The sequence below is a fragment of the Miscanthus floridulus genome, chromosome 7 (assembly GCF_019320115.1).
Source record: "Miscanthus floridulus cultivar M001 chromosome 7, ASM1932011v1, whole genome shotgun sequence".
Taxonomy (NCBI): Eukaryota; Viridiplantae; Streptophyta; class Magnoliopsida; order Poales; family Poaceae; genus Miscanthus; species Miscanthus floridulus.
In genome coordinates, this window is record NC_089586.1 from 47,261,200 (window position 1) to 47,326,878 (window position 65,679).

The 65,679-nt window shown below is 51.8% G+C and overlaps 4 protein-coding genes, 1 long non-coding RNA gene and 1 pseudogene across 10 annotated transcripts; 1 reads left to right on the forward strand and 5 right to left on the reverse strand.

The window, feature by feature from the left end:
- The window catches only part of LOC136463176 (uncharacterized), a 1,036-nt pseudogene extending 1,013 nt beyond the window's left edge, over nucleotides 1-23 (reverse strand).
- A 29,313-nt stretch (nucleotides 24-29,336) lies between these two features.
- LOC136465465 (uncharacterized) lies at nucleotides 29,337-31,378 on the reverse strand. Its single transcript, XM_066464185.1, has 2 exons — nucleotides 30,800-31,378; nucleotides 29,337-29,777 (listed from the first exon to the last, which is right to left on the reverse strand). The coding sequence occupies exons 1-2, from the start codon at nucleotides 31,376-31,378 to the stop codon at nucleotides 29,337-29,339; spliced, it is 1,020 nt and encodes a 339-aa protein (XP_066320282.1).
- Nucleotides 31,379-43,021: 11,643 nt separating this feature from the next.
- On the reverse strand, nucleotides 43,022-43,552 carry LOC136465466 (putative RING-H2 finger protein ATL71). Its single transcript, XM_066464186.1, has one exon. It carries the CDS (start codon nucleotides 43,550-43,552, stop codon nucleotides 43,022-43,024), a length of 531 nt encoding a protein of 176 aa, XP_066320283.1.
- Nucleotides 43,553-47,548: 3,996 nt separating this feature from the next.
- On the reverse strand, nucleotides 47,549-48,395 carry LOC136463177 (uncharacterized). The gene has a single exon (XM_066462197.1). It carries the CDS (start codon nucleotides 48,267-48,269, stop codon nucleotides 47,607-47,609), a length of 663 nt encoding a protein of 220 aa, XP_066318294.1. The 5' UTR covers nucleotides 48,270-48,395; the 3' UTR covers nucleotides 47,549-47,606.
- A 2,990-nt stretch (nucleotides 48,396-51,385) lies between these two features.
- Nucleotides 51,386-52,455, reverse strand: LOC136465467 (E3 ubiquitin-protein ligase ATL23-like). Its single transcript, XM_066464187.1, has 2 exons — nucleotides 52,293-52,455; nucleotides 51,386-51,846 (listed from the first exon to the last, which is right to left on the reverse strand). Exons 1-2 carry the CDS (start codon nucleotides 52,453-52,455, stop codon nucleotides 51,386-51,388), a joined length of 624 nt encoding a protein of 207 aa, XP_066320284.1.
- Nucleotides 52,456-54,487: 2,032 nt separating this feature from the next.
- On the forward strand, nucleotides 54,488-57,817 carry LOC136463178 (uncharacterized). 6 transcript variants are annotated; one of them, XR_010760927.1, is made up of 5 exons: nucleotides 54,490-54,875; nucleotides 55,121-55,494; nucleotides 56,500-56,635; nucleotides 57,119-57,234; nucleotides 57,644-57,817. It is a non-coding gene; the product is annotated as an uncharacterized lncRNA (long non-coding RNA). The 6 variants fall into 6 exon arrangements; XR_010760929.1 differs by having other exon boundaries at nucleotides 54,493-55,290; nucleotides 55,409-55,494; XR_010760928.1 differs by having other exon boundaries at nucleotides 54,494-55,290; nucleotides 55,397-55,494.
- The last annotated feature ends 7,862 nt before the right edge of the window (nucleotides 57,818-65,679 follow it).

Consider the following 65,679-nt stretch of genomic DNA (forward strand, 5'->3'; position numbering starts at 1 on the left):
AACAAGCGGACGAAGCAATCCATGGCTCTACAGTCTACACGGGAGATGCTAGCTGAAGCTGAACAATTGCAGCTATAGAGCGTGCGCGTGACAGGACAATAAGGCAGGTGGGCTCAAAGTATCTTACGGGAATTTCCGAGTTCCTTACTCTCCGTGTGCTCGCGAAATGACCATATGTATGTTGAAAGAGATGGGTTAGACTTGAAACCGTGTTGTTTCTCCAAGTCAACTGCTTGGTTCGTGGAGGCGGAAACAACCTCAGAGAGCGAACGAACAAAACACTTGACCTTCGATATTCTGTCTTGACTCGATTATTAGCGAGTCATTTTATATAGTCCCTCATCCAACAGATTGGTTTGCATCGGTTTCAATTTTAAGAACTATCACCACGTCGATTTTCAATTTATCTTTCACAGTCACCGTAGTAAATCGAGGAAATGGAAAAAAAACTCGATCCCGCAACCCAATTGAGTCTTTTGCCGGCCATATGTTCTGGATTTGGGATTGTTCCACGCTATCACTATGCCAGAACAGGCAATCACTGTGGGCGCCGATAAGCAGTTTATAACTACCGTTCTGTGACTTCAACCGGCACTGATAGCACAAACAGTGATAGGTGGACTATCACGAATCAAGCGGTAGAAAATCATAACTTTTTCATATAAGACCAGATTAAAATAAATTTTATTTCAAAATTGTAAAGTTCATATCTAACATTTTGTAGTTGATAATTTTTTAATTCGAGAGAGCGTGAACATTGAGGTCTTAGATTTGAATTCTAGAAACGTATATGTCACTGTTTCGAATAAACATCAACTAGTAAATTTATATTGGTTGCGCGTTAGGCCGGATGGTACGCTAAAGTACACAAAGTTTATACTGATTCGGGCAGAATGTTCCTACGTCCAGTTTGCTATTGCTCGTATTATTAGCACTGAAAAAGGTTCGTAGTAAGGGGTACAAACGGTCGAGAGAAGGACAGGTCCCAAGTCTCTGATGAAAAGGTCGAAAGAATGCCAAGAGCTCGGTTACTACTTGGTTGTGTGTTATGTGATGTGTTGTGTGTGGAATTGATCCGTCCCTTTAGTGGGGTGCCATGCCCTCCCTTTTATAGACAAGGGGGAGCAGGGAATACATATGGGAGAAAGAGAAAAAAACCAGAGGTAGAGATAGTCCTTCGAAGGTACCGGGGCTTCCTTTTCTCTTGAGCCTGGCCTGCTGACATGGCAGACGGTGCCAGAGATGGCATGTCCGCTTCGTTCAGCAAGTGGTCCCGTCCCATCCTACTCCGGCGGACGGTGCGGCGTGCCAGGGTGCCGAGCCATGACCCTACGGGGAGCAGACGAAAAAGTGATCATACGTCCGTTACTGTAGATGATATGAGTTCCCTCCTGGATTGTAGTGGATGTCATATGCTTATGTCAGGATCCGCGTCCAAGGGCTGATGGCGGCGTCCACAACACTGTAAGACAAAAGTCGGCGCCTACAACACTGTTCGAGCTCTGTCATGCCTAGAAGGGATTAAAGCGCCCGTCCCATCATATCCTGACGGTACTTTTTCGTAAGCATGTAGGGTATGGTCCTCGGTACTGCGGTTGACTTGAGTGTCCTGTCCTACTCTGTGCTCGTCATTATGAAGGAGTAGGGTGCAGACGTTGGGTGAGACGGAGCCTGCCCCAGGACGTCAAGCGAGGCGGAGCCGGCCCTCAAACGTTGGGCGAGGCGGAGCTAGCCCTCGGCCGTCGAGTGAGGCGGAGCCAGCCCCCAGACATCGAGCGAGGTGGAGCCAGCCCCCAGACGTCGGGCGAGGCAGAGCCAGCCCTCAGTCGTCGGGCAAGGCGGAGCCCAACCCCAGAGGCGAGGCCGGTCCCCGATCGTCGGGCGAGGCGGAGCCAGCCCTCAACCGTCGGGCGAGGCGGAGTCTGCCCCTAGACGTCGGGAGAGGTGGAGCTAGCCCTCAGTCGTCGAGTGAGGCAGAGCCTAGCCCTCAGGGGTCGAGCGAGGATAGCCCAGTCCTCGATCGTCGGGCGAGGCGGAGCCAGCCCTCAGCCGTCGGCTGAGGCGGAGTCCAGCCCTCGGGGGTCGGGAGAGGCGGAGCCAACCCTCAGGGGCTGGGCGAGGCGCGGCCAACCTTCGGTCGCATGGGCAAGAAGTGTAGTTGCGTTCTTGTCTGTTTTTTAGCATCAACATTTGATGGTTATTAGCTCCACCTCATTGGGTACCCCAGTATTAGGTCCCTGACAGTAGCCCCCGAGTCTTTGGGTGATTCGGATAGAATCGCCCGAGGGTGATTTGACTTGCCAGAGGGTGCGCGCGAGCGCACCCGATAGGTGTAGCCCCCGAGCCCCCAGGTGATTCAGATGGAATCGCCCGGGGGTATTTTGATTCGTCAGAGGGTGTGTGCGAGCGCACTCGTCGGGTGTAGCCCCCAGGTGATTCGGATAGAATCGCCCGGGGGGTATTTTGATTCGCTAGAGGGTGCGCGCGAGCGCCACCATTGGGTGTAGCTCCCAAGCCCCCGGGTGATTCGGATAGAATCGCCCGGGGGGTAATTCGGACCCTTTGTGGATATGGTTGTGAGATTTGGTGTCTTGACAACTAGATAGTTTAAAGAGAACCCTGGTATCCCGTTCACGAGGATTCATCCAGGGTCAGCCCGGTTGTGACTCGATTGTGGATTGAGACTCCCTCGAGGCTCGTGCGCCTAAGTTTTGGTCGCTCGCGGGCCCATCCTTCATTGGGACGATCGTTGAAATCATTGGGCCAGCCCTCAAACTACTGAGCCTAGATGGGTCGGAGAAAATGCTTTGGTGGGAAAAGAGTCCTGGTTTGCCCGGGAAGGCGAAACGTCCGGCATGACTTTGGTGGGAAAGGATAGGGATTGGGGGCACATATCCCGTGTGGTGACGTGGTGGTGAATCCTTGCAGGCACGGAGATCCGGGTGGATGGTTGCCTTCCTCGCATCCGTCACCCCTATAAAACCAAGGGCTTCGCCCCTAGGGTTTCGTACTTTGCCTCCTCGCCTTTGCGTCTACAACCTCCGCTGCCAATCGCTTGAGCCTCTCGCACCAGCATCGCAGCCACCATCAAGCTCACATCTAACCACCCCCATCGTCTAATGGAGCAGTGGTGTAGATCTGATGTCACCCTCCAGCACCTGGATGGCCTTGTTCATCGTGGCCTTCTTTGCACGCGGACCGTCGCCGAGGAGTGGTGGCTGTCCAGCAATGAGGACGCGCTGTCACCGCCCGAAGGATATGTTGTGTCCTTCGCTTGCTTTCACGAGCGGGGATATGCCACCCCCGCCCACAAGTTCCTTCGGGGGCTGCTTAACTACTACAAGGTGGAGTTGCAGCACCTTACTCCCAATGGGGCCTAGCACATTGTGACATTCGTCGCCCTGTGTGAGGGGTGCTTGGGGATTAGTCCCCACTTCGACCTGTGGTGGTATTTCTTTGCCATCACCGTCTTGAAGAAGCGGGAGAAGAAATGAGAGCTGAGCATGCCGATGGAATGCGCCAGCATCTCGCTCTGCAACAACCGGGCCAATGAGTACCTGTCGATGCATCTGTCGACCTCCAACAACGACGCAGCCGCCCCCTTGCCAGCGTTCACCGGACGCCTCATTGAAGAGGTCCTAGAATCGTGGAGGATGTGGGGGTCCCAGATAAAGACAAGAAGAAAATCTAGGACCATCTCACCACCCTCCAAATCCTGAAGGAGAGGGGCATGAAGGGGTCGAGGATCATCGGCGCCTACCATACATGGAGGGAGGCACCGCTGATGAGTCACGCGCTCCCCCTGTACCTAATGGTTCCTAGAGCGTCACTCGATGGGATGGCGCTTGTCGATGAAGCGCTCTCCCCCTCTGAAGTGGCTTAGCCCATCAAGGAGGCGATGGAGCCTTCGAAGGACGACGCTAGCGTCATTCTTGATTTCGTGTATCTGGTGCCGGGGCACCCCCAATGCGGTCGGAACTGGGGTACATCGACTTTGTAAGTTCTCTTTCTCGTGCCTCCTTTTTAATTGAGCTCCTGACTCCTTGGTGCTGATATTGAGATAGTGGGACCAACTAAATAAGCTCATCCTTATGGACCGCGTGGCTCCACTACCGAAGGACCCGCTTGTGGTGACGGCGAATCGCACCATGGCTGAGTGGGAGAAGAAGACGAAGGAGGTCAAGAGGAAGAAGAAGCAGGAGAAACTACGGGCACAAGAGTGAGGAGAGGAGACAGACAGTGACGATGACGATGATGATGAGGAATGTGATGAGGTAGTCGCCGACATTGAGTGGGATGACCTGGGAAACGAGGACACGCTAACAGGCACCCACTCATCAATGTAGAGACCCTTCCCATTCCACGCAAGGGAAGGTGAGCTCGTGAGACCAGAGGAGGTGGGCTAGACCACCAGCCTGTCCTTAGCACCATCAAGGGTGGGTGGATCTACCACCACGCCCGAGGTGCCAGCAGGAGCGGGCAGACCCGTCGCCATGCCTCAAGAGCTGGCTGGAGCAAGCGGATCCGCCACCGTGCCCGTGGTGCCGAGAGAGGGGAGTGGCTCGGCCGCCATGCCCCTAGATATGAGGGAGGCGAGCCCCTCGGCCTAGGAGCAAGGGACAGGCTCAAAATGGTCCCACCTTAACAAGGAGGAGCAGGGAACTAGGGGTTCGTCCCCCAAATGTCTCCACCGCCCAATAGCGCCAGCGTAAGTTGCCGATTCCTCTGTTTTCTCTGTTTTTCATTGTGACTCACGCCTTTTGTTTCTTCTACAGTGCTAGGAGACGGGTCAAATGGGGCACTTCAATAGTGCTGGCGCCCAAGAAAACCATCACCCTTCAGGCCAGGTGGGGGCTGCCGCCTGATGTCGCTCCCTGTTTCGGGCGAGAGCGGAGCCGGTGTCATAGCCTCGTCGGTCAATCTAGCACCGCCCATGGTGGTGCCGATGCCCTCAGTGGGTCAAGCTGTCGACGAGGCTGAGGAGGTGCCCTCGGAGGTTGCCGCTCAACCAGCAACGAAAGTGATGCCACTACCGACATCGGGCCAGGCGGAGCTGTCGGCCGCATCTGTTGCGTCAACCACGGCAGGCGTGGCATAGTCGGACGAGGTCCCGCTGATGAAGACAGAGGTGATGGTGGCTACGATGGATGGATCGCAGCCAGAAGCTATGGTGGCGATGCCCGAGGCAGCGGTGCATCCCGTGCTACCGGTGGCCCTAGAGATGACGCTCGCCGTGGGCAGGACCGAGGGGGTCATGGCCCAGGGACCCTCAGACACCACGATGGTTGCCGAGGAGACCGACAAGGAGTTGTCCCTGGTCCTACCATCAGAGGGCCGCCACCCGCCCACATGGGATGAGCCCCCGCTCCGGTGGGTGAGTCCGTGGGACCCGTCGTCGGAACTCTTCATCCTCGATGATGCCGTTGAGGGCATGGAGTGGGAGAAGCTTAGTGAGGGGTTCATGGTCATGCTAGAAGCTCTGAACTAGGCCAGTGGTGCCCTTCGAGATGTAATTGTTCCCACTAGCTAGGTATTCACTTGGTCTTGCCTCTCGGTCTCTTTTTTCTTCATCAATTTTTGTTTTCTGACCCCGTCTTTTTAGTCTCTTATTGCTTGTAGCTGGGAGAAATCTTGGTTCCTTCATGAACACAAGGAGGATTGGGACCGCCTCATTGATGAGGCATGGCTGCATAGGGACATGACTGCCTAGCTCCGCCAAAGGGTGGCCGAGTTGACTCCCCTTGCCGTGGAGGTAGACGATCTTCGGTGGCAGGAGGCTAAGGCCCGTCGAGATGCGGTGGATGCCGAGAAGTCTTTTGACAAACTAATGGAGAGGGCATGGCATGATTAGGAGGAGGCCACTAGAGTGTGGAGGGAGTGGGACGAGCTGCTCTAGCGGAATGCTGAGACTCACCAGCGGGTCATCGACCTCCGGGCTGAGGCCAAGAGGGAGCGGGATCTTAGGCTAGTGGCCGAGGAGATGTCCACGACCCTAGAGCAAAGGGCAACACTAGACACCAAGATGGTCGCCTGGCTACACACGAAGCGAGACGAGCTACGCCATACTATGGAGAGGCTCCGCTCAGAGCATGGCTCGGCCTGTGGGGAGCGCAATCAGGCTATCCGAGAGCGTGACGAGGCGCAACAGAGGATTAGCTCCCTCTAGGCTGAGCTAGAGACCATGAGAGCCCAAAAGCTGGAGGCCGAGGTTGCCACTGCTGGACTAGCCACAAATCTCACCGAGGTGAGGAGTCTTCTTCAGGCGGAGAATGACGAGCTCAATATCTTGAAGGTTGCCCTTGGCATAGTCTGCGACGACCTATAGGTGGTGCAGGCGGAGGGTACCATCTCGCTCATGGCCCATGCCATAGATATCATGGCATGGGTGCGCCAGCGGGAGAAGGAAGCTCTTCGCTAGGGATCATCCAAGCCTTCACCGTCGCCCGCTCGCATTATGATGACAACATCAATTTCAAGGCGATGAACCTCGGTTTTGCGCCTGGTTATGAACCCTCCGAGCTGGATGACATAGAAGCGACGGTGACTCCTTTTGTGGAAACCTTGGTGAGCAAAATTGAAGATATGGTTCTCCCCGAGAAGGGGGTAGTTAGTCGAATGAGTCTGATACACATTTATCTGTAATCTGTGGACAAGTGTCGGCACTTTCATTTTTTGAAAACAGATTCACAACTTTGTTTCATTAAACAAATTCGTAATTTTGTTTCGTTTGATTGAACTTGCTTTCTTCCCTTTTTGCATTTGAAAAAAGGTGTTCATGCAATCCGACCCTTCCATTTGTTAAGGCCATAGGGCCCGAGGTGTATAAGAGGGGAATTTCGATTATGCTGGTGAGCAAAGTTACCATAGTCATTGGGGCATGGGCTTTTTGCAGTCTTACCAGGCATGCTCAGTTATTTGTTCCCACAAACCTTACTGCTAACCTTATCATGAGGAAGAGGTCCGATGCAGTGACTTTTTTGAGAAAAAGGAGGTATTTGTACCTTTATAAGCCCCTGAGTGAGGTCTGACCCCTTGTGGTTGCAGGGGTTGGATGTCACGGGAGACCGAAGAGAGGATAGCGGAACTACTCTTGTATCCGCACGTACCCCTTCCTTAGGATTTTTAGCCATCATTCTACGACCGTGCGTTCGGTATCGTTGCAAGTCTAGGCCTTCCCCGAGCCCCCACACGTGGAGGGGGTTCGGTCAAGGGTTGGCTCATTTTTGTGACTGTCGCCCCGTCCACTGGTTTTCGCAACTAGGAGGGGTTGAGGCGACGTCAGTTGCCTTGATGGCTCGAGTGACACACTTGATGAGCTCACTAACTAAGGATGTTCGAATGGAATCCGGTCCCATTGCTCATGACAGGGTCGGCAAAGCCCTCGGGTGACATTCTATTGTTCCTTAACCCGCTTTTCAATAGATTCCCCCTTAGTGGGGATTCTATGGGCTCGGCTAGAGGCTAGATTGAACTAGAAGGTTGAGATGACCCTATCCGCCTCTATGCGCGTTGGGGAAGGCCACTGAGGCTCATCTGCGTTTTCTCCCCTAGCTCTTGTTCGATGTGAGGCAGCCTCGGGCCCTTCATGGGCCAGCCTTCGAACCTCGGTCTCTCGATCTAGGATCGGGCGGCTCGAGCCCCCGAGCCCCTTGGGGTCTGATAGGGGTCAGCCGTGTTTCACGCATCACCCCATCCTTGGTTTCCTCAACTAGAGGGGCTAAGCTAATGACACTTGCCTCAACGGCCCGAGTGTCGCGCTTAATGTGCTCGTTAATGGGCAATTCATATGGAATTCAGGTCCGTCATCCGCTGATAGGGTCGGCATAGCCCTCATGTGGCATTCCACTACTTCTTAACCCGCCTCCTAGCAGATGCCTGAGCCGTTCGATAGGCTCAGGTGGCCCATTGGCCTCTCCTCTATGGAGATTCTGTGGGTTTGGCTCGAGGTTAGAATCGAACGAGAAAGGTCGAGATGTCCCTATCCTCTTCTGAGCAGGGTCGGGCAAGGCCGTTGGGGCTCATCTTGGTTTTTCTCCCCTGGTTCTATTTGAAATGAGGCGGCCATGAGCCCTTTGTGGGCCGGCCTTCGAACCTCATTCAGTTGCCGCTCATATCGAATGAGGCGACTACTGCTTCGTGACGCGACGCGAAGCGTTGAGATGTGGCAATTGCATATGCATCGCTTGAATATATGGAATGACTGTATGATGTAATGGAAATGAAAGCGAGGGTTGGTGATGTTACCTTGGTGGCATGAGGTATGGAAAGCTCTTACCAGACATGTCCGTGTGGGGTTTGGGTCCAACATTTGGGATAGGGCCGGTGTAACCTGCACAAGTATCGCAATTTTTTTTGTTTCTGTCTCTTGGCGGTGATGCGAGCCGTTTGATTGACTCAGGCGACCTGACAAGCTTCTCCTTGAAGGAGATTCCTGTAGGTGGACCCCTCTGAACCCTTCTCGAGAAGGTAGGACGCTAAAGCTAGGGGTGCAGGGACAAAGAATTTCGATTACGCTGGTGAACAAAAAATGTCGTAGCCGCTAGAGCGTAGGGTCTAGCGGTTCGTCTAGTTTTACTCAAAGTTTTACACCCGCACATCGTGCCTCTAGTTTTTAAATGTAAGGAGGGGTCAGGGCGAAGAGAATGTCTAAACAAGTAGACACTCTTGGCAGCCCCAAGCGATGTCTGCGCCTCTGTCAGTTGCTAGGGGTCAGGAGGCTCGGTAGTAAAATTGACACGCAAAGTAAGTAAACAAGGGTGCTTATCTTTTGCCCACCATTCGTTCGGTGTTCACTTAGGCCATCCGATTGACCCAGGAGGCCCATTGGGCTCCCCTTGATAGAGGCTCCATCATTGGGTCCTTCTAGGTCCTGCCTAGGGAAGCAGAGAGTGCCCTACATGTGAGGTGCGCCTTGTTTCTTGCGCCCGATGTGCGGTAGTGGTGGGCCATGCCCAGGCCATGTCCCGTTTGACCAGGCACCATTTTGTCGGGCAGGGCACATCCCGTCGGTCCAGACATGTCCCCTCAAATTCCCATCAACATCGAATTCCCATCTGCATTGAATAGGGGAAGGGAGAGAGTTTTTCGTCCCAACCTTTCGCCTTTCTCTAACTGTTGTGCCTCCTCCTTAAATAGGGGAAGGGAGAGGGTTCTTGTCCCATTCCTCTGCCTATTCCTAAGCTGCTACCTCCCCTCCTTCTTCCTTTTCACCGAATGCGTTCATGCGTCATAGCGGTTCCTAAGTGAGAGAGGGTAATGCCAGGGAGAGGAAAACTCATAGAACCGCTCATGAATCCAGAGCGCGATGTTGAGCTAGAGGTCATCCAACGTAGATGAGATAGTGTCGGCCACCTTCATCGAGAAGGGGCCACTTCCACTGAAGGAGGAGGTGCACTGGAGGGTGCTGAGCGTCGTCGGCTTTGTTGTTGTCCGCGAGGCCTTTGTTGGGATGGAGCCGTACGGGGACCTCTTCCGACGAATCTTCTCTGGGCAAGCCTTGTTAGTGGGGAAGCCACCTAGGACTACGTTGATGGGGGGCTTCACCCTTGTAGCTGCTTAGATCGGCCAGCTCATGAAGTTTGATGAGATGTCAGAGACATCCATCAGCCATGGCGGCCATTCTTCAGCGGGCAGCGCCCCCCGTCTAGGTGCCATTGTCAGGGTTGTTGCTGATCATGATGGCATAGTCCTTGGATGCCCTGGCGAAGACACCACAATCACCGACATGGTGCTCGACATTGCAGACAATGGTGCACTCAAGGATCCCATGGAGTGGTAGGACGTTGCCAATGGAGAGCGTGGTGTGGCGACCGTAGTAGTATTTAGAGTAGAACTGGTCAGAAAATGTAATCATTTAAGTTTGTGGTGGAGCCCCCGTGTGAACAGTTGTTTGTATTCATGAGTACATCAGTCCCTTTTCATGATGAAATCACTTTGTAAGCGATGAATTTGTGCAAAAATGAACTAGTTCTCAAATTTTGTTACGGCAAACAGCTTTTTAGCTCTTCCCCCTCTTTTTGTAAAAGAGGTTCAGTGCCTTTCGACCCTTCCCATAGTTAAGGTTGTAAAAAGCTCGGAGTGCGGGAGAGCCAATTTTGATCATGCTGGTGAGCAAGGAGACCATAGCCGCTGGGGCATGGGTTTCCCACAGTCCTACCAGTTATACTCAGAGTTTGTTCCCAAAATCCTAGTCCTTAGGACTTACCATGAGAAAAGAGGGAAAACACAGAGAATGTTTGTAAGATAAACGTACTCATACCAGCCCCTGAGTGAGGTCCGACCCCTCGCACTTACAGGGGTTGGATGTCATGAAAGATCAGGGATTTTGATGACAAAACTAATAAGAGAAAGTATGTGTTTATTTAGGGGTAAAAACGACATAGCTGCTCATTGTTCCAAGCGTTGGCGAAGACCTCGCCGTTGATGGTTTTCAACTTGTAGGTGCCTGGGCGGAGTACTTCCGTGACGATGTACAGCCCCTCCTAGGGTGGGGAGAGCTTGTGGCGTTCCTTGTTGCTCTACACGAGGCGGAGAACTAGGTCCCCGATGTTGAAGGCTTGGTCCCACACCCGTCGGCTGTGGTACCATCACAACGCCTGCTGGTACTTGGCCGAGTGGAGGAGGGTGACATTGTGAGCTTCATCTAGCTGGTCCATGTTGTCTTCGTGGTATGCCTCGGCTCCCTGTTCATCGTATGCTCTAAACGTTGGCGCTCCATAGTCGAGGTCGGTTGGGAGGACGGCCTCAGAACCATAGACCATGAAGAAAGGCATGTAGCTAGTGGCTCGACTAGGAGTTATCCTTAGGCTCTAGAGCACCATGAAGAGCTCAGCGACCAAGCGTGCACCAAATTTGTTCAACCGGTTGAAGATCCTAGGCTTGAGGCCCTGTAGGAGCATGCCGTTTGCACGTTCGACCTGCCCGTTTGTTCGGGGGTGCACGACGGTGGCCCAAATTCGGCCCAGATGTGGTGTTCATCGTAGAATCGAAGGAACTTTCTTGTCGGTGAACTATGTGTTCATTATCTATGATGATGGAGTTCAGGTACTTCCAAAGCGATGGATGATGTCGGGAAGAAACACGCGTGGCTTTCTCGGACTTGATCACGGAGCACTCGGGCCGAGCTTCGATCCCTTTCGTGAACTTGTCTATGATGACAAGCAAGTGGTGTAATCCTCTGGGCGCATTCTTAAGAGGGCCCAACCCAGCATCGAGGCCCTAGACCATGAAGGGCCATGTGATGGGGATCATCTAGAGTGCCGGCTAGGAGTGTGAGTTGTTGAGCGTTGTACTGACACCCTTTCGGCTAGGTGCGCATGATCTGCTTGGCGTTGGCTACTACAGTGGGCCAGTAGAAGCCTTGTCGGAATGGCATTTCCAACAAGGTTCTCGGCGCGGCATGGTGACCACAGACCCCGTCATGGATATCGCTTAGCAAATGCTCCCCCTGTTCGATGGGATGCAGAGCTGCAGGATCCTGGTGTGGCTTCGTTTGTAGAGTTCACCCTCTACAAGAACGAAGGACTTGGCACGACGTACGAGCCATTGAGCTTTTGTCTTGTCCGTTGATAGCATGTCACAGAGGACGTAGTCAAGGTAGAGAGTTCTACAGTCGACCAGAGGGTCAGGCTCTGTCATCAACAGCGTGTCACGGAGGAGGTATGTAATGCCCTGATCCATCAACTCGAGTGCCCACTTTGTGATTCTTCCCATGACGTCCTGGCTTTGGACGACCTTGTCAAGGGGGAACGACGTCATGACCGTTACTAGGTGTGACTCGAAGTAGTGGCGTAGCTTCCTCTTAGTGATGAGGATGACGTACAGGAGCTTCTGGATTTGGGAGTAGCGGGTCTTAGAGTTGGACAGCACCTCGCTGATGAAGTACACAGGGCGCTGCACCTTGAGGGCATGCCCCTCTACCTCCCGCTCCACTACTAGGGCGGCACTGACCACTTGCGTGGTGGCCACTATGTATAGCAGAAGGGATTCTCCATCGGTTGGAGGAACCAAGATCAGGGCCTTTGTCAGAAGCGGTTTGACCATGTCAAGTGCCTCCTAGGCCTCGGATGTCCATTAGAAGCGGTCGGCTTTCTTCAAGAGTCGATAAAGGGGGAGACCTCGTTCACCGAGGCACGAGATGAATCAACTGAGTGTGGCGAGGCACCATGTGACTTGTTGAACCCCCTTTATGTTCTGAATCAGCCCATCCTTGTGATGGCTAAGATTTTCTCTGGGTTGGCTTCGATGCCACGCTCGGAGACGATGAAGCCGAGTAGCATGCCCCTCGGGACCCCGAAAACACACTTCTTAGGATTGAGTTTGATGTCATTCGCTCGGAGTTTTGCAAAGGTCTGCTCAAGATCGGCAATGAGGTGGTCAGCCCGTTTGGACTTCACCATGATGTTGTCAACATAGGCTTCAATGGTCCTCCTAATGAGGTCCCTGAAGCATTTGAGCATACAACGCTGGTAAGTAGCCCCATCATTTTTAGACCAAACGACATTGAGACATAGCAGAACGATCCAAAGGGGGTGATGAAAGATGTCGTGAGCTGGTCGGACTCTTTCACCGTGATTTGATGGTACCTGGAGTACGCATTAAGGAAGCAGAGGGTTTCGCACCCCAAGGTAGAGTCGCCTATTTGGTCTATGCACGGCAAAGGAAACGGATCCTTTGGGCATGCCTTGTTGAGACCTGTATAGTCTACACACATCCTCCATTTCCCACTCTTCTTTCGTACAAGAAAAGGATTAGATAACCAATTTAGGTGGTATACTTCCTTGATGAATCCGGTAGCCGATAGTTTTGCTATCTCTTCGCCAATGGCCCTGCGTTTCTTCTCGTCGAAGCGACATAGGCGTTGCTTCACTGGCTTGGAGCCTAGGTGGATCTTCAAGGTATGCTCGATGACCTCCATTGGAATGCCTGGCATATCTGAGGGTTTCCACTCAAAGATGTCTTTGTTGACGTGGAGGAAGTCGACGAGCGCGCTATCCTATTCATAGGAAAGCGTGGTACCAATGCATACCATTTTACCCTCGGTGCTCCCAGGGTCTATGAGGACTTCTTTAGAGCCCTCTACCGACTCAAACAACTCGGTCGACTTCTTAGCATCAGGCGCTTCTTCGGTGACCTCCTCCTTGAGGGCGGTGAGCTCCCCGGAGGCGACGATCGCTGTGGCGTGACCACAACACTCGACCATGCACTCATAGGCGTGCTGGAAGGAGGTGCTAACGATGATGACCCCACGGGGGCCCGACATTTTTAGCTTGAGGTATGTATAGTTGGGGACAGCCATGAACTTCACGTAGCATAGACATCCTAGGATGGCGTGGAAGGTTCCGGGGAACCCAACCACCTCGAAGGTGAGGGTTTCAGTCCTATAATTGAACTGATCTCCAAAGGTAACGGGCAGATCGATCTGCCCAAGTGGCATGGCCTGCTTCCCAGGCATGATGCCGTGGAAAGGTGCTCGGGTTGGGCAGAGGTACGTCCAGTCGACGCCCATCTCATCGAGCATTTTGGCATACATGATGTTGAGGCCGCTGCCTCCATCCATCAGTACTTTGCTGAGCCGCTTTGGGCCGACGATCGGATCTACCACGAGGGGATATCTTCCCGGATGTGGGACACTCTCTAGATGGTTGGTCTGATCAAAGGTTATGGCAGAGTCTTACCATCAGAGGAAGGGAGGTGTGGCCAGTTTGGCTGTGTAGACCTCGTGGTGTGCGACCTTCTGACGACATTTGGAGTCATAGGCCGCTGATCCTCCGAAGATCATAAGGCAATCATCCGGAATCAGAAAGCCATCGTCCTTCTCCTTGGCATCGTCCGCGGTGGGGGCAGGGTCCTTTCCTTGCTCCCTTTATTGGAGCCTCCGGACAGGAACCGCCGCATGAGGCTGCAGTCCTTGAGTAGATGCTTAATCGGGAAGGCGTGGTTCGGGCATGGCCCCTCAAGTAATTTTTTGAAGTGGTTCGGAGTGCCCTCCATGGGCTTTTGACCACCCTTGCGGTCAGCAGTGGCCATGAGTGAGTCCTCGCATCGTTGCTTCTTGTTCTTCCTTTTGGCGAAATGATTGGAGGTGCCTTCGTCGGCGCACTCGTCCTGCCTTGCCTTGCCCTCGAGACGATCGAAGATTGCTCCAACCGCCTATTCTCCTAAGGCATCGCTGGTGGCGATGTCCAGGAGTTCCTTGATAGTTCATGGGCCCTTGCGTCCCAGCTTATGAACCAAAGACTCATAGGTAGTCTCGGATAGAAAGGCTCCTATAACATCGGCGTCGGCAACATTAGGGAGCTCGTTGCACTGTCGGGAGAAGCACCGGATGTACCCTCGGAGGGTCTCACCGGCCTTCTGACGGTAGTTCTTCAGGTCCCATGGGTTCCCAGGGCGCTTGTATGTGCCCTAGAAGTTCCCCACAAAGATCTCCTTCAGATCCACCCAACTCTAGATCGTGTTGGACGGCAGGTGTTCCAACCACGCTCATGCCGAATCAGCTAAGAATAGTGGAAGGTTGCGGATAATAAAGTCGTCATTATCCACACCACTGGCTTGGTAGGCAAGCCGATAGTCTTCGAGCCAAAGTCCGGGGTTTGTCTCCCCAGAGTACTTTGGGATATTGGTAGGTGGTCAGTACCTTGGTGGGAAAGCAGCATTGAGGATGTGCTGGCCGAAGGCCTAAGGACTCGGTAGGCTAGGGCTTAGGCTCTAGTCCTCGCCGTTGTCATAGCGTCCGCCACGACGAGGATGATAGCCGCTATGGGCGTCGAGGGTGCTGCGTGCATCGCGATTGCAGCCGAGACGCTAATGCATCGGGACCGCGGCGCGCTGCCTGCCACCTTGTGGTGCCTGGTGGACTGACGCATCCCTACCAGGACACGTCGAGGGTGTGCGCTGGCTGGTGTCGAGCTCGTGTCGCCGAGACAATGAGCTCTCTGCCTGCTGCGCCACCGCACGCTCGAGTAGCGTGCGAATCTCATGGTGGGCCCAACAATCCTTGGGCGTCATAGCCTCTGGAAGGCCATGGAGCAAGGCCGTCATGGTAGCGATGTTCTGGCTCGCTCGGGCGAAGCGAGGAAGGACTTCATCGTCGGCGATGATCCTTCGGTTTACATCATGGGCCATGGCGCGTGCACGCCCACCGTCTCCATGGCGCTTGATCTCCCAATCGAGCTTTGCATATTCTTGCACAAGCTGGAGTCGTGCCTCCTCGATCTCCCGCTGTCGGGCTTTCAGCTGCTCCACCACCATGCGAGGTGGGGCCGTTGTCGCCCCTTCGGTTTCATCGCCGAGGTTGCCTATCGGGGTAACCACCTCCACGGGGATGCTTTCGACGTGTCCCTCGGGGGTACCCATCATAAAGCATTCCTGAGAGGGGTGATGGCTCCCACTGCTGGAGTCAGAGCCAGAGGATGACCTCGGCCCCTCTGTGAGGAGGTTGTGGAGGGATTTCATGACGTGTTCGATCACCCCCATAAACTTGTTGTTCGCAGGCAATAGGACCATGTGTCGTGCCACAAGGTGGCTAACGGTCGCCGCAGCATTACGGAGACCGAACGAAAGCGCTGTCGGGGTGCTCCGTATGTGGTGTTCCGGAGAGAGGGACCCTCCTCTGGGAAACCACACCATGTCGTTGGCGTTGGAAAGGGTGAGGCGGCGCTAGTCCTCCCTGGACTGCTGGGTTCCAAGGGAGACACCGAGCTAGCGCTCAAGCCTCTCATGGTTGAGGCCGATGGAGGGGAGAGATTGGATGGCGGCGTGAGCCAATGCCAACTGTCCTCCCACCGTGATGATGAAGTCTAGGCTCTCGAAGCACACGTGTGCGCCTGGGACCCAGCTGATATCGTGGCTAGCCATCTGTGGCTTGATGTTTATCGTCAGAATGAGCAAAGCTCCCGTACCTAGCGCGCCAACTGTCTGTGTTTCGAATAAACACCAACTAGTAAATTTATATTTGTTGCGCGTTAGGCCCGGATGGTGTGCTAAAGTACACAAGGTTTATACTGGTTCGGGCAGAATGTCCCTACGTCCAGTTTGCTGTTGCTCATGTTATTAGCACTGAAAAGGATCGTAGTAGGGGCTACAAATGGTCGAGAGAAGGACAGGTCCTAAGTCTCTGATGGAAAGGTCGAAAGGATGCCAAGAGCTCGGTTGCTGCTTGGCTGTGTGTTATGTGATATGTTATGTGTGGAAATGATCTGTCCCCTTAGTGGGGTGCCCTACCCTCCCTTTTATAGACCAAGGGAGAGCAGAGATTACAGATGAGAGAAAGAGGAAAAACAAGAGGTAGAGAAGGTCCTTCGAAGGTGCTGGGTCTTCCTTTTCCCTTGAGCCTACCCTGCTGACATGGCAGACGGTGCCAGGGATGGCATGTTCGTTGATCCTGATAGGGTCGTGCTCTGGCTTCGTTCAGCAAGTGGTCCCATCCCATTCTACTCCGACAGATGGTACGGCATGCCAGGGTGCCGAGCCGTGACCCTACGGGGAGCAGACGGGGAAGTGACCATACGTCCGTACTGTAGATGATGTGAGTTGCCTTCTGGATTATAGTGGTTGTCGTATGCTTATGTCAGGATCCGCGTTTGAGGGCTGATGGCAGCGCCCACAACACGGTAAGACAAAAGTCGGCACCTACAACACTATTCGGGCTCTATCATGCTTGGAAGGGCTTAAAGCGTCCGTCCCGTCATATCCTGATGGTAGTTTCCCGTAGGCGTGTAGGGTATGGTCCTCGATACTGCAGTTGACTTGAGTGTTCTGTCCTACCCTGTGCTCGTCATTATGAAGGAGTAGGGTGTAGATGTTGTGTGAGGCGAAGCCGACCCTTAGACGTTGGGCGAGGCGGAGCTAGCCCTCGGCCGTCGGACGAGGCAGAGCCTGCCTAGAGACGTCGGGCGAGGCGGAGCCAGCCCTCAGTTGTCGAGCGAGGCGGAGCCCAACCCTCGGGGGTCGAGCGAGGTGGAGCCAGCCCTCAGCCGTCGGGCGAGGCGGAGTCTGTCCCCAGACGTCGGGCGAGGCGGAGCTAGTCCTCATACGTCGGGCAAGGCGGAGCCAGCCCTCAGTCGTCGGGCGAGGCGGAGCCCAGCCCTTGGGGTCAGGCGATGCGAGGCCAGTCCCCAGTCGTCGGGCGAGGCGGAGCCAGCCCTCAGCCGTCGGGCGAGGCGGAGTCTAGCCCTCGGGGGTCGGGCGAGGTAGAGCCAACCCTCAGGGGCCGGGCGAGGTGCGGCCAACCTTCGGTCACATGGGTAAGAAGTGCAGTTGCGTTCTTGTCTATTTGGAAGCATCAACATTCGATGGTTATTAGCTGCACCTCATTGGGTACCCCAGTATTAGAACCCCGACAGCATATTTGCGCAATTTCAATTGTAACAACAACATAAGATCTTCCAAATGCCTCGAGATGAAATGTGTTGCTCTTAGTTTTGCTTTAATTTTATAGCCGTAGGTACTGTGTACATCATGTTTCATAAGGAAATCTAACTCTTCTCTCAGTTTTATAAATTTCATTTTGCTTTATTTTCTAGTTAATAATGAGATCAAAAACCCCACACGAGAATGTCTTTTTATCTCTGTTTCCAGTTTCTTACACCTATAGGATGCGACTACCTGTGGCTTCCACGACTGGAACGGATTAGTCGTGGCCGCGTCCTTTTGTTATATTGGGCTGCGTCATCGTTAGTGGGCTACCGCTTGTGTTTGGGCCAAACCAAGGGCACACGGCCACTGGAGAATTGGACAATTTCATTGACGTAGTCACGTAGCAGCTAAATTTAACGGTTCTCTCTCAGACGCACATGTAAAAGGCAAAATTTAATAGAGATGAGAAAAAATAGCGACGTCATCTTTCCAGTAAAATTTTTAAAAACATAGCTTCCAAATTGAGCATCCAAGTTCAATTTCAATTGCACTATTTTTTTTCTTGTAATAAAATCTTTTGAAAAAAAGGCCCTACTTGAATATACATGGATGACATTTTCTAAAGAATAATTTTGTTTTTTCTTTAGAGGAAGATGTTCTAGGTCGAAAGGAAAATATGTCTTATGTTTCGGAGAAAAAAATGTTGTAGCGTCACAAGGAAATTTCAATTGCACTATTTTTTTTCTTGTAATAAAATCTTTTGAAAAAAAGGCCCTACTTGAATATACATGGATGACATTTTCTAAAGAATAATTTTGTTTTTTCTTCAGAGGAAGATGTTCTAGGTCGAAAGGAAAATATGTCTTATGTTTCGGAGAAAAAATGTTGAAGCGTCACAAGGAAATTGTCTTATCTTAAAAAGAAATGTTATAGCATAAATGAAAAGCTTCATAAAAAATTCTTAGCTTATAATTAACTAAAATGTTAATAGCTTCACAAGAACTATGGTCTAAGCATTAAAATAAAAGTTTTCTATCAAAAGTGAATAAATGTTTTGTGATTATCACAAAAAGTGTTCTGGCTTAATAAAATAATAATGTTCCAGCTTCATAGGAAAAATATTTCTAACTCAAAGAAAAATGTTCTAGCTTTTAGTAACAAATGTTTCGATCATGACAAAAAAATATTCGTCATATTAGATGCAAAGAACAAATAAGGAAACAAGAAATAATAAATAAATTAACTAGAAATCAAATGAAAACAGACTAGTTATCGGGTACCATAAAACGGGGTACCCCGAGCGCATACCAAAAGAATCACTTACACCCCATCAATAACAGAGTCAAAGGGTAAGCCATTTGTTAAACCCCGACCTCGTCCGAGCCCGCCAGCCCTCCGCCCCGCTCCTGGCCTCACACAGGAGGTCTCGGCGGCCTGCCAAACCTCCTCCTCGCGCGAGGCCTTGCACAGAGGGCCTCGACGGGGAACCGATTTTCCGTCTCGCCCGAGGCCCCGCGCGTAAAGCCTCGGACGAGATGTCGATTCTCCGCCTCGCTCGAAGCCGGCTCGACAATAATCCGTCGCTTCTGCCTCGACCAGTCTCTCCGACAGCGCGTCGCGTCCCATTAATGCGTCAACCACTCCCGCAATCTCAGCCAGACGACAGCTCGACACCGCAGAATGACCGATGGGACGGGAAGTCACATCAACGCCATACTGACCAGGACCGGGCGCGGCCGGGCTTACCGGCCACTGTTCCGGTGCTGTGCCCACGATCAGCGCCTGCACTACACTGTGCCACGTAACTCCCGCCCCAGAGACAACGCGGCATGGGGAGTCTAGTCTGGGTCACCGTAGCCTCGAAATCAGCGTACGAGATCAACTATTCCCTCCAAGCCTCGGCGATCTACATCAGGGTCTTGGCAATCTCGGGATTGACGTCTGCCGAGACCCCCACGATAGTTCGGCCTCGGCCCCGACTGAGCCTCGGCTTCTCGCGCAGTCAATACACAGTGACCCGCACGACGACCGTCACGTCCGCTTCGAGGTAACACTAGAGCTCCCACGACGCACAGGATCGGATGTGACCGGCGCATCGCCCTAGTACTTCGAGGACGAGACCACTCCGTCGCCCACGCTGCCACAGTAATAGACTACAGGGCTCGGACATGCCGCCTCCATTCGCACGACGCCGTGTAGCTAGCGCATGTATCACCCTTGTCCCCCCTTCAAACTATAAAAGGGAGGGACTAGGGCCATTTCTAGGAGAGGGGACGAACGATGAGGCCTATGCCCACGCAGCGAACTCACGCATGAACACACAAACGAACGCTCGAGCTTCCCCGCTGCCTGAGATCAACATCTCAAGCAATCCACGCCACTCCACGTAAAGACCTGGGGCTAGTTCCCTCTCTCGCCCTGCTTGTAACCCCCTACTACGAGCACTTTGGTGCAAGGAATACAAGATCGACCTCTCAAACTGGACGTAGTGTGTTCATTACCCGAACCAGTATAAACCTTGTGTCTCTTTGCATCACCATCCGGGACTGGGAACACGCAGTACAAATTTACTAGTTGGTTGAGGGCCGGCCGGTCCAAAACACCGACAGTTGGCGCACCAGGTAGGGGCGTTTGCGTGTCAGCTTCGTCATCCCAACAAGTTCCGGATGGCAGACCCCGTACGACCACTGCGTCTCGGCACGGTGGTCTGGTTTGGGAGCCTAGAGTTCATGTCTCTAGGGCACGAGTACGACATGGTACTCCTCATACCCCGAGCCCCGCCTGCCGACGATGACGTCACGCACCCACAGCCCGGCGCAGGCGGCGCTCGGGCGGCCGCTCTCGTCGCGCTCGCCAGGCACGACGCGAGCGGGGCCACGCCGACACCACGCGAACCTAGGGCGACACGCCGCGCCCCGCCGATATCCCATGCCCAGCTGTTGGCACAAGGTCCCTGGTTGGGGACCTGTCTGGCCTGAGCCTGGACAAGGGAAAGACGCCGGTGGCGTGCGGCAATGCCCCGTCACCAAGCTCTGCCCCGCCACCTCCTGAGGAGCCGGCTCCGGTAAAGCATAACTCAGCGATGGCACTATCTCCGTACCCCTTCGGGTTGAGAAATGCCGCCGCCTCCTATGCTTATGCCTACGCTTCCACTCACGTGGAGCCCTCGGGACACCACCAATGTTTTGCCCTCGACTTTGGTACCGCGACTTCGACTCACTCCCACGCCGACTCCTCGGAGGTGGACGAGGCGTGGGTCGGAGCGGATTTCTCTGGGCTTCGCGACCCTAAAGCCATGCGTTGCTTCCTGGCCACGAGTGACTATTGCTTTGGCTACTCCGACTCTGACAACGAAGGTACTTACGATCCCACTCGTGAGTGCTTCCACATCAGACTCGGGATGCCAAACACGGGCGGTGAGGACGAGAGGGCAGGCAACCATACTCCGCTTCGCCAGGGAACGGGCGATGCCATGCCCTCACGCATTGTCCCATCGGCAGCACGGAACGAAAACCTTGCCCTCGGACAACTTTGATGCCCGGACCTGGAGCAGCTCCGTGAGCTTTAGGCCAAGGTCGAGCAAGACCGACTCCTTCTGCAACAGCTCTAAAACACTCTCGAGCAGGAGCAGTAGGGCCGCGGTGACAGCGGAGGAGCCCGGCGGCGGGCTCGCGACGTCCACCACCGCATCAACGACGACGAAGGGGGCAATCATCCCCCAATCTTCAATCGCGCTATCCAGAATGTCGCGGCTGCAGCGATGCTAGTGCGCGCGATGCCCGAGCCCTCTACCACGGAGGGACGACGGGTCCGCGGCGAGCTCCGAGATCTCCTCGAGACCACCGCGGTGCAGCAGGCCGAGAGTTCCGCCTCTCGGTGGTGCGGAGCTGCCTTGGACCTCCCCTCGGCACCGCATCGGCAGGATAGGGAGGCCTTGGTTCGTCCCGAGCCCGCTCGGGTGCCGACAATCAACAGGGTCCCCTTGCTGCACGACCGCCTCGACGACCGACGCGAGGCACGAGACGACCATGAGGTGGTCAGCAGGCGATGACACCACGACAATGAGGGGCCCGCCCGTGGCTACCATCCACACCACGGTGGCCGCTATGACAGTGGGGAGGACCGCAGCCCCTCTCCTGAACTGCCCGACCCCTGAGTTTTTAGCAGGACCATCCGCAGCGCTTAGTTTCCAGCCTGATTTAGCCAACCGGCCAACCTCACAAAGTATAGCGGTGAGACCAATCCCGAACTTTGGCTTGCCGATTACCGCCTAGCGTGTCAGCTGGGCGGCATGGACGATGACCTGCTCATCATCCGCAACCTCCCCTTGCTCTTGTTGGACTCGGCACGAGCCTGGCTCGAACACCTTCCTCCCTCACAGATCCATGACTAGCGCGACTTGGTTAGGATCTTCGTCGGGAATTTCTAGGGCACATACGTGTGCCCTAGAAACTCCTGGGACCTTAAGAGCTATCACCAGAAACCGGACGAGTCTCTTCGAGACTTCATCCGACGCTTCTCCAAACAGTGCACCGAGTTGCCCAGCGTCGGCGACTTAGAAATCATCCAGGCTTTCCTCTCCGGCACCACTTGCCGATACTTGGTCCGAGAGTTAGGCCAGAACGTGCCGTGCTCCTTGACATCGCCACCAACTTTGCCTTGGGCGAAGAGGCAGTTGGAGCCATCTTCCCCGACAACGACGCCAAGGGGAAGTGGAGGGACGAGTCCACCGAGGCCTCGGCTCCCCGCCTCCCCAAGAAAAAGAAAAAGGGTCACCTAGGGAAGCAGGAGATCCTTGAGGCTGATCTAGTCACGCCCGTGGAGCGCAAGAATCCCTGAGGCCCCAGGGGCCCTGGGCTCTTTGACAACATGCTGAAGAAGCCCTGCCCTTACCACCAGGGCCTGGTGAGGCATGCCCTCGAGGATTGCACCATGCTCCGGCATTATTACGCCAAGCTCGGGCTCCCCGACGACGACGCCAAGAAGAGGGGCACCGGCGACCGGGACGATGACAAGGATGAAGGGTTCCCCGAGGTGCACAATGCCTTCATGATCTTCGGCGGACCCTTGGCGTGCCTTATGGCACGCCAACGAAAGAGGGAACGCCGAGAGGTCTTCTCGGTTAGGGTAGCCACTCCCCAATACCTCGACTGGTCTCGGGAGGCGATCACCTTTGATCAGGATGACGACCCCGACCATGTCCCGAATCCCGGGCATTACCCACTCATTGTCGACCCGATCATCGGCAACACCTGACTCACCAAGGTGTTGATGGACGGAGGCAGCGGCCTCAACATCCTCTACGCCAACACCCTGGAGCTCCTGGAGATCGACCGGTCGTGGCTCCGGGGTGACGCCGTGCCTTTCCACGGCATCATGCTAGGGGAACGCACGCGATCCCTCGGGCGCATCGACCTTCCCGTTTGCTTCGGCACCCCCTCCAACTACCGCAAGGAGATCCTTACCTTCGAGGTGGTTGGGTTCAAGGGAACTGAAGGGTCGAGATGGCGACTAGAGGGGGGGTGAATAGTCTTTTCTAAAACTTAATCGTGTCGGCTAACCGATACAAATGCGGAATTAAAACTATCGGTCTAGCCAAGACTATACCCCACTATATATGTTCACTAGCACCTTGCAAAGATAACAATTATGCAACAAAGGTGCCAGGCTAGCTAGAGCTCTCCTAAACAATTCTAGGAGCAAGGTTACACAAACCTATGCCACTAGTACTTTAAGCAACAAGGGAGCTCCTACACATGCTAGTAAACAAAAGCACAAAGCTAACTAAGCTCACTAGCAATGCTCAATAACAAGGCAACCAATGCCTAATTAGAGAGCACAAATACTTAGCTACACAAACTAAGCAATGTGACTAACAAGGTTACTAAAACCAAATTAGCCACGCAAGGGAGCTACTTCTATGCTACACAAGCAAGAAGGTAATTAGCAAGCTACACAAGCTATCTAATTACAAGAGCAACTACACAAGCTTAATATGTATAAAAGTAATTGCAAGCTTGTGTAATGGGGATGCAAACCAACGGGAATAACAAAGTTGACACGATGATTTTTCTCCCGAGGTTCACGTGTTTGCCAACACGCTAGTCCCCATTGTGTCGACCGCTCACTTGGTGGTTCGGCGGCTAATTAGCATCACCCGCTAAGCCCGCACGTCGGGCGCTGCAAGAACCTACCCCTTGAGTGAGGGTAGCTCAATGACACGCTTTACTAAAGTTGCTCTTCGCGACTCCCGTGGGGCGAGCACAAGTACCCCTCACAAGCACTTCTCCGGAGCGCCGCACAAGCTTCTTGCGGGCTTCGACGGAGACCACCACCAAGCCGTCTAGGAGGTGGCAACCTCCAAGAGTAACAAGCACCACCGGCTTGCAACTCGATCACCTAGTGCCACTCGATGCAACCTCACGATGCAATCGCACTAGAATCGCTCACTCACACAATCGAATGATCACTATCAAGTATATGTGTGATGGAGGGCTCCCAAGCACTCACAAGCATGGACACTAAGTCCCCTTTGGTGCTCCACTCTAGCCATGGCCGAAGGCCACTTCTATTTATAGCCCCAAGGGCTAAACTAGCCGTTACCCCTTCACTGGGCAACGGTCGGGCCGATCGGACGCTCCGGTCGTGTTGACCGGACGCTGGACCTCAGCGTCCGGTCGCTCGCAGACGACCACGTGTCCCGATTCCAACGGTCACTTGACCTGACCGAACGCAGCAGCTTCAACTGACCGGACGCTGAACCCCCAGCGTCCGGTCGTTTCTAGTAAGCTCCCGAGCATGACCGGACGCGTCCGGTCGAACGCGATCGGACACAGCCAGCGTCCGGTCACACTCCAGCTACTGCGTCATCGTATGTCAGTGCGACCGGACGTAGGCAGTCAGCGTCCGGTGCATTTGGATCCAGCGTCCGGTCACTTGACCGACGCTGGCATCTTCTCCATTCTCTTCACCCTTGCTCTAGTGTGCTAACCACAAGAATTTGCATCCGGCGCAAGAGAGGGACCCAAACCCATCTCAACCCTGCAAACACCACCGCCTTTGTAAATGTGCCAACACCACCAAGTGTACACCACCATGTGTATGTGTGTTAGCATTTTCACAATCATTTCCCAAAGGATGTTAGCCACTCAACTTGCCACGCCACTCGATCCTAGCGACAATGCAAAGTTAGATCACTCGAGTGGCACTAGATGACCGATATGCAAACAAGTTTGCCCCTCTTGATAGTACGGCCATCTATCCTAAACCCGGTCATAAACTTCTCTACACACCTATGACCGGTGAAATGAAATGCCCTAGGTTATACCTTTGCCTTGCGCATTCCATTCCATCTCCTTCAATGTCGATGCAACACATGCACCAACACGATCAACAATGATATGATCCACTTCATATCATCACATGATCATATTGGTTCATCGATCTTGACTCTACTTGCTCTTCACCGTTGCCATCGTCCATCGGCGCCAAGTCTTGCTCAAGCTTCACCGCCACGTAGTCCATCACTCCAAAGCCTTCGACTTGCCCTTCACGCTTGCAACCGGTCCATCAAGCCAAGTCTTATCTTGATCTTCTCCACCTTGATCACATGACTCAATGTCATGTCTCATGTGCATTTAAGCTCCTTCATCATCACATGTGTGAGCTTTGCAACATTTCTAAGCCATTTTCACCTTCATGGCATATGTTGCTCACACACATGTACCTGTGGACTAATCACCTGTGTATCTCACATAAACACAATTAGTCCACCTAAGTTGTCACTCAATTACCAAAACCAAACAAGGACCTTTCAGGAACCTACCACGCCGTCCTAGGGCAGCCGTGCTACGCCAAGTTCATGGCAGTCCCCAACTACACCTACCTCAAGCTCAAGATGCCAGGTCCCAACGGCGTCATCACAATTGAGTCCACATACGAACACGCATACGACTGTGACATCGAGTGCATCGAGTACGCCGAGGCTCTCATGGAGGCTGAGACCCTCATCGTCGACCTTGACCAACTCTACAGCTAGCTGCCCGAGCCCAAGCATCGAGCCAGGAATTTCGAGCCCACAGAGGCTGTTAAACTCATCCCAGTCGACCCCGCATGCCCCGATGATCGGGCGTTGAGGATCAGCACCACTCTCGACATCAAATAGGAAGCCGTGCTCGTCAACTTTCTCCGTGTGAATGCCAATATGTTCACATGGAGTCCCTCGGACATGCCGGGCATACCGAGGGAGGTCGCTAAGCATGCCTTGGACATCCGGGCCAGCTCCAGGCTAGTGAAGCAGCGCCTACGCCGATTCGACGAGGAAAAACATAGGACCATTGGCAAGGAGGTGCAGAAGCTCTTGGCGGCCGGATTCATCAAGGAAGTATCCCATCTAGAGTGGTTGGCTAACCCCGTGTTGGTCAAGAAGAAAAGTGGGAAGTGGAGGATGTGTGTAGACTACACCAGTTTGAATAAAGCATGTCCGAAAGTCCCCTTCCCATTACCTCGAATCGATCAAATTATTGACTCCACTGCAGGATGCGAGACCCTGTCTTTCCTTGATGAGTATTCCGGTTACCATCAAATCAAGATGAAAGAGTCTGACCAGCTCGTGACTTCTTTCATCACCCTATTCGGCATGTACTGCTATGTGACTATGCCTTTCGGCCTCAGAAACGCATGGGCCACATACCAGCGGTGCATGACCTAGGTCTTTGGCGACCACATTAGGCGAATCGTCGAGGCCTATGTGGACGACATCATGGTCAAGTCCAGAAGGGCCGGGGATCTCATCGATGACCTGGAGATAGCCTTCAAATGCCTTAGAGAGAAGGGCATCAAGCTCAACCCTGAGAAGTGTGTGTTCGGAGTCCCCCGAGGCATGCTCTTGGGATTCATAGTCTCGGAACGCGGCATCGAGGCCAACCCGGAGAAGGTCTCGGCCGTGACCAGCATGGGACCAATCCGAGACCTCAAGGGAGTGTAGAGGGTCATGGGATGCCTTACTGCCCTAAGCCGCTTCATCTCACACCTTGGTGAAAAAGGCTTGCCTCTGTACCGCCTCTTGAGGAAATCCGAACGCTTTTCTTGGACCCCTGAGGCCGAAGAAGCCCTCGCCAAGCTCAAGGCACTGCTCACCAATCCTCCCGTCCTAGTACCGCCAGCCAGGGACGAGGCCCTCTTACTCTACGTCGCCGCAACAACCCAAGTGGCCAGCGCGGCCATGGTAGTGGAGAGGCAGGAAGAAGGGCACACTCTACCCATCCAACGACCTGTTTACTTCATCAGCGAAGTGCTCTCCAAGACCAAAACGCGCTACCCCCACATCTAGAAGCTAGTCTACACCATAGTCCTGGCCTGGCACAAGCTGCGTCACTACTTCAAGTCCCACCCAGTGACCGTGGTATCGTCTTTCCCCTTGGGAGAGATAATCCATAACCGGGAGGCCTCGGGTAGGATAGCCAAGTGGGCCGTCGAGCTTATGGGGGAAGCCTTGACTTTTGCGCCTCGTAAAGTGATTAAGTCTCAGGTCTTGGCCGATTTTGTGGCTGAGTGGATCGACACCCAACTGCCACCTGCTCAAATTCAGACAGAGTGCTGGACCATGTACTTCAACGGGTCTCTGATGAAGACCGGGGCAGGCGCGGGTCTGCTCTTCATCTCGCCCCTCGGAGTACACATGCGCTACATGGTGTGGCTCCACTTCACCACCTCCAACAACACAGCCGAGTACAAGGCCCTCGTCAACGGCTTGCAAATCACCATCGAACTTGGGGTACAGCGTCTCGACGTCCGAGGCGACTCGCAGCTCATCATCGATCAAGTCATGAAGGAGTCGAACTGCCTCGACCCCAAAATGGAGGCGTACTGCAAGTTGGTATGTCGCCTAGAAGACAAGTTCGACGGTCTTGAACTCAACCACATCGCGCAGAAATACAATGAGGCCACAGATGAACTGGCAAAGAGGGCATCGGCACGGGCTTCAGTCCCCCCGAATGTCTTTGCCAGAGACCTCCATAGGCCTTCCATCAACTACGCCTCGGCAGCGGAAGAGGGCCCACCGGCCGAACCTTCCACGAGGCTCGACGCCCCCCCTGCCGCCGAGACTCCTTCGGCTGAGCCCGAGGTCATGGAAGTCAACACGGAGACTCCCTAGACCGACCAGGACATGGACTGGTGAGTCCCGTTCCTTGATTGGCTCGCTCAAGGAGAGCTTCCTAGTGACAGAACCAAAGCCCAACGGCTTGTGTGACAAACCAAAACTTACGTCCTCTGCAATGGCGAGTTGTATAGGCAAAGTCCATCTGGCATCCTCCAACGATGCATCACCACCGAGGCAGGCTAGGCCCTACTTTGGGACTTGCACGCAGGGGCCTGCGGGCACCATGTGGTGCCTCGGACGCTCATCAGAAATGCCTTCCACCAAGGGTTCTACTGGCCAACGGCGGTTGCTGACGCCACCAAGTTAGTACGCTCCTGCGAGGGATGCCAGTACTACGCGCGACAGATGCACCTCCCAGCCTAGGCCCTAAAAACCATCCCCATTACATGGCTGTTTGCCGTGTGGGGCCTCAACATGGTCGGGCCTCTGCAGAAGGCCCCCGGGGGCTACACCCATCTGCTGGTAGCAATTGATAAGTTCTCCAAATGGATCGAGGCTCGCCCGATCAATCAAATCAAATCCAAGCAAGCGGTGCTGTTCTTCATGGACATCATCCACAGGTTCGGGGTTCCGAACACCATCATCACCGACAACGGGACACAGTTCACCGGCCAAAAATTCCTGACATTCTGTGATGACCATCACATCTGTGTGGCCTAGTCGGCCGTAGGACACCCAAGGACAAACGGCCAAGTAGAACGTGCTGACGGCATGATCCTACAAGGCCTCAAGCCAAGAATTTACAATCGGTTGAAGAAGTTTGGCAAGAAATGGCTCGCCGAACTCCCATCGGTCATCTGGAGCCTGAGGAACACTCCAAGCCGAGCCATGGGGTTCACACCTTTCTTCCTGGTCTATGGAGCCGAGGCTATCCTCCCCACTGACTTGGAATATGGTTCCCCGAGGCTACAGGCCTACAACGAGCAAAGCAACCGCACCACCCGCGAAGATGCCCTCGAGCAACTGGAGGAAGCCTGAGATGTGGCACCACTACATTCGGCCAAGTACCAGCAAGCCCTAAGGCACTATCAGGCCCGAAGCATTCGAAGTCGAGACCTGAAGGTAGGCGACCTAGTGCTGAGGCTAAGGCAGAGCAACAAGGGCCACCACAAGCTGACCCCGCCGTGGGAAGGACCGTACATCATCGCCCAAGTACTGAAGCCTAGGACCTACAAGCTAGCCAACGAGAAGGGTGAAATCCTCACCTACGCTTGGAACATAGAACAGCTACGTTGCTTTTACCCTTAAATTTCCAAGCATTGTATACATTGTTTCTCAAAATACAATTAAGAAACGTTCTTTAGTTGTTCTAATTCTTCGAGAAACCCCGCGAGCCCATCAAAGGCCTCGACATTACGATAACGTCACAAGGGAGACACAGCTCTGCTTTTGCAGAATGGAGCCTCCCTCGGGGGCTAGATGGGGGATTCCCCCCTAAGTCCCATGCACCATTTTTAGTCGTTTTTCGAAAAAAAATCCTACGCCAAAACTCTCTAGCACGCTCTGATGAATCGGTTGCGAAAAACCCAAGGACCGAAAGTCTGTCTCAGGGCCAGAAGGCTGGTAGAGTTGCGAGATAGCCTACGCCTCTAGGCTACGACACTCCCTCACCACCTTTCGCCCAAGGGGCGGCTTAGGTTCCAAGGGGGCTTTTTTTTGCAAAAGACATCTGATCAGAGACAATAGAGGGCAGAGGCTCGGAAATACAAGAAAAATGATTAAGAAGAACGATTACTTTAAAAAAGGCCTCAAAGGCCACAAGCGTCATGATACAAAGTTAATCCCTAGTCTATTTACATGGCCCCTCGGGCCTAGGTCAAGGCTCAGGGCCTTCGGCATCGGCGGACGGCGGGGGAGGGACCACCTCCTTTTCAAACAGCTTGGCCAGCGCTGTGCTAGGGCCCTTCGCCGCCTCCATCAGCTTCACGACCACCTCGTCGGCCTCCTCATCATCGTCGGGCAGGACGTTGCCATCGCTGATGGCTTGGAGGTCAACGCCAATGTAGTGCGAAGCGATGATGGCCAGCGCGCGCTTAACGCCCATATGCAGCGCCCCTCGGAGTCGCTCGCCCACTTGACCGCTCAACGCAATCAGGCGGCTCCCAAGAGAGCTTCCTGACTGGACCCCCCCGACTTCCAGGGCCTCGCAGGCGTTGCGGGTGGCGCTCTTCAGCGCATCATGCTCCCCAATCTCAGTTTCAAGCACCGCCTGCACTGCGGCGGAGGCCTTGGCTACCTGGGTGACCTCCTTCTCTAGCTCTACGCCAAATGCAACAGAACAAGGTTGAGCGCAAAGGAGTACAAGCCAAAACAAGGGTAGAAGTCTACGGAACTCACCCTCGGCCTTCCGCCCCCAGCGTCGGGCCTCGACCTGAGAGGCCTCGGCTTTCTCCTTCCAACACTGGGCCTTGGCCCGAGACGCCTTGGCCTTCTCCTTCAGGTGCTGGGCCTCGACCCGAGCAGCCTCGGCTGCCCTGGAAGCCTCTCTCCCTAGCTCTGCGTTACACCAGGGAGTTAGGGAGCGAACACAAGAAAAGCGAATAAAACGAGGGGAATAGGACTCACCCTTGGCCTTTCCCCTCCAGACCACAGCCTCGGTCCGGGAGGCCTTAGCCACCGTAAGGGCCTCATCCAAGGCGCCTTTTGTTAGCTGGTGCGCACTCTGCTCCACCTCTAGCTGCCCAGCAAGGACCTTGCCCGAGGCCGTGGCTTCTCCAGCCCAGGACCTGAAGGCGTCCCGCTCACCGGCCACGCGGGTTAGCTCCTCCTCCAACTCCTTGGCCCGCGCCGCCAAACGGGAGACCTGCTCCTAGGCCATAGCTGCCTTGACCTTTGCATCAGCACAACGAAGGCGGAGGTCCTCCACTTCCACGCTCTGCGCCACCAGAAGTTCGTTAGCGCCGGCAAGCAGGCCCTTCTACCGCTGGAGCTGGTCCCAGACGTCTCTCTCCCACCGGAGAAAGACTGACTTCCCGAGGGACTGGGTCTCAAGCTCCTAGGTAAGCAGAACTAGGGGCATTCACTATAAGAAAACTCGGAAAAAGACAACACTGCAAAAGAAAAAAAAGTGCAAACCTGGGCGACTCTAGGCAGATCGTCGGCCACCACAGACAGCGCCGTTGGTAGTGACCACTCTGCTAGCTGGCGGTATCGCTCGAAGGTGTCCCAGCACCTGCCCTCGGCCACGTCTTTGAGGGCAAACAGAGGCTCCCCCTCAGGGTCATCCTGGCTCTGCCACAGGACACGTGGGTGATCCCACCTGCGGGGCTCGGGTCAAACCCGCACGAGGGCCGAGCTTCCCTCGCCCGGAGATGGAACCGGCTGCTCCACGACATCGGCCACCTCGGCGTCGACCACCTCCTGTGCCCGAGAAGTATTGTCGAAGGAGATCGGATGGACCTCCACCTCTCGGGCACCCTCCCGCGACGACGGCGGGCCTTGAACCAAGGGTGCCACCGAGGCCTCCGCCGCCTTCATCTCCACTTCTTGGGCCGACAACCTCGCCGCAATCACATCGGCCTCGGTAGTCCTAGGAGCTTCGGCCTCTGCCATCATGGCCTTGGTGGTCCCGGGGGCTCCGGCCTCCGCCATCGTGGCCTCGGTGGTCGCGGGGGCTCCGGCCACCGCTGCTGCGACATCGGCAGTCCTAGGCGCCCTGGCCTCCGTCGCCTCAGCCTCCGAGACCCTGGGGACCTCGATCGTGGTGGCCTCGGCAACTGCGGGCACCTCGGCCCCATCCAACTCACGGGCCTCGCCATCGTGGGGCGGAGGCGCTCCCTCCCCCGTCTGTGTTGGGGCCACGCTGGTAGCCCCTCCTTGGGTGGCCGACTCCTTCGGGTCGGCCCTCGCCGATGCCATGCCACGTTGTAGGGTGGCCTGCGCCTCCGCCAGCTAGTGGGCAGTGGAGCCAGGGTTCACCTTGAGCACCTTAAGGGGCGCCAAGGTAGGCACCTCCGCGGGTCGCTTCCGGCTAAAGACAACACTTACAGGGTCAGCACGAGACAAAAGAACGAACGAGAAACGCGGCGGCTCCACCAAAAATACGCTTACCTCGAGCGGGGCTGCAACCGCTTTGGCACAGCGACCCTCATCTATAAAGGCGGCGGCGGCGGCAGGGGCACGGCCTCTGTATCTGTCGGCGCCGGCCGGTCCTCGACGGGCCCCGACACCCCCTCGGTCCTCTGCGGGGGCAGTTGCATCACCCCCGCCGCCACCTGCTCCACCATTGCCGTTGAGCCCACCGGGCTGACGGCACGCTTTCCCAGCGCCCGCGCCTCGGGCATGTCGGCCTCGGCCCCGAGGCGGGCGATTGCCGACCCCGGGACAGCTCCTCCTCCTCCCCCTGGGAGCGCTGGGCTGCTTGCCGACGCCCCGGGCACCGTCTCCCCGACGTCAGGGAGATGGTCTAGGGGACCCCGCCCCATCTCGACCTCGTCATCCCCGTCCGAGGCATACGTTGATAGCGACGGCGACGGGGACTCCTCCAACGGGAGACCATCCTTCCTTTGCTGCCGGTGGCGCTTATCCAGTTCCTCGCGCGCGAGGATCTTCTTCGTGCGCTTCGCCTCCTTGGCGTCCTTCCGCTTTTTCTATGCCTCGGCGTGCGCCCGATTGACCGCCCGCTGCCTCGCGTCCTCGGGAACGGGCAGCGGGGAGGCTCGCACGTCCCTCATCCCCTGCAGAAACGGCGGACACGGGTAAGGGAACAAGAAACAATGAAAAATGGGGAGGCATCGGGGGCTGCAGCGGCATGTGACTTACCAGTGAGAGGAACCCCCGCGATGGGTGCATCACGAAGGGGGTCAGGCCGCCGCCCCTTAGCTTCGCCTCCACCGTCTCTCTCACCCGGCGAAGAATTTCCTCGTTAGAAAGGGCGGAGGCAGACATCCGGATGCCCTCGATTGGCTCATCCGGCCTCATCTCGAACAGGCGCCACCGCCGACCCATCAGCGGCAGCACCCTCCGGTAGTGGAAGGCGGCCATGACCATAGCCGCAGTAAGGCCACGGTCTTGTAGCCTCTCTAGCCCCTCCAGGAGCGGCTGCAGCTTGGGCTGATTCTCCCTTGGGACGCCGTACTTCCACCTCTCCGGGCAGCTCCCCACGATCCGCTCGGTGTAGGGGGAAGTCCACCGTCGTCGTTGCGAAGATAGAACCAGCTCGTGTACCATCGGCGATTGGTCAACGCAAGCTGGGCCGGTATGTAGAGGTGCTGACGGTCCTGGCGCACTTGGAGAGTGCAGCCGCCGGCCCTCACCGCCTTCCTCATGCCCGATGTACCCGTCGGCTTGGTGGTGTGCCCCGCATGGAAGAGGTGGAGCCACAGCTCCCAATAGGGAGCAATCCCTAGATACCCCTCGCAGACAGCGACGAAAATGGCCGCCTACACGATGGAATTGGGGTTGAAATTGTGGAGCTCCACGCCGTAGTAGTGCGGGAGCGCCCGTATGAACCGGTCCGCCGGAAGGCCGAGGCCGCGCTCGTGAAAAGACACGAAGCTCATGACGTAACCGTCGCGAGGCCTCGGCTCCGGCTCGCCCGACGGAGCGATCCACTCCGGCCTGTTGGGGTCCGTAACTAGACGAAGAAGCCCGCCATCGACGAGCGACTGAAGCATCTCCATGGTGACGTCGGATGGACCCCAAGGGTCTGCCTCGATGACAACAATGTCGCCGGCCATGAGTGCGGTGGAGGGTTCGACTACGGCGGTAAGTCCCTCTCTCCCTCTCTCTCTCCGCCTCGCCTCTCTCCCTTCTTCCTCCCGGGGCTCTCTCCTCTAGCGACGGCTCAAAGACGACAAAGCTAATGCGGGCAAGGTAAGGAGGGGAGGGGCGAGGCTCATTGCATATTTATGTAGGATGAAGCTGAAATGGACGGGCGATGAAATTGGGGAAGTTTCCCTCAAATCCGGCGCGGTTAATCCCGATCCAATTTTACCGCCCACGTGCCCACCTTTTCCTCATTAATCATGGGAACAGTTACATCCCATCCGCTGACACCATGTCGTGTCTGATCACTGCAGCAGCAGGCGTCGTTCCGCCTCCCCAAGAAAATCGCCTCAAAAGGCGCGCCAGCCGTTGTCGAGCCGATGGGGGAGATATCCCCCACCCTATTCCTTTCAGAGGAAGGAACTAGGCGTCGAGCCCATTACGGTCCAGGGGTTCGAAGGCTGGGCCCCTAAGGGTTTCGACAGCCGCCCTAGGGCAACAGAGTTAGGGACGACGGCGGGCGAGCCCACACGGGGCCGAGGCCCAAGCAAGCGAAACGCTTGGGATGCCCTAAGTTGTGTCTGAGACCGGCAGGGAGGTCTCTGAATGGGATCCCACCATAGGGAGGCACCGAGCCACCGGGGCCCAGCGAACGGCCTCGGCACCCACTAGAGGAACCCTCTGATACTCTTGGAGTGCGTCTCTAGACCGCTAGCTGACCCCTAGCAAACGAGGCACGGGCCTCCACTTGGACTCACCCAATAATAGCTCGCCAGAAATGCCACCGCTCACGCCCATCGAGGGTAACTTGGCATATTCCACCCCTCCTTCCGAATGAAAAGGAAGCGCGAGGGTCGTACGAAAAGCCAAGGGAACCCTTGACGGCCCTCTTGCTCCATGCAGAGGCTAAGGGGCTCTTCCTGCAACCTTACCGAGACCCAGCGACCTAGGCTCGCATTCGAGGGGGCTCGGCAAAACAACCCCTCCTTCTGAGCGAAAAGGACGTGCGAGGGTCATTCAAAAAGCCAGGGGAACTCCTGATGGTCCTCTTGCTCTGTGCAGAGGCTAGAGAGCTCTTCCTGTAGATATGCCGAGACCCCGCGACCCAGGCTCGCACCCGAGGGGGGCTCGACAAAAAAACCCTCACGCGCGAGGGGCGTACAAAAAGCCAGGGGAACTCCTGATCGCCCTCTTGCTCCGTGTAGAGGCTCGGGGGCTCTCCCTGCAATTTTGCCGAGACCCAGTGACCCAGGCTCGCGCATGAGTGGGCTCAGCAAAAAACCCCTCCGTCCAAACAAAAAGGATGTGCGAGGGTCGAACAAAAAAGTCGAGGGGACCCCTGACCGCCCTCTCGCTCCGTGCGGAGGCCCGGGGGCTCCTCCTGCACCCAAGACAAAGACAAGCGACCCCAGCCCGCACTTGAAACTCGAGAAAAACGCGATAAAGGGCATCGAGCCCGTTACAGTCTAGGGGTTTGAAGGCTAGGCCCCTAAGGGTTTCGACAGCCGCCCCAGGGCAACAGAGTCAGGGACGACTATGGGCGAGCCCGTACGGAGCCAAGGCCCAAGCAAACAAAACGCTTGGGACGCTCTAAGTCGTGTCCGAGACCGGCAGGGAGGTCTCCGAATGGGATCCCACCGTAGGGAGGCACCGAGCCACCGGGGCCCAGCGAACGGCCCCGGCACCCACTAGAGAAACCCTCTGGTACTCTTGGAGTGCGTCTCTGGACCGCTAGCCGACCCCTAGCGAACAAGGCATGGGCCTACACTCGGACTTGCCCGATAACAGCTCGCCAAAAGTGTCACCGCTCGCGCCCACCGAGGGTAGCCTGGCATATTCCACCCCTCCTTCTGAGCAAAAAGGAAGCGCGAGGGTCGCACAAAAGGTCAGGAGGACTCCTGATCGCCCTCTCGCTCCGTGCAGAGGCTCGGGGGTTCTTCCTGCGATCTTGCCGAGGCCCCGCGACCCGAACTCGTACTTGTGGGCTCGGCAAATACGATAACATCCCTCGATCAACGTGAGAAAAAGACCCTGGAGGAATAAATCCACTCCCCCAGGGCCTCGGGGGCTACACCCGGCGGGTGCGCTCACACGCACCCACCGAGGCCTCAAAGTATGAAACACTATTTTGCCAGGAGCCACCGCTAGTCAAGCCTCGTCAAAACCTCAAGAAGAGCGCTCACACTCTCCCTGAGGCTCGGGGGCTACTATCGGGTACCATAAAACGGGGTACCCCGAGCGCATACCAAAAGAATCACTTAAACCCCATCAATAACAGAGCCAAAGGGTAAGCCATTTGTTAAACCCCGGCCTCATGCGAGCCCGCTAGCCCTCCACCCCGCTCCTGGCCTCGCATGGGAGGTCTCAGCGGCCTGCCAAACCTTCGCCTCACGTGAGGCCTTGCAAAGAGGGCCTCGACGGGGAACCGAATTTCCGTCTCGCCCGAGGCCTCGCGCGTAAAGCCTCGGACGAGACGTCGATTCTCCGCCTCGCTCGAAGCCGGCTCGGCAATAATCCGTCGCTTCCGCCTCGACCAGTCTCTCCGACAGCGCGTCGCGTCCCATTAATGCATCAACCACTCCCGCAATCTCAGCCGGACGACGGCTCGACACCGCAGAATGGCCGACGGGACGGGAAGTCACATCAACGCCATACTGACCAGGACCAGGCACGGCCAGGGTTACCGGCACTGTTTCGGTGCTGTGCCCACGATCAGCGCCTACACTACACTGTGCCACGTAACTCCCGCCCCGGAGACAACGCGGCATGGGGAGTCTAGTCCGGGTCACCATAGCCTCGGAATCAGCGTACGAGATCAACTGTTCCCTCCAAGCCTCGGCGATCTACATCAGGGTCTCGGCAATCTCGGGATTGACGTCTACCGAGACCCCCACGATGGTTTGGCCTCGGCCCCGACTGAGCCTCGGCTTCTCGCGCAGTCAATACACAGTGACCCGCACGCCGACCGTCACGTCCGCTTCGAGGTAACACTGGAGCTCCCACGACGCACAGGATCGGATGTGACCGGCGCATCGCCCCAGTACTTCGAGGACGAGACCACTCCGTCGCCCACGCCGCAACAGTAATAGGCTACAGGGCTCGGACATGCCGCCTCTATTCGCATGACGCTGTGTAGCTAGCGCATGTATCACCCTTGTCCCCCCCCCCTTCAAACTATAAAAGGGAGGGACCAGGGCCGTTTCTAGGAGAGGGGACGAACGTTGAGGCCTATGCCCACGAAGCGAACTCACGCATGAACACACAGACGAACGCTCGAGCTTCTCCGCTACCTGAGATCAACATCTCAAGCAATCCACGTCACTCCACGTAGAGACCTGGGGCTAGTTCCCTCTCTCGCCCTGCTGGTAACCCCTACTACGAGCACTTCGGTGCAAGGAATACAAGATCGACCTCTCAAACTGGATGTAGGGTGTTCATTACCTGAACCAGTATAAACCTTGTGTCTCTTTGCATCACCATCCGAGACTGGGAACACGCAGTACAAATTTACTAGTTGGTTGAGGGTCGGTCGGTCCAAAACACCACACTAGTACAGTGAAGGAATATTCAGTTCCTGCTAGGCTCTCGGCTGTGTGGAGGGCACAGGCTGGCATCTGCCGGGTGACGATGACGACCGGCAGCTAGTCGACAGATGGCGCAACTGGCAGTCTGCTGGTACAGTCACACTCGCACCTGCACATGTGCCGCCGTGGATAGGCTCGCGAATCGGTGGTTGCGGCGTTGACGGATTCTTCTTTGACGCTTCGTGTTGCGGGGACGTGCGGATAGGCAACAGGGCATTGACGTGCTGCAGATTTTGGTAAAGCACGTCGGCTGGGCTACGGACAGGGGCGGATCCAACGGGGGGAGCTCCCTACCCATACCGGAGTAGTGGAATACCTGTGGAGTACCCATAAATTTTTAGACAAAGTTCTATAGTGCAGGAGTGGCTGAAACTTAAGATCGAACAACAGTATTGTTCAGCCCCCTAAAATATTTCCTCGATCCGCCGCTGGCTACGGAATACACACTGGTTGGCCCAAGTAGAAGCCCACAATAAACCATTGTCTTAGCACAAGTGGTCGAGTGTCATCTACTGATCTTCTTTCTTCAGACGCGCTGTGATTGTGAAACAGAGGTTCCAATCAGCAATGGTGGACGTCAGCCACCCAGCTGGGGATTCGAGGGGTATCCATGCTGGAGCTGAGGTACGGCAAGCGCCATATCTTACTATACCGAGTCCTTCGTGCAGTATTATGTATTTAGGCCTTGTTCGTTTGTGTTGGATTGGCCTGTTCCAGGGCCCGTTTCGGGTGGATTGCTGCGACCCGTTTTCAATCCAGATGTAAATTGAAATGGTTGTTCGTTTTGGCCTGGCCTGGAAAGAAAACCGTCCCAGCTTGGCCTTTCCCCCACATTCCATGACCCGGATCAGATCCTCGTGTCTTACCCTCCGGATCCAAGCCTGGAGTCCCCGCGAGGCGACGGTGCAGTTGGCGCCGCAAAAGAGGCGACGGCGCGGCACAGCACCGACGACGACCATCTCTCATCCAACGACCACCCTCTCCGCCGCCTTCTCACCAGTAAGGCGTCGCCCCCCTCTTCCTTCCCCTCTCCGGTCCTCGTGTTTCTTATTCTTGACTTGAGGTGCACGTTGGTGGAACAACGATGGCACAGCTAGTCAGGCGAGCTACTGCTGCCGGTGAGGATGCTCGGAGGTGGGGCTTTAATTTGTGTGGGCCGCTCCTGGGAGGGATGGAATCATGGGTCGGTCGACCGGATCTGAGCTCGTAGTGTTGTAGCTACTAGCTTCTGGACTGTTGTAGCTTGGATGCTTCATCTAATTTTGGGGAAAAATAGAGAGCAGAGGGAGAAGTGTGAGCTGCTACTAAATTTGATTTCCTGAGTTATGGGGGTGCATTGATTGTGCACTACTCCTACTGGAGTGATCCATCTAGCTAGCTTTACCGGTTGATAGCCATGTTCTAAGATGGTTTTGCTGGTGCAGTGCATCATCAAGATTATATTCAGGCATATACACATACAGCAGTGTCTTCTGGAAACAACACTGTGCATCATCTCTTGGTTTGACCATATGCTCGCCTAGATGGTGTCTCCTTGTCGAAACAAAATACTCCCTCCATGCTAAAAAATGAAGTCGTTTTAGACAAGGCTTGGGTCAAACATTAGGAATATAAATCATGAATAACTTTTAAGTTGTTTAGTTTGGAAATGTGAAAACCATATGTATAGATTTGTCTTGAAAAATACTTTCACAAAAAATTACATATATCACTTTTTGATAAATATATTTATAAAAATAAGTAATCAATGTTATGCTTTGGAGACCGTGTCGCTGTCCAAAACGACTTCATTTTTTAGTATGGAAGGAGTACTAATGCATTATCTTGTTTTTTAGTATAAAAAATGCAACTACTTCGGTTGTCCTTCTGTTACTACTGGTAACGTTTCATACCATAGTTCCTGGTACCTCAAATATGAAACAATGGAATGTTCCTTGTCCTTCTGTTGAATGTTTTATTAGCACACAGTGTGGGTTAATCCATGCTTCATGTTCATTGTTAATCCATGCCGTGCTACTTATTAGCACACAGTGTGGGTTCAAATTTCTTGGCAATAGATGGCCATGTGCATTCTAGCAACTGAGACTGAGAACTTGGTTTTGGTTTCATACGCTGCTCATTATTCTGCATCTAGCAATGCATAACTGATGGTAAAGAACTAAAGATATATTAACCTGGACATTCTTATTGTTTCCTTACTGTCTAGTAGTATCATTGCATAGTATCATATTTCTATTTCCTTGCATAGTATCATTTTCCAGATTTGTCACTGTTTCTGGAACTGATGTTTAACTTTTTGTCTACCAGGCTTGAGTATGCAGGAGGTCTAAGGTCTATGGTGTTCACATAGAGTGCTTGTAACTTCTATAAGAGATTTTTGCTTCTGCCAGTTCAAACTCTATTTGTCTTGATCTAGACTGAAAGACTGAAAGCTGGATCGAGACTCTATTTTTGTTTGCTACTTGTGCTACTTCTCCATCATTTCAGTCCCTTGCTTTTCATGTATGTAGATAAATGTTTATCTATCAAGTTGCTGTCAAACAAGCTGCTAATGTATACTGTCAAGTTGCTGCCAAACAAGTGACCTTGATTTGTTGTCAAACAAGTGTTTACGTCAAGTTGTAATTATTGTGTCTATTGAGTTCCTCTTTACAACCACAATGCTGCTTTTAATCAATAGGGAATGCTTAGAGAAAACCAGCCACAACCTGCAGTAGCAGTGGCTGTAAAGGGCAGCTAAACAGGAACGGAACCATGCAATCATTCCTGGTTGAAACGAATGGCAGTTGCACCAGCTCTGTGACAATTAATTCATGGTTGTGTATCTGGGCCTAGAACGAGTGACACACCTGAATCCACTGTATCCGGGCCTGGAAAGTTTTAGAGACAGGAACGGAACCCAAGCAAACGAACGAGGCCTTAGGAAGAATCTAAATAGATGAGAGAGAGATAGTGAGTCCTTCGTGTAGTATATGGGTGTGTGGGTGTGTTTGGACCGGTTACAATCGGATCCTAGGTGAAGACAACCGAGAATCCCATTTAAATGTCCTTTATTGTTTTAGATTGTCTAGAAATGGAGCGGTCAAAACAATCATAATTGAGTTAGGAGCCGCGTTTTCTGTACCGCAGCCTTCCACTCGCGTTTTCCCATACGTTGGATGGATACGCGCATCCGGACGTTCATGCGTGCTGCTGCGCCTACCCATGTGCTGCTGCGCCACGCGCGTCCTCCAGCTACTACTGCTGCGTCCCATGCCTCCTCCTCCTCCCTGTTGCTTTTGCCTGGGAGAGCATGTGCGTGGGCTCGCCCAGCTGCATACGAGATAGAGAGAACATAGCGCGTGTACCCAGAGAGAGTAGTGTGCATGCCCCAATGCGAGAGAGATTTCAGTTGCATGCTAGAGAGATAAGGATCACAGCACGCGTACCTCAACGCAAGAGAGAGAGAGCAGCGCACGTGCCCCAACGTGGGAGAGAGGGAGGGAGCAGAACGCGCATGCATATGTGTTGAGTCGGTTGCATGCTCCACCGTGGGGGGGCCACGCCTAGTGGTGCAGGTGCGCCAAGTGCAACGTGTGCTTGCCCGCGAGTCAGAGCACGTGGAGAGCAGCACCTATTGTAACATATTGAAATAAGATGAAACATACGTTTACAACATATATGTATAACCACTGCAACATATGCAACATCCACATAACAACTCTTACGACGTACGTCTGAAATAGGTAAAACATTTGAAATATTCTTGCAATATACATGTATAGCCGCTGCAACATATGCAACATCCAGATAAAACAACTAAAACATTTGGAAAACACACTTGAAACATACATCTATAGCCATTGCAACATATGCAACGTCCAGATAAAACATATACAACATCCAAAATAAAACATATGAAACATACACCTGAAACACATACGCCGACGCGGAGCTCGATGCCCACGGTCACCGGTCACGGGAGCAGTAAATGGCGCATACAGATACAGTCCCATACTCCTCTCATGAACTCTCAGGGCTATTCTCTCTCTCTCTGCTCACCATGCACTCTCTAGTCATACCGCGCCGTATGCATCCCACTCTGAGCGAGTGGGTACATGTGCTCCGATCCCAAGAGCTGACCCACGGAAAGGACGAGTGTGGTCCCTGACTGCAACCACGCTCGCCTCTTTTTTTTCTTGTTTATCACACCGTGCGGGTCGGGTGCGGACGCACGTCTTCGACCAAGCATTACTGATTCACCACCACCGCTGCGCTAGACCGCTCCTCTTGTCCGCTTTCCCGCTGGCCCCGTGCGTACTCGTCTCAGTTGCTCCCCTGTCGCCCCGGCGGGCTCAGTTAGAGGCGACGCGATTCCCATCCGGCGTGCGCTTCCCTGCCGCCCTGCACTGGGCTCAGTTGGAGCTGCCCAGCTCCCCACTCCCCCGCAATCAGCTCCGAGCTACAGTGTTTCTACAGTGATATGCACAGTGACTATCAGGTGGAGCCGGAGCCGTCCGGAGTCGTGCCAAAGGGGGCCTCAGTCAGAGGCAGCGTGCACTGCTCCGCTCTAGACTCGGTTAGAACTGCTCTTCTCTCCGCTTGACTGAACAACACTGAGAGAAAGGCATGGGAGTTAGGATGGAATATCTCGAGCGGTAGAAGATGGACGAGGAAAGTCAATGGCAACGGAGGGTGGACTAAGAGGAAAAAGGGCACATGTGTCCTTTTACACTCCCGATTGCCATATAATTTGGATTGCTAAATATCTCTGATTCTCACACAAGAGATTTGTTAGACCACAGTTTATAAAAAATCATGATTAGATTAAAATCCATTCTGATAGTCCCAATCAAGGCCTATGTATTTAGTTTAGAATCTAAACAGAGGAGAGAGTGCGCTCACAAAGACGAGATTTACAAGGATAAGCTATTCTGGCGTCCCTCACATTTATGCATGAATTTCTTACACATTGTCTCTTAAAGTTACTAGCTCATGCATGAACATATTTTGATGGACTAGTAATATCAGACCCTTTAATGTGCTGGCTATATGTACAGAGGAAAACAATATTCAGCTACTACAGTTTTTTCTTGTGAAACCCTGTACAGAACAGATGCTTACATACATGAGCACACACTCATATCTATGAACGCATAGTCTCTTTCCTATGAGCACCTCCGAAGAACTGAGTTAGCCTTATAAATTAAGATAAATCCAAAAAATACGAACAGCCGTGTCAAAGTTAAGGACTGAGTCTGGATGAAAAGGTTCCACCACAACAAACCCAACCAGCTAAGCAATGCTTATAGTTTGCAGCTGCTGGTTATGCTCGGCTGAACTACTTGCGGCTGAAGCTACAACAACCGCTAGTCTAAGGCCCTGTTTGGTTTCTATAGGCGCTTCTAAAATTCCTGTCATATCGAATGTTTAGACATATGCATGGAGTATTAAATATAGACTAATTACAAAACTAATTACACAACTTGCGACTAATTTGCGAGACGAATCTTTTAAGCCTAATTAGTCTATGATTTAACAATGTGGTGCTACAGTAAACCTGTGCTAATGATAGATTAATTAGGCTTAAAAAATCGTCTCGCAAATTAGCCTCATCCATGTAATTGGTTTTATAATTAATCTATTTTTAATGCTCTTTACTAGTATCTAAATATTCATTATGACATGAATTTTAGGAGCGACTAAAGAACCCAACACCCCTTAATTTAGTGTAGCACTGATTTATGACAGTCGCCATCGCAGCCATAAATAGCGCAGTCTAGCAGACTGACTACACATTCCTTGGTTCTAGCAAAATCCAACTACTGCCCTATTTGATACAGGCAAAGCTATTTTTTTTTATTCAGCTCAATGAGTAGCTCTATCGGTTAAACTAAAGCTATTTTATAGATTCGTTTAGCAAAATAGCTTCATATGATAGATAAAAAAAAATAACTATAATACCTTTTGCTATTCTTATTATCATCTATTTTATTCCTCATGTCCATCCCCATGCTTCTTTTTCTTTCCGAAGCTATTCTTCTTCCCGATGTTCTTGCGCCCGCACCCGACGACCGTGCACCAGGAGCCCCAGCGGGCCCTCCTGTCGCCCATGAACCAAGGCAGTTGTGCCCTGGCGCTGGCGGCCCACACTCGCGCCCTGCAATTCAAGTTTTCAGTCTTTCCCCTTGGAGAAAAGGACGAGAAAAATGTCATGCTATACTAATACTACTTAGCCCGGCAGTGGCAGTGAAGTGAAGACGTTGCACCGGCAGACCGGACACGTCGGGTGGTGGTGCAGCCACTGGTCGATGCACTGCTGGTGGAACACGTGCAAGCACACCGGCAGCCTCTTCACCATCTCCCCCTTCTCGATCCCTCCTAGGCACACCGGGCACTCTGCCGACGTGCCGTCCGGCACCGCGCCGGCCTGCTGCTCGTACGCGTACGCAGCGGGTATGTTGCCGGCAGCAACAACTCTACCAGGTCCGCCAGGAAGCGGCGGCGCCTCCCTAGGAAACACGTTCCTGACCTGGCCCTGTCTCTGCACCACAATCTCCGGCAAATCGAAGCCACTATCGCCGTCGTCGCCAGCGGCGCTCCAGGCCCGGCGTATGCGCCCGCACGGCAGGCAGAACAGCACAACCACGCCACGCAGGCAACGCCCTAGACTGGACCACGGGAAGAACGTGACGCAGAAGACGGGGTACATGCTGGCGTTGATGCAGACAAGTAGCATGATGATGACGTGAGGTGCCTTCATGCCCCAGACGAGTGCTGGAGTGACTGGATTAAAGATGATAGAATTTCATTGTTGTCTTCGCCCGCGAAATGGTACAAGAGAGGTCCTAGTCCAAAGCTTATTGTACTTTTGCCAATAATAAAAATTCTCACTAGTGTAGCTCACCTTGTTCGGTTGTGGTTTGTTAATCCTGGTTCAAATCTTGAACTTGATTTGGGTGATCATATTGTTCTGGATTTATTATAGATTTACTGGTGTTATTCTTTTAGTGCTGTGCACTTTGTCAATCTCACGTTAAATTTATTTTAAAATTTATGGTTTTAATGACGTTATTCTTTTAGTGATAGATGACCACTACTACAGCTGGGCTTTTCAGAGGCGGTTGGCTTTTTCTATTCTGCTTCTACAAATCAGCGATTTGTAGAGGCGGTTCTCCAGTCGCCTCTAAATATTGGATTTTCAGAGGCTGCTGGAAATAGGAGTCACCTCTAGATATCGATTTGTAGAAGCATTTGGATTTTGAGCCGCCTCTACAAATCTTTGTCTAGAAATTATTACAAATTTAGACAAAAAAACAGGGAAAAAGCCAAAAAAATAGCAATTTTTTTAACCTCTTGAGACCATACTAGGCACCACTGGGATCTACAAAGTTGCATAACTTTTCAGTGTTGTCAACTACAAAGTTGCATAACTCTTTGAGATCTTGAACTTTTGTTTTGGTTGTTCCTCCATCCGAGATCATTGGAAAAATTCAAATTTATTGTGCAGCTCCTATTTTTAAAGGCGGCTGGAAATTTAGAGGTGGACGGAAACAGAGCTACCTCTAGAAATCGATTTCTTGAGGCAGCTGGAAACAACAACCGCCTCTACAAATGTAATTCTAAAGGCGGCTCGATTTGAGGCCACTATAGTCGTGACTATCAACACTTAGGCGCTTTTTCGAAGAACAAGTAGAAAGAGCATGCCGGGTATGTATTAATAGAGAAGTTTTACAAAAATTAATAAAATGACAAAGCAAAACCTCACGAAGGAGGCAACAACAAAAACTACCACTGCAAGAGACACAAAACCAATGATCCTCAGAAGCATCAGCTGTCAAATGTCACTTTGCACGTCAAGGAGACAAGCGATGTAAGCTAGAAGGGGGAGTAGGTTTCCACGACGATGCCTCCAAGGGAGAGAACGACATCCAAAGATGCCGTCAACGCCGAATGGGGAACCAAGGTTTTTCAACCTTACTCCTAGAGGGTAGGCGGGGGCCTCACGACAATGCCTCCAACAAGAGACGTGACACCAAAGGCGTCACCATTGTCGGCCAAAGCCAAGGGACTAGCAGAGCCTTCGCCCGACAACCCCGACACCCAAACACAAAGCAGCCACATCGTGGACGACCACAGCCAACAGCCGCCAGCAGGTGATCGCTGTGGCTCCGACGAGGTCACAGGCATGCGTGACCTGTCGCCGCCGCCATCCTACATGACACTGGCCACCGTGGAAAGCCACATCTTGTTCCTGCAGCATGGAAAGAGTGCCGCCAACACCATTCCACAAAGACACGCCACAAGCATGTATAGAAAAACAACGAGCATCCCCACAAGAGCCGCCATCATCAACGAGCTGCCATCTGCTAGTTGTCGTAGCGGCGGCGAGCCGGCCACTGGCAAGCGTGGCCGATCGCAACAGCGTCGGTCAACAGACTGCTGCCAACTAATAGAAACCAACCCACTGAAGATCGCTCCTGAAAGAAGCACGCCGCACACTATCCACTTGTGCCAAGCATCGCAACCGAACCCTTCCACTATACTCCATTGATTGTAGTAGTTGCGCAATGTTGCCACCAACGTAACCATTATACCTCACCAAGCACAGGAGCCACCGCAACCCCGACGAAACTGATCGTCGCAAAGCGAGACCAGTCACTGTGGCCACAGCCGCACCAAAGATGTTGCAGCGCCGGTCGAGAACTGTTGTCACCATGACTAAAACCCTTCACCACGGGATGCTCCAGGATGGAATGAGGTACCCTTGAGGAGCAGCCCCTCGCAGAGTTGCACCACCTCTGCCCCACCTCTGCCTCTGGGCCTGGCGGCCGGGGCTCTCCGCCAGAGCAGCAGCACCACCACTCGCCCATCCTTCCAACCACGGCCGTTGCCGCCGCCGTCGCCGAGCTCACAGAGAGCTAGCACCGCGCTGTTGCACACTTGCACAGACAACATTAGTAGGAGGCCAAGGGCTGGCCGCTGCTCGGGCATAGGCAGCCCTAGGCTCGGGCAGGAGCCTCGACGCCCCCACCTTCACCGAATCCGGCCACGGGCCTGAGCATTGCGTCTCCTCAGCCATATCCAAGAGGGGGCGCTGGATTTGGCTATAGGAGAACTGGAGCCGCCGGATCCGGCCGCCGGTGCCGTAGATCCTAGCTTTGGCCGCCGGAGTAGGCACCATCACCGCCAGAGAGAGGCACCATCAGGAGAGCCGCCATAGGAGGAAAGGAGGAGGGAAGGATGGAAGAAGTGCCCCGCCGCCACCATCCTCGCGGCTGCGTGGTCTCCGGCAGCACGCTCCGCGCGGCAGCGAGGAGGCACGAGGAGGGAGGGAGGAGGAGCTGGAGCTGGCATTGTTGCCACCCGTGTCGCTCGGACGGGGCGACACGGGGCCCGGGACTGAATGACTATTGGTTCATCTTGACTACTACTGCACACCGAGGCGCTTGTGATGACTAAATATTTTGAAGATGCTTATAAGGGTTTCGTAAGGCGCATGTGGTGACTTGTATTTCAGAGGTAGGTCGTATAGGGTATGTGCACGTTGAGTGTGCATGAATGTTTGCTTCTATACTGTATTTCACAAAAAAATAAATTCTCAAATGCATGTTATTGTAGGAATTATTCCCTCGTATCATTAAAACATGTCGTTTATGACACACACTCAGCGATCAAACTTGTAAAACTACAAGCATCAATATTTTAAAAATATAACTTATGTGTGTAGAATTGTATTCAAAATACATGCAAAATATAAAAAATTTAAAGGATATTAAGTTACACCTTCCACAAGAAAGTAACTGAAACAATCGATTCCAGGAGTGAGCAAAAATCAAATATAACAAATATTTTTTTTACTTGGGGAGTATTATTGTTTTTCTTTTCTATTACACCAGTTCTGTGTTCTCACTCAAGCTAGAATTTTATGAGACATAGACATTAAGTGTTCTTTGATACTTCTGACTAATAAAAAATATACTTAAATAAATTGTACATATTTTCTTTCGGTTCATTTTCAAACACAATAAGACATAGGCATAATAATAGATACTATATAGTCTCTATATAGTTATAATAATAGACACAATAAAACATTATGTTCGCACACAAGTTTTTTTTTCATAATAGTGATCAAATGTTAAATGACGCATATATCAGTGACTTCCAAATTATTTAATTTTTGAACTTGTAAATTATATGTGATGATTTGGATTCAAAAATATTAAAATGGAAAATCTTATAAATTCAAAAGGATTTGTTTTGAAAGAAAATAATGGTCAAATATATGAATCGAACAGTGAGCAAAGTCAAATATGATAGAGTCTTTTTAATCAAAGATTTATTTTCAAGTTACGCGACCCGTGCCAAATTGAGGGGAGGATAACCTTGGGGACAAAATTTTATTTCCATCTACATCAGAGAACCATCTAAAATACTAACACGTCGACGGGTACAAATCGATGAAAACACAAAAGGGGAGTTCAATACATAACAGAGCAACACTGAGGATCCTATGCGGTCTTGGAAAGAAATGTATAGTCAATTCTTCCTTTATATATACCTTTTCTTTACATATGCGGTGCCTATACGATACAGAACAAAACACTTCAACAATAATTCACTGTGCATTTCGTGATTCAACTAAACAACTCGAGCAGTCAGCAATCGCAGATCACCATAGTTTACACTACCAATTTTATTTATTTATATACACCAGCAGTCCAGCTTTCAGTTCTGTCGTACGTCCAAAGCAGAGTATCGCCTTCAAGAAACGAGGAAAAATGGCTACTAGCTGAAGAACAACTTCACATAGTTCACACTAGTTGGTCCGGCAGCGGTGCGAATACGTCGCACCGGCAGACTGGACATGTGGAGTGGTTGCGTAGCCACAGGTCAATGCACTCCTGGTGGAACTTGTGCAGGCACACCGGCAGCCGCTTGACCATCTCCCCTTTCTCCACGGCGCCAAGGCACACCGCGCAGTCCGGCGAGCCGTCAGGCAGCTCGCCGTCCGGCTGCTCGTACGCCGGGATGTCGGCAGCCACCCGTGCTCTGCTACCAGCAGCCGGTGGCTCCCGGGGAAGCACGCCGCCGATGCTGTAGCCTTGGTGATGACTCTGCACAATAAACTGCGGCGTCAAGGCACCGCCCTCGTCGTTGCCGCCACCGCTCATCAGGCGACGCCGCGCGCCGCGCGCGCACCTGCAGGGCAAGCAGAGCAGCCAGAGGACCGCGCTGAGCGGCGGCTCCAGGCACCGCCCCAGCGCGGACCACGGGAAGAGCGAGCCGCAGAAGGCCGGGTAGATGCTGGCGTTGACGCCCAGCCAGAAGACGAGGAAGATGGACACCACCACGATGCCGCCTGTGCTGTGCGGCGTCCGCGCGAGCTTCACGAGCGCGTAGACGAGGAAGCCCGTGCCGCCGACGCACACCATGTTGGCGATGGCCAGCCCGTACACGCGGAGGCAGCAATCCATGGCGCCCGCTAGATCGATCGACTTGCCTCTGGCCGATCGAGCTAGATGATTCACAGCTTGCGCGCGCGGCAGCCAGCTTCAATTCACCGATGCACCGGAGGGCATGGTATGATAAGATGACTGGATTAGTAAACAGCACAGAAGTTCATCGGGAATTTACGAGGTCATTGCTAGTTCGTGCCCGCGGAATGGCAACACGGAGAGACGATCGAAGTCGAAGCTGCGTGGTACTTCTGGGCTTCACATGTCACAGCTCACAACTCACACGTCGAAAGTCGTCGGGCAAGAATAGAATCATTATATGATTGCTGTGTTTGATCTGAGAAACTGGACGTTTTCTCGCTTTTTATTTTTTGTTTTGATTTCTTTAAATACACACAGACATCCACAAATGCACACGTATTCACTTGTCCCTGTAAATGCACACATGTAAACCCTATCCTATAAGTACAGCCAAAAGATTAAGCTAACATATCTATATACATGTCGTTTTTTTACATTTTTGTTTGTAGATTGAAATATGTTGATTGTTACCGCATTGTCCTTTACAAGCTAATAATTAGTATAGTCGTTTTGAATTAAGACATTCATCAAATTTTATTGGATGAATTTGTGATGCACACTATCTAATTTAGGATGGATGGTTTCTCAAACCAAATATAGTCTTGCAACAATAATACGTACATGCTTCCTCCATTCCAAATTATAAATCACTTTGACTTTTTTGGTACATCTATTTTGATATGCATCTAGATACTCTCTCTGTCCCTGAAAGAATAAATTTCTAGCAACTTTAGGACAGATTAGCAACGAAGATAAAATATCATGCTGCCCCTCATTAAACTGCTGAACCTTAATACCTTTCTATTTACCGAGAAGCCTAATTAAATAGTGTCGTTTGGAGTATCTAATAGCAGTGCAGGAGAGAGAGGTTGTGTTGATGCGATCAGGATTACGAGAGAGATTAATGTGGATCTGTGGACCATTCACCTCTAGAAATCGATTCTTTTGGGGTCAAATATTTGGGCTAGAAATTGATCTTTTCAGAGGCGGAGGGAGTATAATAATATGTCTAGATATATAGCAAAATGAATGAATAAAAAAGTCAAAGCGACTTATAATTTGGAACAGAGGAGTATATCGTATCACCACTGGACCTCAAAACCCCATCACTGCAGATTTTGCTCGGTGGTTTACAACAATACATATATCTCATCACCAGTGCCGCACCGGGAGAGGGTACGGGACCTCGACACTGACGCCCAAGAGAAAAGCACGGGATCCTCCTCCACCATGCAGATTCGGCTAGCCTTGCCGAGCCAAGGGGGCGTTGCGTCACTCGTCGCCTCGTGCCGTGGGTGAGGGAGAGAGGGTATTTGGGAGGGAGACTGGGTGAGGGAACTCAGGAGGACAAGAGGATAAGATAAAGAGAATGTGTATGACTTAGTATTAAATTCCGTGAGTTAGAATTTTTGGGTACGAGGAAAGGTTTTGACGAGGACATCACTTCTTCAAGTACAAGCTAAGGAGAGGAAGAGGACCAATGTGGGCACCCAACTCATCTACACCATGGTTGGGCCTTCATATGGGGCATGGGCCTTGGCCTGGTCAAGCGATTCCTGCTGGACCGCTAGACAACATCTACATTGAGGCTGCAGCAGGAATACTTCTCCTTCCTAAGGCTACTGTTCTCCTTCCTCCTCAAGTCCATCTCTGTACCTGGTTCCCCTTTCTTCTCTGCTTCGACCTCCCTTTCCCTGAGGTCCTATACTATGCTTGCCCTGAATCAAGTTAACCGTGAGTCAATCCAGTAGGGTTGCTAACATATGATGCAAATCATTCTTTGTGTTTCTAGCTATTGAATAGTGATTGTCTATATATACAGGAGCCCAGATAGGCAATCTCAAAGAGAGATAGAGTGAAAAGACACAAATGATTTTTTAATTTATCATTAATAATGATTCTCAACTTATATGAACGAGAGCGACGCCCCAGCGTTTCTGGCGTCCAAGGGTTGTGGGAGCCAAGTAGCCAACTAGGGTTTTAACTTCTCAAACTACCATAACACCTTCGGCGTCTCATATATATGACCTGAACTCATAACATCTAATTCACATCTATATATTAAATTCTAGGAAAAATGGTGTTCTTGTCCCTTACACAGATGTGCAATTGTGATTTTGTCCTCTTTTTTCTGACTTTATGATTTTGCCCTTAACTGTTCACAAGTCAACGCGATTTTGCCCCTGGTCAACGCGAATTTGCCCCTGTTTTTACCATTGACCAAGGGCAAAATCGCGTTGACTTGTGAACAGTTAAGGGCAAAATCACAAAGTTAGAAAAATGAGGATAAAATCATAATTTCACATCAAAGTTGGGGGCAAGAACACAAGAGCCCCTAAATTCTATTGTAACGCATGGGCACATTTATTAGTGTATACCCCTTCAAAAAAAACATTTACTAGTGTATCTTAAAAAAGTCAAAGTGTCTTATAATTAGAAATAAAGAGAGAGTACATCGTAATAGTTATGTACCTAGAAAAACTAAAATATCTTATAATTGGAAATGGGGGTGTAAGTTGGTAGCTTATTTAATACATAATAAACTTTTATAAAATCCTACCGAGCCAGTCAGACTGGCCAATATATACAGGCTTGTGAATTTGATCATCAAATGCCGACATTCACATACTTACAGTTACATGTTAAGCGCCCCGTTCGGCTGGGAGCGGTTGGCTGGCTGGGCTGGCCAGCCCTCTTATAGAAACACTGTTCACATGAACCAGTCAACAATCAGCTTGTTCGGTTGGCTGGTTTGTATCGTTGTTGATTCGTAAAGAAGTACTATTGACTGGTTTATGTGAGAGAAAAATACGATTTCGACTGGAAATTTACGATCGTTTACGACAAGCCACAGCCAAACGAACAGACTGAGTACTTTTCTCTCACATAAACGAACCAGCAACGATACGCTTGGTTTTCCGTTTTCTCAGCCGAGTCGCGAAACGAGGGCACCAGGCAAAGGCTGAGATTCACACAAGTCACCAATTTACAGCTGTACATGTGTTCTCAGCCGCATCATTAAAAGAGAAATGGGAAACAGATTAAGCTAAAGGTCACACCATTTGCGCCGGCAGCGGCGCGAAAACGTCGCACCTGCACACCGGGCACGTCGAGTTGTTGCTCAGCCATTTGTCGACGCATTGCTGGTGGAACATGTGGAGGCACACCGGCAGCCGCTTCACCATGTCGCCCGCCTCCATCTCGCCAAGACACACCGCGCAATCAGACGCGCCATCTGCCTGCCCGGCGTCCCGCTGCTCGTACGCCGGGATGTCCGCCGTCGCTGCGGGCAAGGTGCTGCCGCCTCCGCCGCCGCTGGGGCGCCGCAGCCAGCCGATGCGACGGACGCAGCAGAGGAGCGCGTTGCCAAGCGCAGCCCACGGGACGAAGGCGCCACAGGAGACGCAGCAGCACAAGGCGCCGATGCTCACCCAGAAGACGAGGAAGACGGAGACCACGACGGTGCCGGTCGTGTCGGACAAAATTGCAATTACAGCACACCAAATAATGCGCGCTTCGTAATTATAGGATTCTAATCGTCGACTTCGTTAAAATGACCTTTGAAACGTTGATTTTTTATTTTAGATGACATTTGACATATTTTTCACTTTGTTAATCAAAATACATGTATTTTGGGCCTCTTGTGACCTTTCTGCCCTACTCGGATACTCCTTACTCACTTCCTCAGCTTCATCCCTCGCCGCACCGGCGCTTTGCTATCGTCGTCTGCTCCTTTCCGTGGAGCCAGCTGCTGTGGGCGACCAGGGCCATGGCGGGCATTGACCTCAACACCGTGGAGGTGGAGGATGAGGCGCTGCCTGTGGCCGCCAGGGGCGGTGGCGCCGTGTGCTTGGAGCTATGTCACGCGTGCTCCTAGCAGAGCTGGACCAGCTCCGCGGCCACGCCCCCACCGCCCTAGCCGAGGTCGGGCGCCGCGGTGTGCCTCGAGCTGTGGCACGCCTACGCGGGCCCCGTCGCGCCGCTGCCGCGGAAAGGGAGCGTCGTGGTGTACCTTCCGTAGGGACACCTCGAGCACCTCGGCGACGCCGCCGGCGGTGGCGCGTCGGCACCCGCCGCCCTGCCGCCCCACGTCTTCTGCCGCGTCGTCGACGTCACTCTCCATGTGCGTGCGCCGGTTCCTGCCTCCATGAGCTCCTCAATGTGTGTGTGCATGCGTGCGTGGGTTGCCCGTGCCGGTGCGGCTTCCATTGACTTGTCCACCTCTTGCGCTCGTTGCAGGCGGACACGTCCATGGACGAGGTGTACACCCAGCTCGCCCTCCTCGCCGAGACTGAGGTTCGCGGAAGCTACAGTGCTCCCGCGGCATTGGATTCGGATTGATTTCTCTGTTGCGTCCATTAAGATGGGATTTTGGTCTGATTTGTGTTTCTTGGGGCGCTTACTTCCGGCGCGTCGTGCAGAATGTCGCGAGGTCGGCCGCAGCAGCTGGCTCCACGAAAGGAGCAGACGACGGTAGCAAAGCGTCAGTGCGCGCGAGGGATGGAGCTGAGGAAGTGAGTGAGGAGTATCCGAGTAGGGCAGAAAGGTCACAAGAGGACCAAAATACATGTATTTTGATTAACAAAGTGAAGAAATACGTCAAATGTCATCTAAAATAAAAAGCCAACGTTTCAAGGGTCATTTTAACGAAGTCGATGATTGAAGTCATATAATTAAAAAACGCATTGTTTGGTGTCCTGTAATTGCAATTTTCTCGTCGTGCTGCGGGAGTGATCTCGCGCCAGCACGTAGAAGATAGTCCCCGTGCTTCCCAGGACGAACGAGTTGAGGAAGGCCAACATGAACACGCGGACGCAGCAGTCGCACCCAGGGATGAAAGCGGGAACGGGAAATTCCCGTACCGATCGACATCGAATACCGAAATTCTCGACCAGATATCATTTTCTCGGGATAAAACGGGTTCGGGAAGAAATCCGGGAAAATTCGACGAATCCGGGATCGAAATCGGTTAGAGTGATTTTCCGACCGAATTAGCGGATCCCGTATTTTCTCAGGAAAATTCCCGCAGGAAATTCCCGTTTTTAAGGCCTGCAAACAGCCCAACGTTGGCCCAGTGATACCGTCGGTCATAGCTGCCCATCGTTGCTTGGCCCAGGAAGCAGCAAGGTTTGGCTTTGTTCATTTTTCCCGACCGAATGAGCTGACGAGTCATGCATGCTGCCCATCCTTGCTTGGCCCAGGAAGCAGCAAGGTTTGGCCTTTGTTCATTTTTCTTTTCCATTTTTTTTTGGGTAGTTCTGTAGTTTTCTTTGCATAAATATTCTGACGAGCTAACTGTTTGCTATTGTTTGCATATGGATTATGCATGGTTGCTATTATTGCATCGAGCTCACTGTTTCAAGTGGTTACATATATCGATATTTCCGTTTTGTGTTACCGCTTCCCGATCGTAATCGACATGTTCCCGTTCGAAATATTCCGTTCCCGATATCCCGTAATACCGGATTCGTTTTTCCGTCTGACCTTTTCGTTTCCGTTCCTGTTCCCAGCCAAAAAATACATAAGCGAGAATGGTTAAGACATTTTCCCGACCGTTCCCGACCGTTTTCATCCCTAGTCGCAACAGCAGCGGTGGTGCTTCGCCTCACGCCTCGACCTGGTTGTCAGGCCTAGGCCGCCTAGCTGGCTAGCTGGATGCTTCTTCAAGGCCCGCCCGTGCGTGGCGACGGTGGCTCGTCTTGTCTGGCGATGCCGGCGGGGTTGCTGGACCTCTTGTCTTTCTTGTACGTATTCACTAGCGGAGAAGGCTAAAGAGTACGGAAACTCCGAAGGTCCTCGCTTGCACCGCCGGTACCCAACATCAGGAACCGTATGATTTTTCCATGTTCACTAGAACGCGTCTGAAAAGTCGTCGTCGTGTGGGTTCGAGAATTGTTTTTTTTCCTATTTTAATTTGTTTCTACAGAGAAAGCAACGATCAGGAAGCCTAACAGTGACGTGGGTCATCGGTTCAAGTCCTAAAATAATTGCATCCGACCATTCCTGTATGCATTTGATTTTCCGGCACCACGTTAAAACCGTTTATAGCAACAGACTTTTTTTTTTTTGAGCGGCCGGCATTAGAGCAGTCCTTACCGTAGCGTGCTCGAGCTCCAATACAATAGCTGCCTCTACAGATGATACAGTAGAACCGGTCGGGTCGATTTGGAGGGGCGGCCGGTATGTCGATTTGTAGGGACTGCATACCACGGACTCGCTCGGTCTCTCCCCTTCTCCTTTTTCACTGTTGCGGTAAATATCCCCGTCCATGGACTCACTCGGTCTCTCCCCTACTCCGGCAGCGCCGCCTCTCTCTCGGTCTCTCCCCTTCCCTTCTCTCTCCCTCGCTCCTCATCCTACGCCGCCGCTCCCTGTGCCGCGCGCTCGCGGCGCAGCGGCGCACCTGTGGCCGGTTTTTACCGGCGGCCCCGTCCCACGCGCGCCTGGCTGCGACGGCGCCCCCGGCGACGGCTCCCTCTCTCCCGAACTAGCGGCGCACCGGCCGGCCCCCATCGCCTCCACCGCCTCGTCTTTTTTTCGAAGGTACGTTTTTTTCCCCACTTCGATTTGGAGCCTTCGGTTGAACTTCGATTTCCCAGCAGTCATGTCGTCGCCTTAGCCTAGGGTTAGGTCTACTTCCTTCATCGCTTGCTGTCGAGGGTTTCCCTTGAGCATGTGGGCTCCAGTTCATCTAATTGCCCAGTTCATCAAATTGCTGTTGAATTTATGCATCTGTGGATCTATTCTGTTCTCATGGATCTGATCTACCGCCTGCCCTATCACTACAGCAACCAGGAGGACAATCGGCATGCCTACATATTTTGCAGATAGCCTGCTACCTGTTCAGTTTCTATTTTTTGTGTGCCCGCTGTTTTTATGGGCGACGTGCGTAGTCGCTGCCCGCGAGGAGGCAATTTGGGGAGACATGGCTCGCTCCGAGAATTTCTGCTGAGAATAGGCATGCCTACATATTTTGCTGCTACCTGTTTAGTTGCTAAGTTTTTCGGACTACAGCGCTTTAAGGTCCATCTGCCTCTCATTATAATAGATTTTGATTATTTCAGATTGGTGTGCAGGGCCATGTGCTGGCTAGAATCTATATATATGGAACCTGAGAGGCTAATAACCTATGCTTTCATTGCCCTGTAAGGACATGACACAGGTAATGATTTATTGAACTTTGGTACGGCTGGACCAAACAATTGAGTGGATGCTGGTTCTCGCGACCGTGTTTAAATCACTCCTGATAACATTCTAGAATTTCTTGATGGTTTGTCCTACCTAGGTGTAGGTTGCCATTGGCACCAATCATATGTGTGTCTGTGCTGGTGTTGTTGAATTGGCAGTCAATGAACTACGATGCAAGATACTGCAGGTCCTATGGCGATTGCCCAAGATGAGCATATCCGCTGCCTGCATAGTCAGCCATCATTAGTCAGTGACAGATTACAGCTTAGTTACCTTGGGTGGTGTCGCAGCTATAGCACCTTCTCAAGTTTATCTTTGGGAGATGCATTTTATCCCTCTTCGCCCAGTTCTCCCTTGTCTGCCAGTGCAGTTCTGTTTTCTCATATCTAATCTAATACATTGCATTCAAAGGTCCCAGTTCCCAAATGTTTGTTGCAACAACTTATTTAGTGCATACTGAAAACTGCCCCTTACCTGTTGCACGAATATTTTAGGTGGATACAAACCATGGCTGTGAATATTTCACCATTCCGTTGTTCTTCCTATCTGCGTTAGTTTTGTGATGACAATGCCATTATATCTTAGCAATTCTCTTTCGCATGTGTTGTTCTGTTTGCGTTGGTGGCTACATTTTTTGTGCATTCGTTACTGACCACGAGTTCATTGTCGATGATGTCTTTACTTCACATAATTCCTTTGTTGCTTTATTACTGAGCACACCCCATTGCCAATGATGTGTTTATTCCTATCCATTGCTCTCCACTTTCTTGCAATTTCCAGTTAAATCTACTAACTTTGCCATTCCGTTCAGATAGCCCCTACTTAGTAATCAGATACTGCCTGCTGTTTTCATTTAGTCTTGCTTCGTCAGCTGCACATTCGTGATTCGATTTACTAATGCCATCTTACTCTTGCTTACTCAGGTGCAGATCCGTGCTTCGATTTACCAATGCTTGTTGTTTTCTTTCCTTTTTTGCAGGAATGCCTTGCGTCTCGTGGTAAACACGTGTGCATAGGGACAAAAAAAAACAAGATTGTCTACACTGGAAGTGGAATAGGTTACAGTGTCGCAAAAGCAAAGTGGAGACGCACAAAGAATCCATGAACTAATCAAGGTTACTAGATTCTCTCATGTTGTCTTTTGCAAGCACATTTAATAGGTTACAGTGTCGCAAAAGCAAAGCAGAATAGATGGTACGGACTCCTTTTGCTTGGATAAAAACTGGTCCTCTGGTAATTGGTACTCAACAAACATAGGCACCCTGGTGTTCTTATCTACCACTTTCTTTGTTTACCAAATGTTTTTTGCTTTGGTAATTGGCATGTACCAAACATAGGTAGCTGCTATGGATTGCACACTTGCCTTTGCCACTATTTAATTGAAATGATTGGCGGTATTGTGTGTCACATTGTCTGACTTCTTCTGTGGATTTGAGCATCAACGTGTGTTCATATGTGCAGTTCGGTACATTGATCCGCAGTTCCATTTGTCTGTTTACTTTCTTTTGTTTACTTCATTGTGTCTACAGATAGGAAGATTACAATTGTGTGAGTACATCCTTTCATGAATTATGATTATAAGGTCAATATTGGACCAGATTGGAACTTCATATTGGACCATAAGAACAACGATTTGGGATGTTCTCAGGAAGCTGGAGGCCTCCGCGCTGGTGCTCAGCCAGTGCATGCCATCTCCCTGTTGCTGGCTAAGCTGGTAAGGAACTCAGCACCATACCCTTTTGTATCTTGGAAATGCGAATGCCTCACTCCTCAGAGGTCAACTATTGATAATTAAATTGTGATGATATATTATAAAATTAGTGCTTGGAAAGTAATGATATTTTTTTGTCAAGGATTCATATTGTTCCATTCTATCCTTTGTTTATTATCTTTCCTGTTGTTTTACATATTGGTTAGGGAGTAGTGTAAACTTAAGTGCTAAGATGGATTAGTTAAAATGATGTAGGGGCTTTGATGCCTTTTGCTTCTATAGCTCATGGACATTTTGTGTTTTCGGCAACAATGCCATAACTGTTCTGCAAACGAGAAAAGTTACGAGCCCAGTTACTTTCGAGGTGTGCTTACTAACAAGTAAAGTTAATCAGTTAATTATATTTTTGCAGGTGTGCATGAGCTGTCCAGACTGCATGAGCCCAGTTACTTCATATCGATTCTCAAGACGATGACAATCCTCATTAGCTTATATGTTTGTATACATACTTGTAACGTTCACCTAGGTAGAAATCCTCTGGACCAATACCTTGCGCTCTTGTGCTTGTGGTCAGATTTGAATTATATATGTTCTTGTTATATATATATATATATATATATATATATATATATATATATATATATATATATATATATATATATATATATATATATATATATATATATATATATATATATATATATATATATATATATATATATATATATATGTGTGTGTGTGTGGGGGGGGGGGGGTTGAATTTGAATTGTAAATTTGATTTTTTGGTGGAAAAATATATTGTAGTGGCGGTTCTAAACTGAACCGCCTCTACAAACAGGTATTATAGGGGCCGTCCCTATAAATCGATTTATAGGGACGTCTGTTCACACCAGCCGCCACTACAAATCAATTTGTAAGGGCGGTTTGGAAACTGTCTCTATAAATACATAATTTGTAGAGACGGTTTGATAGGAGCGGCTAGCCAAACCGTCCCTTACAAAAGGTTTATGTAGTAGTATGGTTCAAAGTTTAGTTGGCTAAAGTTGGCGAATAAATTTTTAGATCATTTTAACTTATTTATATAGTCTAAAGTTTTTGTATGGTTAGACTAAACTTTAAGTAACACTTTAAATCCACCATTTGGAATCTTAAGAGGTAATCTAAAATTTAGATCATAAGTTTATAGGACACGTGATGTAATGTGTTGTGAAACGGTGTGTCTGGATGAGCAGGCACCTGCTCGCCAACAGACACCTCTCCATTGGTGATCTCATCTACGGATAGTTAGATTGGTAGTAGATTAGCAGTTAATCCTGTTACCAAGGGGCCTGTCCTTCGGTGAACAGTTGTCTCTTGGAGACACCCCTCAAATGTATATAATCCATTTTACAGATCAATAAAAAGTAGTTGTTTCAAAATCTTGTTCATTTTTCATTCACTTTCAACATGTCATCAGCATTGCTCTACTGGACAAGAGAACGACGACGATAGAGGCACATGCCTCTGAACCCCTATCGGTAAGCATGGCAAGGATTGACTTACCGTCGCATGTTGTTCGTCAACTGTTCTTCGCCCTTCGCCGCGTCGGTGGAGTTTGTCGTGGCCCGATCCGCCACCACGGCCACCATGGACAACGCCGCAGCGTCTTCGAGCGCCTTGGGCCTCGTGTTCGCCGCGATAGTGCCTATGGTCATGGCCATGGTCCTTTCGGCCACCTCTTCGACTCCGCTGTTCGTGGCTTCCGTTCCAATACGGTTCCTCGCCGCCGATGGATTCCTGTTCGTGGCTGCCATGCTTCTCCGCGCGATCTTCGTCTGCAGAGCCAGCCACCATCTCCTCGCCTTGGCTTGGACGGTGCCGGCCCCAGCAACGCTGCGCCACCAGTCCAGGAAGCCCTGGCGACACCAGTCCAGGAACCCCTGGCGCCACCAGTCGTTGAAGCTCCGGCGCCGTCCGTTGATGAAGTTGTTGCCGAGCCCGTCGCTGTCCCCGCGTACATACCCAAAGAGCCAATGTCGCCGGCACCGTCATCGCCTCGCTTCTGGTGTGACTTCTGCAAGGAGTTCACCTCGACCCCGCACACGCTTGAGTACTCATACTCGTTGTCGATGCCCACACCAGCCACTCCGACTCTAGTGGCGACAGGCAACGGCATCCCCCCGCTCGATCCGTGGTTTCTGAACACGCGGACTGCTCCCGCGCTTGACGCCGTGAAGATTGAGGAAGAGGAGGATGTGGTGACTGGCCTCGGCATCGGCGACATCTTCAACAGCGTGGCGAGGTCTGGCGTCTTGCCGTACTTCTTCCTCGACAGGGCCGGACCCTCGGCTCCTCCTCCGGCGGCGACCCCGCCAACGGCTCCTCCTCTGGCAGTGACCCCGCCAACGGCTCCTCCTCCGTCGGAGGCGCTGCCCCTTCCCCGGAACATCCTCGGCGCTCGCACGGACATGGTGGCGACTCTAGCACCGACGACTGCTCCTACTCCACCCGCGACCCGCACGGAGGCCGCGGCCCGCATGAAGGAGCAGGCTCTCCCGGCGGCTCCTCCATCTTATGTTGAGGGCAGCGCCACCACGCCCCACACGATTTGCCACCTCCTCGACCGTAGGGTGGCCGCCGTGGATAGGCGCCCGGGGATCCATCGGGGGACTTGGAACCCGGCCGTGCTCGGCCTCCCGTCGACGGAGGTGCTCAACATGGCTAGCGCGGCAGCGGCTTCTACTCCCCCGACGAGGGGGAGCCCTCCTCGATCTGAAGATGGTGAGCACGGGCAGCGCAGTGGACAGGAGCGACGAGGTGGTTTTGCGGCAGCGACGGCGGCATCTGAAATCGACAGCGGCGACGAGCGGTTAGGGTTTCAACCCTAACTGCCACCGATGCCCCCTCTTTTATGGGCTGCTGCGCGCGCGCAAATGGGCCGGCCCAAATGGCCTGCGCCCTGCCCTCCCTCCGTGCTGTCTACTATGCACCCGACTGGGCCAGGCTGGGCCCAAACGAAAATGGATTGTTCCTAATCCTTTTTGGCCCGACTGACTCCTTCTGTTTTATTTATTTAATTTTAGCATTAATTCGTCAAAGACTATGTTAGTCTCTTACAATTATGTGCTATAAAATTAAGTACTCTTATGTTTAGTCGCTGACTTTAACTATAGTTGTACTTATGATATTTTATCATTGTAAAATATCCATTTATGATATTATTCAAAGTATTTGTTCCTGTATGTATGGCAAATCCAATAAATAATATCCTTGTTATTATGACCATGATCTTGCAAATTATTTATTCATTAATCATTTTTGCAATCGATCATTTTTATTTAAGCCCCTTTTATGCTTTTTGACTTTAAAGCACTACGCGCTTAAATAATGGATGCTATATTTTATGTATATTTTCTCATCAATTGTATAACGCGCATGTTCCCTATTTATTTGTTGGCCATACACAAGGTAGCACCATTGTTGCTACTGCGGGATCTATACTAAGTAAACACTTAGTGACTATCCTCAATGTGCGTACCCAACATCACAAATGAGAACATTTGGTCTACATCTTTTCACAAAGATGACTACCATTAATTCGCATTCCTATTGGCCATACACAAGGTAGCACAATAGTTGCTACTGTAGGATCTACACTAAGTCCACAACTTAGTGACTATCATCAACGTGCGTACCCAATTCGTTTGCGAATTGACTAAGGTCTACATCATTCTTGATGACTAACTTAAGACGTGTTTATACAACTTGCATAATTACTTGGCATCTACTGTTAATACAGACTATGCCCAATTTAAGGTCTACACTTTTATGGTGACTACCTCCATTATTTTATTATGCACATGAGATCTTTACACCATTAATAATACAAGATTTATCTTGTATCTATCTTGCATCCCATAATTACAACACACCACAATATTTTAATAACTTAAAATGTTTTGATGGTTTGCCTCGTGTAGGATCAATGACCGTCAAAGAGTTTGATTTGTTTGCTCTAGATGGCCACAATTATCCAACATGGGCTATGGACGTAAAGGTTAGTCTTGCGTCCCGTGGACTTTATCGAGCTGTGTTACCACCCGAAGAGGGTGTTGCACAACTTGAAGATCAACATGTATACACGGCCCTATATCTCATCAGGAGCCATATTCATCCTGACTTTAAGGCTGAATACTTGTTGGAAGAGAACCCACGAAATCTATGGAATTCTCTTAAGCAACGCTATGAACAACAAAAGGCACTTGTCCTGCCTGTGGCCAACTATGAGTGGACGCAACTTCGCTTATATGATTTTAAAACTGTGAGTGATTACAACCATGCTGTTCATAGAATTTGCTCAAAGTTGCAATTCTACGAGAAAGAACCTACAGATGAGGATAAAATAGAAAAGACTCTGTCTACTATGTTTCCCTTTGAAAGGATTCTTCAACAGCAATACTGTGAAAGGCGTTTCTAGGTTTATTCTGAGCTTATACAAACTTTACTTGAGGCCGAAAAACATTCTGAACTTATGGTTTGGAATAATCAGCAGCGCCCCGTAGGGTCTGCTCCATTGCCTGAAGTACATGCTTACACTCAGAATAAACCCAAATTTGATGGTAGACTTTCTAAGACCCATCCTCAGGGAAATTCCAAGAAAGGTAAAAAACAACGCAGACGCAATAAGAAATCCCAAACTCGTGTTTTCAACAATGGTAAGAACATTTCCAAACACAGAAATAACAAACCTGTGTGTCAGAAGTGTGGTTGTTATAGCCATACTACAAAGAAATGTCATACCCCAAGTCATCTTGTTGATCTCTACTTAAAGTATGTGGGTCGCGGACGTGCTGCACCAGGACAGAAGTATGAAGCCCACTTCAACATTCGACCTGACACCACCAGAAATGAGGCTGGTTGTTCGCAACAAGTTCCAATGGAACCAAGTAGCAACAACATACGAGGAGGCGAGGATCTTGCTGATACGGGGAATATGATCGTGGAATATGCATCCAACGACATATTTGGAGACTTTGAATAGGCTCCCAATCCCTTAGATTCTAATGTCTTTATGTCCTAGTGATTATAATAGTTAAAATAATTTATGTCCTATGTATTGTAAATATTTAATAATTTCATCACTATTTGGTTTGAATATCCAATAAATGTAATGTAAACATTTGATATTCAATAAATAAAGTATGTATTCTATATATCATCAAAGAGTTTCGTATCAAATTCTTTATTTATATATAGTTTCTACGGGGGTCAATCTGATGGAGGAGGAATTATGCCTAGTGAACAGTGGTACCACTAATTCTATACTAGAGAAACAAAGTATTTCCAAACTGTGGGGGATATACCCCCGGGTACCACAAGATGGTACATGGGCCGCACCATCCGAGGTGGTCCGGCCCGTAAGATCAAGGCGTGCACATCAAGATTACAAGTTGTACTAGATATTGTAATAGTACCAAATTGGATACTTTACTTGTAACCTTGTCTCCTCGGAGTATATAAGGAGAGACAAGGGTCCCCTAGAGGACAGGTTAATCTAGATACATCTCAATACAATACACCAAAGACACAGGACGTAGGGTATTACGTTGACCAGACGGCCTGAACCTGTCTAAATCGCTGTCTCTACGCCTTGTGTCACCATCTGGTTCCTGATTACACGCACCGTCTACCGATAATCTACCACTACGGGCATCCCCCTTGGTGGACTACCGACCATATTTCATCAACAGTGGCGCGCCAGGTAGGGGTCCCCTTTTAGGGGTCGTGCGCGCTGATCCCTGGCGAATCAGATGGCATAACTCAAGATCAACATCCTTCGCGACAACTCGGCTGATCGCGTCGACATCCTTCAACGATCACGGCGCATCTCCGAGCATCACGCGTCGCCAAGTCGAAGCACTGCTATCCCGGCAGCGACTTATCGACGACCGATGGCCCGCTAGATGGCAAGATCGCCTCGGCATCATGCGATGATTTGCGGCGGCATGCTATCACGCATGGTGATCCTGGACCACGAACAGTCGTACAAGCAATGAGCAGTGTCAATCGCGGCGGCTTCTCGACTCCCGCTTAGATCGGACTCCTCGTGCTTGTACGGATCTGCTACTCAGAGTATAAATGGATCTGCATGCATGCAAATATGCAAACACGGATCTACAGGGGCACATGCATGTTCACATGTATACGTACGTGTGGATCATGTGGCCGCAATCAAGCCGAGCACTGTCTATTCATACCGTCTTATGACAAGCTCTCCAACGCCGACATGACCGCCGAGATGATCTTCTGAGGCATCGAACAAGCTATCCGACTGCATCAAGCTACCGTGCTATGTTATAGAACCATGCAACCAAGGAAGCATATATGTGGTATACAGGGCCATGCATCAATGGAGTGCGTATACATGTATATGTCACCGTTTCTTGCATAGCAACTGATACTTCGTACAAGTCCAAGTTAGATCACCACACAAGCCAACGACAACTACGAAGACAACGCACGCATTGAGCCGTCTAGCGAGCCATGTCGAGCCAAGCAGGCCAATTGAGCAATCCGTCCGAGACCACGTCGACCACGTCCCGAGCAGCTTCGTCGAGCTCCGACCATGTCAACCAAAGACCACGCCAACCATGTCCCGAGCGGCTCCACCGAGCTCCGACCACATCGATCACCAGACCACGTCGCAATAATGATTGCCGCGAAGAACGGTGCTACGACAACCGCGACCACCGTCATGACGACAGGTCGGAAAGCTCGAGGACCGGACGACTTCATCGCCATCGACCAGATTTCTATCCAAAGATAAGTACACTTCTAATATTTATATTTAATATAATTTTCATTACGATGTTTCTCCACAACGTCCTGGTCATGATTATTCTTCAAATAGCGTTTGTCCATGTATACAATCTTAAATATAACATACGTCTATACTCAATGCAAATCCTTGACTAGTCATGTTGACGCTCGATGCCTCCAGAGACGGCCCTGTCTCCGGCTCCTCCCTACACGTGCACGAGCGTTTGCCCTCTGCATTATGGGTGGTCAGCAGCGGCTCCTTAGCGACACTTTGTTCTTCCTACACGTGCACGGGCTCCGCGCCCCGTGTTATGGTACACGGGCTAGCTAGGGCTGGAGACTCAGCTACATACTAACTGGTCGAGCAGTTTATATTAAGTATAAACACAAACTTCATATTAACACTGATGTTTACAAAGCATCAACTGCTTTATCACATCATGCTCATTTGTAAATGACTGCTGAGCGTCATACGCTATTTCTTCACCGCTGATTTTTCTTCATAATTTATTATTTTGTACATCATGTACTACCATTCTACATATTTATATTGCAGTAATTTCGAGCTATGCTCGGGGACTTCGTCGCTCGCTCCTCGACCTGTGCTTGGGGACTGCCTCGATCACTCTCCGACCATGGCTCGGGGACTTTGTCGCTCGCTCCTCGACCTGTGCTCGGGGACTGCCTCGATCACTCTCCGACCATGGCTCAGGGACTTCGTCGCTCGCTTCTTGACCTGCGCTCGGGGACTGCCTCGATCACTCTCCAACCACGGCTCAGGGACTTCGTCGCTCGCTCCTCGACCTGTGCTCGGGGACTGCCTCGACTACTCTCCGACCACGGCTTGGGGACTTCGTCGCTCGCTCCTCGACCTGTGCTCGGGGACTGCCTCGACCACTCTCCAACCATGGCTCGGGGACTTCGTCGCTCGCTCCTCGACCTGTGCTCGGGGACTGCCTCGACCACTCTCCGACCATGGCTCGGGGACTTTGCGTCTCGACTACATGCGACTGGCAACTCGCATACAGCTGGGATATTTTTTCTCACTTAGACCTTGCTACAAGGCTCATACCTCGCCTTCCAGCAAGCTCGGGGACTACATCGGTACGATGCACCTGCCGGTGCATCTCGTATCGCCTGTACGACGATTGGGTTCTCAACTTAACTAGGAATTCCTTTTAGACCCTGGCACCACGTGCCTACGTCACCTACTACCAGGCTCGGGGACTAAGTGGGCACACTTCACCTTGCGGTGAATATGTTTGTTTTTTGACCCCTACGCCTCTGATGATCAAGGACGCTACGCTTCAAGACGCACTTACATTTCTTTTCAGAAATACAAGTGGGCACACTTCCTAGAACGGAAATCTTTTTCTTTCTTCTTAAGAGCACCATACAGTCTTCGGACAACCTACTTTTCCGGCGACAACGGTGGTCGGAGATGTCAAGAACTAAAGCCTCACTGTTCGGAGAAGGTTGAAACGGCGTGTCGCATCAGAATACATGGCGCTCGGGGACTAGCTGTGGGGGATATACCCCCGGGTACCACAAGATGGTACATGGGCCGCACCATCCGAGGTGGCCCGGCCCGTAAGATCAAGGCGTGCACATCAAGATTACAAGTTGTACTAGATATTGTAATAGTACCAA

What these genes read in the sequence shown, in the direction of transcription:
- LOC136463177 (XM_066462197.1), bottom strand. Translation starts at nt 48,269, where the DNA reads ATGGATTGCTGCCTCCGCGTGTACGGGCTGGCCATCGCCAACATGGTG.
- LOC136465467 (XM_066464187.1), bottom strand. Translation starts at nt 52,455, where the DNA reads ATGGAGAGTGACGTCGACGACGCGGCAGAAGACGTGGGGCGGCAGGGC. An exon ending in GCGCGACGGGGCCCGCGTAG is followed by an intron (nt 51,847 to 52,292) that starts GCGTGCCACAGC and finishes ATAATTACGAAG; the next exon opens with CGCGCATTATTTGGTGTGCT.
- LOC136465466 (XM_066464186.1), bottom strand. Translation starts at nt 43,552, where the DNA reads ATGAAGGCACCTCACGTCATCATCATGCTACTTGTCTGCATCAACGCC.
- LOC136465465 (XM_066464185.1), bottom strand. Translation starts at nt 31,378, where the DNA reads ATGGCATCGGCGAGGGCCGACCCGAAGGAGTCGGCCACCCAAGGAGGG. An exon ending in GAAGCTCGGCCCTCGTGCGG is followed by an intron (nt 29,778 to 30,799) that starts GTTTGACCCGAG and finishes TTTGGCGTAGAG; the next exon opens with CTAGAGAAGGAGGTCACCCA.